At 41.1% G+C, this 72,089-nt stretch overlaps 1 protein-coding gene across 5 annotated transcripts; it reads left to right on the plus strand.

Moving 5' to 3' along the window:
* Window positions 1-5,380: 5,380 nt before the first annotated feature.
* CDC7 (cell division cycle 7) lies at window positions 5,381-32,808 on the plus strand. Of its 5 annotated transcripts, none has more exons than XM_036351363.1 (12): window positions 5,381-5,513; window positions 6,236-6,413; window positions 12,746-12,829; window positions 14,937-15,072; window positions 19,253-19,346; window positions 19,431-19,573; window positions 21,048-21,300; window positions 21,921-22,016; window positions 22,756-22,934; window positions 23,628-23,710; window positions 26,022-26,171; window positions 31,831-32,808. In XM_036351363.1, the coding sequence occupies exons 2-12, from the start codon at window positions 6,299-6,301 to the stop codon at window positions 32,223-32,225; spliced, it is 1,728 nt and encodes a 575-aa protein (XP_036207256.1). In that variant the 5' UTR covers window positions 5,381-5,513; window positions 6,236-6,298; the 3' UTR covers window positions 32,226-32,808. The 5 variants fall into 5 exon arrangements, with proteins under 5 accessions (XP_036207256.1, XP_036207257.1, XP_036207260.1 ...); XM_036351364.1 differs by having other exon boundaries at window positions 6,236-6,389; XM_036351367.1 differs by lacking the exon at window positions 26,022-26,171.
* Window positions 32,809-72,089: the final 39,281 nt, after the last annotated feature.

Raw genomic sequence — 72,089 nt, forward strand, 5'->3', positions numbered from 1 at the left:
CTTTCCCCAATGAAGTTTATTCTTTTACCCAGACTATGTGACTCTACCACTATAGAATTCACTCTTGGCCACCTTGGAGGACTGCACTAAATAATTCTTTGTTGAATGAAAATTTCTGCTTTACTTAGCAATCGGGTGTAGAACGTTTTTTGAGGATGCTGTGTTAACGGGTAGAGGGGGTGAAAAGTACTGCTGATAATTGCTTCAGGACAAGTTAGGGATTTTTAACACAACTGGATACACACAGACCCCAGCACAGGTAGAGAATGGCTAATTGTCTCTCTCACTCACTACCTCCTTCATTGGAAAATCCACAGGCATTGGGACCTAAAGACTAGAATTGCTAGTCCTGGCTCATATACTGTTGTGTGAATCTTTCAAGAAATTTCAACTTCCAATTCAGCTGTTCAAAAAAAAATTGCTGCCATTTATTTATCTGTATCAATTTAATTTGCCTCTGAGCCATCATTTTTCTGTGCACTTGATATAAAAGATACAGCCCGGCCAGTGTGGCTCAGTGGCTGAACATTGACCCATGAACCAGGAGGTCACGGTTCAATTCCCAGTCAGGGCACATACTCGGGTTGTAAGCTCGATCCCCAGTTAGGGGGCATCCAGGAGGCAGCTGATCAATGATTCTCTCTCATCATTGATGTTTCTATGTCTCTCCCTCTCCCTTCCTCTCTGAAATCAATAAAAATATATTTTTTAAAAAGATACAAAGAAGTTAAAAAATCTACAAGTAAATATATGATTAAATGGGGGAAATAACTTTGGCAAAGATAATAGGCTTTATAAATTAACTACAGGCCCGGTGCACAAATTAGTGCACAGGTAGGGTCCCTTGGCCTGGTGGATGATCAGGGAGATCTGGGCCTGCTGGCCAGGGGAAGGGACCAAAGGAGGTTGGCCAGCTGCGGGAGGTTGGTTGTGGGAGTACACTCACCACCAGGGGGCAGCTCCTGTGTTGAGTGTCTGCCCCTGGTGGTCAGTGCGTGTCATAGCAACTGGTCAACTAGTTCAGTTGACCGGTCATAATGGTCGCTTAGGCTTTTATATATATAGATGTGACCAATTTCTGTTTTTCACCCTTGTTTCACATTAGAGTTAAATGGGGGAACTTTAAATGGATCTGATGATTGGATCCCATCCCCAGAAATGTAATTGTTTCAGGTTTTTAACAGCTTGTCAGATGATTCTAATATTCAGGCGAAGTTGGGAACCAAGGTTTTAGGACAGTGCTCCTGAGGCTTTAAAGTTCATACAGATCATCCGGGGACCCTATTGTACTGTAGATTCTGATTCAGTAGGACTGGGGTGGGGTCAAGATTCTGCATGTCTTCCCTATGCCTGTGTGCTGAAATGGAGGCATGCATACTAACAGAGGCCAAAGGAGGGGTACTATTTACTGCTTGGGGAGAAGTTGATGAAGCAAATTTTTTTTCCCTGGCCTGGGAATAGGTTTTAGAGTCAAAATAATCTCTTTTCACACTAAAATAGATATTTCCCTCCAGCAAATTTAAGTACCCTCTGGAATGTTCTTATCTCTGAAATCCCAATTTTTACTACTCTATGTACCAGCTACTATCGCTATCCTTCCAAATCAAAATACCTCCACCATACCAGTTCTTAGATTACAGAAAGAATTCCAATCCATTGTTCCCAGCATTCTTTGATCTATTGATTTATCTACCTATATAAATATTTATCATCTTCCTAAAGACTTTCCTTCTTGCCTCCCAAAGATTCCATTGTGCATCATTACAATCACTTCCTTGTAAACAGCCTCATTTGCCCCTCTCTCTGTGTGATATTCATCTTTCCAACTATTGTATCCAACTACTTTTTTTCCATGTGTGCATTCTCTTGATTGAAGTTTACTTGAGAAAAATCATACTACTATGCCATTTGGACACACTTAATTTATTATTATTATTATTATTATTATTATTATTATTATTATTTTGTTAATCCTCACCTGAGGACATTTTCCCATTGATTTTTAGAGAGAGTGGAAGGGAGGGGGAGAGACAAAGAGAAAGAAACATCAATGTGAGAGAGACACATCAATTGGTTGCATTCCACACAAGCCCAGACCAGGACTGAGGATTGGATCAAGCTTGCAACTGAGGTACACACTCTTGGCTGGAATCAAACCCAGGACCTTGGTCTGCAGGCCGACACTCTATCCACTGAGCAAACCTGGCTAGAGCTCATTTGGACACACTTTAAATTCATGACACAAATTGGAAATGAACACTTAATCCTGTTGGCAATACCACAGTCTTTCCTCAGTTCACTTTCTCATTCTCAGAAGATACCTCTGAACTTCTTCTCATTTCTTTGTCCACTAATACCCACTTTTTGCCTCACTCTCAGCTAAAGAACTCATCTCACATTTTATTAAGAAAATTGATGTGATCATGTAGGAACTACCTTATCCTGTCACCCACACACAAACCATCTGCATCTGAATTAACCTTTTGTCTTTCCCTCCTCTTAAAAGAATGGCAAACCAGGGTCTTTTCAAAGGCCCATTCCCCTCCCCATGCTTTGGATCCATTCCTTCATCCTCCTCTATAATTTTATTCTTATAGATATTCCCTTTTTCTTCAACATCAACAATTTCTCTTTCTGTACTAGATCATTCCATTTTTTTTTTATCTACCAACACAACAATGTCAACAAGAAAAAACTTCCCTTCTTTACTTGACCCACTCTAGCCATCTTCCCTCCCCTCTACTCCAACCCTTCCCCCCAAGAAATTAACAAAAAGAAGAAACAAAACCTCAAGACTTGTCCCTACATATACATACATCTTTTTGCTCTTCAATACACTTGGTCTTTCTGCCATACTACACTGCTGAAACTACACTTGCCAGAGGCTTTAATAATTGCAGTGCTGCCAAATCCATTGGCCATTTCTGTGTCTCACTACTTGACTTCCATGCAGCATTTGCCATTGTTTTGACCACTTCCTTTCCATTGTAAAACTTTCTTCTCTTGACTTCTATGACATCACTGTCTTGTAAAATAACAGCCAATCTCTTGCTGGCTCTTCCTCCTCTGCCCAAGTTTGAAATGTTGGAAATTCTCATAGCCCAGTTCTCTCTATATATCTTTGCTTAGATAATCTCTTCTAGTCCTAAGGTTTTAAGTTTCATGTATAAATTCATAACTGCTAAATTTATGTCTTCAGCCTAAACTCCATTTCAGACCAATATATCCATCTGTTTACTTGACATTAGCACTTGGGTATGTAATAAGCATCTCAGACTTAATTATTGTCAATGCTCTCCAGCTAGAGACCACTAGGAAAACAACTATAGTTGAACAAGTTGGGTTTATGACTTGTTTCAGTAAGAATGCACACTATGGAGAACCATGGGGCACCTCAGTAAGAGGTGTTAAAAATTTGGGGTTGTGTTAGATGATTTAGGGGAAGGTTCAAGGAAGAGGGATTTTTCTCTGGGTTGGAAGCTGTAAGGAGGGAGGGGTAATCCTATAATATTTTAAAAATATTTTTTATTCATTTTTTTGAGAGATAAATGAAGAAAGAGGAAAAGGGAGTGAGAGAGAGAAACATCAATCAATTACCTCTCCTATGCACCCCTATAGTGGGGATGGAACCTCAACCTGGGCATGTGCTCTAACCAGTAATTGAACCCAAGACCTTTTGGTGCATGGGATGATGCTCAACCAACTGAGCCACTCAGGCCAGGGCTATAATTTGGTATTTTAATACGTATTATCTAGAAGGACTGAGGCTAAAACTGTAATTGATGAAGACACAGCACTCACTCATATTAGCCAGGGTAGGGAAATGTTTGCTCATTTTGGGGAGGCTTGGACAATGTTTGTCTATCTATGTTCATACATGATTACAGAGTGATCTTATTTCTGTCTTGATCCATCATGGTCACAGAGTGGCCTTGTCTGATATTGATGTTCTATGAAAATTTGCCCCCCTCAAACATATTAGGATCATTCCTCACTCTGCACTTTCTCGATTCTTTACCTGGTAATCTCTTTACCTGGCTTTGATCATGATGCCTCCTTCCTACTCACTATCACAACCCTTCTTTGGAGCACTAATCAATATCTGCTGTCCATTCACTCATTTGTTTATTGTCACCGACTCAATGGGATTTAGTTTCATAAACTATTTTTTCTGTCATGGTCATTGCTGTAACCTCAGCCTCTAGAAACTCACCTCATAGTCAAGTGCTTGTCAACGTAAGAAACATTCAAACCTGTGACAAATTGTTGTGAGTTTATTTGAGCCAGAACTGTTGACAATTGCCGGGAGGCAAAACCTCAATGGATTGAGACAATGTTCTGGAGAATGGCGGTTTTGCACCTTATTTTATACATTACAATCAAAAGAGATAACGCAAGTGGGTTATGTGAAATCCACCGGCGATAGATTAGGGAGGTGGGAGAAAGCAAAGCCGGGAAGCCTCTTGAGATTGGATAAAAAGTAAAGTGATTGACAGATACTTCTTTTACTTAGATGGATGCAGGATAGTTAACAGTCAACAATTAACTCAGTGACAATGAGGGGATTTGTGGTATCTGCAGAGCAATGCCTGTGCTTTAAGGGGTCTGGAAAAAGAAAATTTACTTTGACATTCCAAGTATGTTGTCATTGATGCAGAGAGGAAAGACAGGCTCAGTTAAGGTAAAAATTGACCTTTGCCAGGGAAGATCCTGCCTAAGACATGACTACCTGCCATAAACTGATTTTAATTTTAAACGTTTTCATTTCAGACCATCTTTTGTGGTTACTTTAGGTCTCTGAGTTTGCAAGGCTGCTATGAAGGCCTCCTATGGGCTGGTATGTGGCCCTTATTCGTCCACAGGCTCAATAAAAGCACTGTCCTGAACGCCACTGGGCTGTTTTCTGCGAATACAACCATAACCAACCAGCAGTTGCACTTTTTGTGTTTTTTTACGGAGTAGTAGGGCAGTCCGCAAAATGAAGTAAAATCAGAGAGGCAGGGGTAATCCTATAATATTTTAAAAATATTTTTTATTCATTTTTTTGAGAGATAGATGAAGAAAGAGGAAAAGGGAGTGAAAGAGAGTCAAAATGAGTCTTGTCTATAGTGACCGATGTCTTGTGTGACCACAATAAATTGGGATATATTAAGACTCCAGACTTGAGACTTTTCTGCCCCTGAATTATCTTCTTTCCTGAAAATTGTGTAGGATACTTATCTTTATGGTTCACTCTATTTTTTTATGAAAGGATTATTCTCGGGTTTTATTTCTGTAACCGCCTTGGGCCAGCCGCCACCTGGGGCAGTAACCCAACCCCTTCGCGCAAGCGCCCAGGAGCCGAAGCCGCGGCGCCCAGGGCTTTGCATTGCGCATGCGCGACTAGGAACGCCTGGAAGCGCCGAGGCGGGAAGTGTTGCGCAGGCGCGTTTGGCAGAGTCGCTAGGACGTGAGCTCTCGGAGACGGCGACCCAGGCATCTGGGGAGCCACAGAAGTCGTATTCCCTTAAACTGTGAGTTTCGAACGGTTTGTTCCACGGCGCGGGGTTGTGAAGGATTAGAAACGAATTTCGGGTCGTGATTTCGGTCCGGCCGCAGCAGCAGCAACCCCCCACCCGCCCTGGGGTCCCGCGGGCCCTCGGCGGGAAGTCGTGCGCCTGCGCGCACCAAGCATCCCGTGCGGTCTCGGGGCCGAGGGAGGAAAGTCCTTCCTGGCTGAGCTCGCGGTCCGTGCCCCCAGGGGGATCCGTTCTTTCCTTTTCCCCTACTCCTGCCGGCGCTCGTGCCCGGGGTGGTATCAGTTCTCCGCCAACTTGCTTGGGACCGTGGCCGAGCTTCCTGGCGCTCCCTTTCAGTAGTGGAGCGACTTCCTCTGTCCTCCTCCTCCTCCTCCTCCTCCTGTCCTCTTGGGTCAAACCGCTGCCCCCGCTGATGCCTCCCCCACCCCTATGCGCCGGGGTCCTGGAGCCGAGCCGGGGCGGTCCTGGCCAGCACCCTCGGGGTGCTTCCCCCCCCACCCCCCTCCACCCGCCAAGGCTCTCCTGACTGGAAACTTCCCTCGGGCCCCCTGCCGGTATTTCGGGAAAGGGAAGCAAACGGGATCCTTAGAAATGGCCCACAGTTTTATTCCTTCGGGGATGTTAACACATGATTCGTTTTTTGCACGTTTGTCCCTTTGCCATTTTTTAGTGCGTAATTTAAACTTGTGTCTTCTCCGGGATTCTAATTTTCACAGCTGCTGGGCTCCCCCTGTGGATATGACCCCGTAGCTGGCGTTTTGCACCCCAGTTGTTTTGTGATGGAGGCGTCTTTGGGGATTCAGGTGGACGAGCCTATGGCTTTCTCTCCCCTGCGGGACCGGTTACAGGTGGACGGCTCTTTAAAAAAATGTGAGCAGAATTTTAAACTACCAGGTATGTGTGTAATTTTAAAGCTGTACAGGCAACCGTTCTGTAATTTCAATTATTTATAAACACACACACACACACACACACACACAACTTCTTGAATCTTAAAGTGAGTTATATGTATAAATGAAAACATTTTTACGAATCAATAAAGTTTCCCAAGATCTAGATTTAGGACTGAATTGCATTTTAGAAGGAGGACTGTAGTCCAACAGTGTCATTTTACAGATGAAGTTGCTTCTCAATATTAGTGATTGTCTAAGAACATGAAGTTTGTTGATACCCAAACTAGAAGTTCTCTTCTCCTAAGCCTGTGTTCTTATGTCTACTCACCATATTACATTAAACTTGTATTTCAAAATTGACAGGGGAGGGATTTTCAGTTAAGTATTAAAAATTAGTATTCAGTGATAAAAATCAGTGAAATGTTTGTAGCAGAAATAAAGCACTATATCTCAGTGTACATCATGAAACGTTATTTGACCCTAAGCCGGACCTTGAAGTGAGGAGATGGGTCTAACGATTCCTGATCTTGTACAAATGCACACCTTCATTCCTGCTCTAGCACAGTGCTTGGGTCATAATAGACATTTAGTAAATATTCGCTAAATAGAGGAGTACCAGTGGACTGTATTTTTTTTCCCTAAGAGGTAGCTAAATCTTCTTTTCCTTCTTTGTCTTAAGCAATTTAGTATTTGTCCAAAAGATACTAGTTTTGACTATTCATCCATGATATATACTTATATACTACAAACTAGGCTTTAACCCCATCCTAGAAAAATGTCATCACATGCTTTTTAAAAATATATATATTTTTATTGATTTCAGAGAGGAAAGGAGAGGGAGTGAGAAATAGAAACATCAGTGAGAGGAAAAAAGAAATATTAAAAAAGAGAAACATCAGTGATGAGAGAGAATCATTGATCGACTGCCACCTGCACACCCCCTACTAGGGATTGAGCCCGAAACCCGGGCATGTGCCCTTGACTGGAATTGAACCTGGTACCCTTCAGTTCACAGGCCAACACTCTATCCACTGACCCAAACCAGATAGGGCCATCACATGCTTTAAAAAACAAAACAAAATAAGAAATTTGAAATAGGGCAATTAAAAATATTTTATTTATTTATTAATTTAGAGAGAGAAACATCGATTTGTTCTTTCACTTATGCATTCATTGGTTGCTTCTTTTATGTGCCCTGACTGGAGATAGAACCTGCAACCTTGGCATATTGAAGGACACTCTAATCAACTGAGCCACCTGCCAGGGCTGACATCACATGCTGTTAATTTCTGACCCAAACTAAACTTCCCTGTCAAAATGAGTACCCTTCCTGATGTCCCTATTTTGGTGATAAAAGCCACTATTATCTCATATATTTATGCTTAAAACTTTAGAGTTGTCTTCAAATTAGGCTTTATATTTGCTTCCCATATTCAGTCACCCAACTTCATTTTGCTTTTTTTGTTGTTAATCCTCACCCAAGGATATTTTTCCATTGATTTTTAGGGAGAGTGGAAGAGAGAGGGAAAGACAGAGAGAAACATCTATGTGAGAGAGACATCGATTGGCTGCCTCCTGCATGTGCCCCGACCAGGGCCTGGCCAGGGAGGAGCCTACAACCGAGGTATGTGCCCTTGACCGGAATCGAACGTGGGACCCTTCAGTCTGCAGTCCAAAGCTCTAGCTGCTGAGCCAAACTGGCTAGGGCATATTTTACTTTCTTTTTTTAAGATTTTTTTTTTATTTATTTCAGAGAGGAAGGGAGAGGGATAGAGAGATAGAAACATCAATGATGAAGGAGAATCATTGATCAGCTGCCTCCTGCATGCCCCACACTGGGGATTGAGCCCACAGTCTGGGCATGTGCCCTGACCAGGAATTGAACTGTGACCACTTGGTTCATAGGTTGATGCTCAACCACCGAGCCACGCTGGCTGGGCTTATCTTTTTTAAGAATGTGTGACATAATATATGGTATACCTAAGGCAGAATGGATGTAAAAAATGTGAGCAGAATTTTAAACTACCAGGTTCTAGCATTATGTTCAGGTGAAAGCTAATCTTCTAATCTTCTGGAAATCTGGGAAATAAAGAGTAGGGCGAATTTTATTCTAAATATTTAAAGTTTTGTGGCTTTTATGTAACAGAACATTGAACATTATAAACAGTGCCTTTGGTAATTTATAGGGCATGTTGAAATGTTTTTCATGTGGTTCTTTTTTTATGACCCTGAATAAAAGCTAAGGTTATATCAAAAATATAACTTCAGTAAGGAAAGGAAAGCTGATGGGTTCCACACATATAACTGTCTCATGACTCAATGTACACCCTATATTCGGAGCTATACGAGATACTGCCTTCAAGGAGCTCATAGTATAATTGAAGAGGCAAAATACAGAGTGCTAAACTACAAGAAAAATAATACAATAATTGCATTACTGTATTATGTGTCCAGTGACACAAGGGAAAGCTGGACCATGAAAAACAGGTAATTGCAACAGAATGAAAAAGACGAGGGACAGCATCCATGAAACTGGATGAAAGTGGCATTGTAAGACTATTTTAGTAGCAGTGTATTAGATGCACTGGAGGATAGAATAAAAGTAAAAGGCAATTTAGGTAAGAAACTTTGTCATCATCCAAGAGCATTCCTGGCAGAGGAAACAGCAAACTGGAAGAGCCTCCGATGGGAGTGTGCCTAGCTTTTAGGAATAGCAAGGAGGTTATTTTGACGAAGTGGGTGGGTGATGCAAGTGAAGTATGAGAGGAGGTAGTTCTCTGGGTTTTATGTAGAGCAAGTATAGGCCAACAAGGGTGAAAGCAGGGAGCACAGTTAAGGAGGCTGTTGTATTAAAACCAACTTGGATATATTATGAGGCAGAAAAAACAAGCTGAGATCTTCATTATAAAATATGGACATTTAAATAACTTTCTTAGCTTGTGGGCTTTTCAGGGTCTTCCTCCAATCCTCAAAGTAAATATGTAATTATATATAACAAGGTCTCTACCTTTACTAGTATTTTCTAGCTTGAGATGAATGTTCTCTTCTGCTGCCTGCTCTCATCCCCTTCAGAATTTGAGGATTATGCATTCACTGTGGTTGTCAGGAAGTTTTACTATTGTTTGAAAATGTCAAATTTGTTCTGTTGTGACAGGAAACCTTAATATAAACATATTTAGAGTTTTGTAATGGTAGGTAAGTCCATAGTGAGTAGTGGTACGGAAGTACATTAAGCTTACATAGTCATTCACATGGCTTGTGCATTATAGTGTTTTCTTATTACATCTGTTTTCTTCCTGGTGATTTCTATCAGTTGACCAGCATCTCTACTACTTATTGCCAGTTCATGCTTATGCAAAGGAAATTCCAAAATGTGGAACTAATGGGAAGCCATGAGTTGCATACTAATTTCAAAGTTGTTAAAATATGTCTTAGAATCAAAGAAATGTACTATCAAATTGAAAGGCACTCATATGGTGCCTTTCCTGTGACACGAATTTGAAGCTGGTTGGAATTGATACTCATCAGGAAAGATTCTAATGGACTGTGGCAAACAAGACTTACAAAGCCTGTTCTTCCCACCTGGGCCTTCGTTTTGGTTTCTAGAGTGAAGTGGTAGCTGATGGTGAGGTAGCTGCTTCTGTCTTTGGTTTCATTCTTTTGTAACTTCTGAACCTTTTTGTTTTGTTTTGTTTTGTTTACAGCTACCTCTGAATTGCCCTAATGATGGTAATAATTCATTCATTGAACAACCATGCCAGGCACTGTACTAAGAGCTGAGTGTGCTGTGGTGAATTATACAGACAGGGAACTTGTATTGGTGGAACTCATATTCTAGTGGGAGGAGGCAGACAGCAAACAAATAATAAACAGGATAGTGTGAATAATGGAGGGGTGTTAATTTAAATAGATATCTGAGGAGACTGACAATTGAGCCAGCCAGATGAAGTTATAAAGGAAGAGGATTTCAAGCAGAAGGAATAAAATAAGAGCAAAAGCCCTAAAGCAGTAATGTTAATAACTAAACATAAGAATTACCACTATCATTTATTTACTATGTGCCAGGCATTGTGTTAAAAGCTTCTCTTACATTATGTATACTATTTTATTTAACCCTCACAGTATCCTAATGGCATGGGTACTGTTATTCTCCTCTTTTTTATAGATGGGGAAACTAAGGCTCAAAGATAAGCTGTGTGCTCAAGGAAGGTCACACCAGCTGGTAAATAGTGGGGCCAGGATTTTAACTTAGACCTCCCATCTCCAAAACTGGTACTCTTAACTACTGCCTCTTGTATTGAACTATGAAGCTTCTCCATTGCACCTATGCAGTAGATGGGAAGGTGAGGGTAATTTAAGTAAGTTTCCTATTTCCTTAAATGGGCTGATATAGTGGAAAGAATACTGAACTAACCCTCTTATTTATTCTCCAGCTCTTATTGTTCTTCCTCCCCCTCAAATTACCCACTTGTCAGCTTCCTCCTTAAAAACTGTATGTCTTTCATTTGCACTCTCTGCCTTTCCCTCCCTGGGCCACATTTAGTTTAATTCTCTCCCCACCCTACTCCTCCCCCTTTAATAATTTATGTCTTTTTCCTTTTCCACATCTTTGCATACGTAGTTCCTTCTTCCTAAAACACCTTCTTCCACTTTTGCTACTTGGTAAGTAATTCAAAATACAGCTTAAGCTTCCTGAAGTATTTATTCCCCCCCCCCCCCCCCCGCTTCTACTTAGTAATATATGCATTCCTCTGTTATTACAATTATCATCTTGTATTGAGATTGAGTTTTTAACATCTGTCTCTTACACTAGATTAAGCTCTTAGAGAACGGACTGCACCAAATTTGTTCATTTTTAAAAATATAGCCATTGCTGAGCATTTGTTAAAACACAGTGTTTGTTAAATGAATGAGTCTAGTCTAGAGACTTATTAGCAATACCTCGTGAAATTGGGCATATGATTTAACTTCCCTGAATAGGATTTCTTAATCTGAAAAGTCAGGGTTATAAATAATTCCTGTTCTGCCAATATCACAAGGCTATTGTGAAAATCTGAAAAGATAATACATGTGAAAGTGCTTTGGAATGTTTTAAACTGTTAGACTTTGTGGATTAATATGATAACTTAAAAAGTAGCTGATGGTTAGCCTAGAATTCAGTGATGGTGAACCTATGACACGTGTGCCAGAGATGACACGCGAACTCATTTTTTTGGTTGATTTTTCTTTGTTAAATGGCATTTAAATATATAAATATCAAAAATATAAATCTTTGTTTTACTATGGTTGCAAATATCAAAAAATTTCTATATGTGACACGGCACCAGAGTTAAGTTAGGGTTTTTCAAAATGCTAACACGCCGAGCTCAAAAGGTTCGCCATCACTGGTAGATCCTGGAATAAAATCTGATGACTCAAGTATGTAGTTCTCTTTTGTATCCAGTAGTTTATCTCATTTTGTATTATAGCTTCTCTTATTTTAATCATGTATATTTTTGTAAAGAACTTGTATTTATTTAAAAGTAACAATTTATCTGCTGTTAAGGATAGAGGATACCGTTGTTAATGGGATAATTTTTAAAAAATATTTTTTAACATTCCCCAGAGCCTTAGTAGACTTTCTCTCTAAGGCAATACTGTGAATATATAATACACAAAACTTTCCCAAGTCTGTAAGATTTTATATCTTTGGGGGAAGGAAGTAGTTTCCAAGGAGATTGCATTATATCCTTGTCATGCCATCTAGTGATCATAGAAAAAATTGTTATTTTTTAAATTTAGCTTCTTCATTGTGTTGTACTGTAGGCAGAGACAATGTATCTGTTAGTATGTAGTAATTCCAGAATAGTAGAAATTCTATGTGTGTGATATTGGGGCTTATCAATTTTGTCTTGTGTTCAAGAGATGTATGTGAGCTACCATAGCTTGATGGAATTGTATGTGATTTACAACAACTGGATGGGATTATAATTATTCTTATGATTTTTAAGGCTTATTATACCTATATACTTGTAACTTAATTCATGTTTTAGAATTTTGAGTTTTTTAACTTAAGAAAGTGTATGCCCAGTTGGTGTGACTCAGTGATAGTGTTGACCCGTGAACTAGGAGGTCACAGCTCGATTCCTGCTCAGGGCACATGCCCAGGTTGTGGGCTCAATCCCCAGTAGGGGATGTGCAGGAGGCAGCTGGTGGATGATTCTCATCATTGATATTTCTCTCTCTCTCCCTCTCCCGTCCTTTCTCTGAAAATAATAAAGACATTTTAAAAAACAAAAAAGTGTAAAATATACTCTCATTAATCTTAACTATAAATTGTTTTTTTCTTGATAGGTGTTAAAAAAGATATTGAGAAGCTTTATGAAGCTGTACCACAGCTCCGTAATGTGTTTAAGATAAAGGACAAAATTGGAGAAGGTAATTTGGGGATATACTTATTTTTTTAAATTTTTTTACCCTCTTCTGTTTTCCTTGTTTAATCTTGATGTTCATTATTATTTCTTATTGAAAAACACTCCTTTAAAAAATATTAAGACCATGTTTATATTACTATGTTATTAGTAGTAATATAAAGGTAACAGCTTTTTTTTCCCTTGAAAGAATGACAGAATAAATATTTACAGTAAAATGAACAGCCCTATTTTAAACTTTATAAAACTTTTATGCTATTAAAAATATTGCTGTATTAGTAATATATTATTAGTGATAATTACTAAAAATGAAAAATTTAATATTCAAATGGAGATATTTGATACAAAAAGCCAAATCTTTATCCTCTTTCTCAATTGCAGTTAGGTAGAATTGTACATTGAAACATACATGAAACATAAGATGGCAGATAAGATGAAAATAATAATATGAAAACATAAGATGGAAATAATGTGATACAATATTTATAGGATGGTCAGTATTAACATAAATATTGAAAGACTGACAGTTGCCCTGGCCAATGTGGCTCAGTTGGTTGGAGCATCATCCCATGCACTGAAGGGCTCAGTTCCTGGTCAGGGCATATACCCAGGTTGCGGGTTTGATCCCTATTCGGGACATGTACAGGAGGCAACAGATCGATGTCTCTCTCTCTTGCTCTCTCCCTCTCCCTTCCTCTCTCTAGAATCAATGAAAACCATATCCTCAGGTGAGGATTAAATAAAAAATTTTAAAAAAGGAAAAACTGACAATCATTTTGATTTAATGAAGGGTGAATTTGGCAGACAGATTGAGGAATGAGAGGATAAAAAGATAATGGAGTTTTTTAGTGATTATGTAGAGAAATCCCTAAACATTAAAAATCTTCCATGTATTTATTTCCTTGCTTGCTTTTCACAAGGAAAAATGTCAGAAGAGAAAATTCTGGGTCATTGGGGGCAGAGGAATTAGAAGATGAGATGAGATTATTTGGGATGTAAGATCTTTACATGTTTTTCCTTGTCTTTTTTGAAAACTGGCTTAGTGTGCAAAAACTTTGTTCTGGAAAACAACAGTGTCCTCACAGATAGATAGCTGTTTCTACTAAATAAGTTTGAGAGATATAGTGTCTATAGTTCCCTTTTGATTGTTCATGATGAATACATTACCAGCTCTGGAAAACATTTTAGTAAAAAAATCTATCAATTTGTTTTAACTCAGTATTTCTCAAGATTAATTGGCCACCAATTTTTTTTCTCTCTTTAGTTTAATGCTAAATTTAAAAGCCCAGGTGTGTTTTTTTTCCCTAAGATGATTATAATTTCTACTTCTAACAGACCAGTATCCAAATCTTAAGAAAGTAGTTTAAAATGACAGTATTACAGAAAAATACTTATTAGAATGGATTATGGCATTATGCTAACCCAGTCAAACAGATTTACTATAGCAGGGGTCCTCAAACTTTTTAAACAGGGGGCCAGTTCACTGTCCCTCAGACCGTTGGAGGGCCAGACTATAGTTTAAAAAAAAACTATGAACAAATTCCTATGCACACTGCACATATCTTATTTTGAAGTTAAAAAAACAAAACGGGAACAAATACAATATTTGTATTTGCATGTGGCCCGCGGGCCGTAGTTTGAGGACCCGACTATAGTGTCCCCTAAAAGTTAATATAGTATTCCCTAAAAAACTGAGGACCGTTAAGAATTTATTAAAAATTGAAAATAAGTTGTGTTCACAGATGTGTCTGGTCTTTGTGTTCATTGTTATTAAAATATTAATGGGCCCTAACCGGTTTGGCTCAGCAGATAGAGCGTCAGCCTGCGGACTCAAGGGTCCCAGGTTCGATTCCAGTCAAGGGCATGTACCTTGGTTGTGGGCACATACTCAGTAGGGACTGTTTCCGGTCCTCTATAGCAGCTGATCGATGGTTCTCTTTCATCGATGTTTCTAACTCTCTATCCCTCTCCCTTCCTCTCTGTAAAAAATCAATAAAATATAAAAAAATATTAATGAGTATGATAATTCTAAGTAGTTTTATGATGTATTTTAGCATTGCTTTATTAACATTTTTAAAAACCAAAATTGAAAAACCTAATAAATTGTTTTACAGGCACTTTCAGCACTGTTTATTTGGCCACAGCACAGTTACAAGTAGGACCTGAAGAGAAAATTGCTCTAAAACACTTAATTCCAACAAGTCATCCTATAAGAATTGCAGCTGAACTTCAGTGCCTAACGGTGGCTGGGTAGGCAGTTTAAAGACATTTTAATTGAACTGGCTGTATAAATTTTTAAGATTTCTAAGTAGCTGTGTAATGGGGATAGTGAGATTGTCCATTAATTACTAGTAAACATATTCTTCAGTCAGGTGTTTGCAATTTGCTAGTACTTTTCCTCTAACCTTGGAATGGTTAGTTACATTTATACTAATTTTTGCAGTGGATTTCCCTGAGGTAAGCTTCACTTCCAGTTCTTTTACCACATTTTTTCTCACCTTCTTGCCAAATCATAAAGCTTGGCATCCAGGATCTAGTTATTTTTTGAAATGTGGGGAACTTATATTTCACATCTCCCCTGCTATAGACAGCCTCATCTCATATTTTATTTTGAGCAACAGAATCACCTGGCATGTCTCTCTCATTGATCTCTCTCTCTATGCTAGGTTATTCATACCAACATATGGACATGATATAGTATCACTTATCCCCCTTGTACTGCCATCTCACTTCTAGCTGCTCCATCATTTCTTTGCTCCCCTTCATAGTCAGACTTCCCCAGAATTAATCTGCATGTGCTATTTTCACTTCCAACCCCCGTTCACTACACATAAAGTGTGGCTGCTCTTCTCTATGCTAAACTGAAACTCCTTTAGATGAGTCACCCATGGCTTCATTTTGCCAATTCCTGTTTCTGTTCACATGAATTCTAGGCAGTGTTTAACATAATTGATTTGAACCTATATTCTGACTTCTATACTGCTACATATTTCTTTTTTTCTTCCTGCTTTATTTGGCCTTTCGGTTTCAATGTCCATTGCCAGCTCTTCCTCTTCTACCTGACCCCTATGTGGTGGAGTTCCTCGGTGCTTGATCCTGGGCTTTCTCTAGAATCTGCCTCCTCTCTAGGATCATGTTATTTCCACATGATTTTAAATACATTGTAATGATTCCCTTAAGTATATATCTAGCCTCAGACCTCTTAACTGCAGATTGGTATATATCCACCTGCCTATTTGTAATTTTCTTTTTTTATTACATTTTATTGGGGTGACATTGGTCAACATGAACATAGAGGTTTCATGTGTGGATTTCTAAGTTACAACCTCTGTATATATCACCATGTGCCCACCACCCAAAGTCACATCTTCTCTTGTCACCTCATATAAGGACTCCCTTCTCTCCCCTCTTCCCTTTGGCAACCGCCACACTGCTGTTTGTGTTCTTAAGTTTCAGTTTTATACCCCACATATGAGTGAAATATGGTTCTTAGCTTTTTCTGTCTGATTTATTTCACTTAGCATAGTGTTCTCAAGTTCCATCTGTGTTGTTGCAATGACGCTATTTCATCCTTTCTTATGGCTGAGTAGTATTCCATTGTGTATATGTACCACACCTTCTTTTTCCGGTCCTCTATAGCAGGACACTTTGGTTGCAATGAACATAGGGGTGCATATATCTTTGTGAATAAATGATTTCGAGTTTTTTGGGTATATCCCCAGGAGTAGGGTTGCTGGGTCATATGGTAGCTCTATTCTTAACTTTTTGAGGAATCGTCAGACTCCTTTCCATAGTGGTTGTACCTGTCTACATTCCCACCAGTAGTGAGTGAGGGTTCCCTTTTTTCCACAACCTCTCCAACACTTGTTATTGCTTGACTTGTTGATAATGGCCACTCTAACTGGTGTAAGGTAGTGTCTCATTGTCGTTTTAATTTGCATTTCCTTAATTGCTAGTGAGGTTGAAAATCTTTTCATATATCTATTGGCTGTTTGTATGTCTTCTTGGGAGAAGTGTATTTTCAGGTCCTCTGCCCACTAATTGATTGGATTATTTGTTTGTTTGGTGTTGAGTTTTATGAGTTCTTTACATATTTTGGAAATTAAATCTTTGTCGGAGCTACTGTTTGCAAATATCATCTCCTATCTGGTTGGCTGTCTGTTTTGTTGTCCGTTTCTTTTGCTGTACAGAAGCTCTTCAGTTTTATATAGTCCCATTCATTTATTTTCCACTTGGGTACCTAATAAACATCTCAAACGTAATATGCCAAAAACTAAATTTTAATCCATCTTTGCCTACCAAAAAACAAAAATCGTATTGCAACAACTGGTTTTCCTCTACCAATCGCAGTGAATGGTACCACCATCTCTATCCAGTTGCTTAAGCCAGAAACTTAGTACTCATCCGCAGTTTCTCCATTTTTCTTCTGAACCACAGTCATCACCAAGTCTTGGCCATTTTGCCTCCAAAATATATCTAAAAACTCATCCAACATCTTTCTGTTTTCTCAACCACTACTTGGGTCCCCCTTCCCTTTTAATCCCATGGTTGCAAAACAGGCAGAGTAATCTTTAAAATATAAAAATATGTATGTATGTGTTATAAATTGGGTACTGTTACTTTACCACTTAAAATCCTTCAGTGGTTTCCCAGGGTACTTTGAAAAAAAAATCTAGCGTTGTCTCATGCCAATCTTCCCACCTCCCTCACTGTGCTCTGGTTTTTTTAGTTCCTCAAATTTGTCTCAAGAGCTTTCTTACCTCACCAGGGCCACTACCCATAGTGTTTGCTCCTTCAGTAAGACTCCTCACTGTGCTGACTCCTCATCTCAGCAAGAGGGGCACCACTTCAAATTCTTCCCTGAATTAAATTAGATTCTCCTATTTCTTATTGTCACAGCTCCTTTTATCTCTTTAAAAACTCATAATCTGTCACTATTTGTTACCTTGTTTATTATCTGATAATAAACTCCATGAGGGCAGAAGTGGTGTTAACTTTAATTCACCATTGCATCCCTAATGTCTAACATAGTGTCTAGCAAATAACAGTGCCTACTAAATATTTATAGAATAAATGAACAAGCTTATTTCTTTGTTTCATCCTTCTTCTGTTTATTATAGAAGACAAGAGGATGAAATGGCCTCTCCAAGGCATGATGATATACATTCTTTTTGTTTGTTTTTTGCTTTTTTATTGTATGCATTCTTATTCCTTGAATAAAATAATTTCTTTTCTTTCCCTGTACTTCAAAAGTGCATGCTAAAAAAGTACCTGATCTTGGTTCCCTTCTAGCTTCCCACACTGGTTTTTCTTTTCTTTGCCAGATATTTCAGGCAAATTGTCTTTGTGTTCTAATTCCATCTATTTTCCTTCCCTAAAACCTGTTTTACCTCTTCCTCTCCATTTAAATTGCTCTCTGAAAAATTACCAGTTAATTCCTCTTTGCCAAACTAAAAGCCTTCCCTCTGTTCTTATTTATTCTCTTTGACCTCCATGCTGACCACCCCTTATTTCAAAGCTCCTCCCTTGGGTGATATTTCTGTCTGGGCTTTCTGCCCCTTCCTCCTTATTTTGACCTCCAACTTGAGAATTTTCCAAAGTTTACTTTTCTCTTCTCTCTAATAATTTTCACTGCTGCCTGTATCACTTCTCTGCAAGAACTCTTAATGACCTTTCACTTAAGATTTAGTCCTATATCTCAATATCTTTATCAACATAATGAGGTCTTGGTTTTGAAGCTTCTTTTCCTGATTTCTGTTTGTATTTTATTGGCATCTATGCTGTTTTACTCACTTAGATTCAAAGCAATGGAAATCATCTTTACCCTTTTATGAGATGCAGGGTAGCATAGTGGTTAAGAGCATAGATCAGGACAGACTGCCTGGAATCAAATCCTGGCCCCATGACATCCTAGTTTAATAGGGAAGTTCCTTAACCTCTCTGTGCCTCAGTTTCCTTACCTGTAGAAAGGGGGAGGAAATAAAATCACCGTCCTCATAGGGTTGTGGACATTAAGTGAATTTGTTAATAGTTGTGAAGTGCTTAGATCAGAGCTTGGCATATAGTGAATAAATGTTAGCTATTTTGAATTTATTTATTTTTAATTTATTTATTACCATTATCTTATCTGCTACTAATCTTGTTAATTCATTCTTATTCATCTTTTTCTTTTCATTCTGCCATCCAATTAAAACTATAATTATCTCATGTTTGAATTATAGTAATTTTATAACTGGTGCTATTTTTGTTTTTTAAAAAAACTTTATCTTGTACAAGTCAGTTAAATGTGTATATTATCCTATATGATGATAGTTTTAAGTTAGTTTTCTAGCATTATTTATGCATTGCTAAAATTGCATTAAAAAAATAGGCATAAAGTTTCAGTTTATTTGACCTTTCCTCTAAAGTTCAATGTGCATTTTTCCACTAGGGGGCAAGACAATGTCATGGGAGTTAAATGCTGCTTTAGGAAAAATGATCATGTGGTTATTGCTATGCCATATCTGGAGCATGAATCCTTTTTGGTAGGTTTTAATATTTCTTGAATTTTTATTAACTAAATGTTTAATTTAAAAAATGTTATGACCTTATTTATAACTTTATTTTAGGATATCTTGAATTCCCTTTCCTTTCAAGAAGTACGGGAATATATGTTCAATCTGTTCAAAGCTTTGAAACGCATTCATCAGTTTGGTATTGTTCACCGTGATGTTAAGCCCAGCAATTTTTTATATAATAGGCGCCTGAAAAAGTAAGTATGGAAAGTTACCAGAAAAGATTTACACTTGAATGAATTTGTGCTATGGGATCTATCTCCTAGAACTTAGAACATACTACAACAGCCATGCACAGATTTTGCCTGTTTCAGATTTTCATTATGATCAGAGAAGGGAAATATAGTGAAGAAGGTAAATTTGTATTAGTAAAGCAGTGTGCATCATTAGCTGTTCCATTGCTCAGTGGAAATGGCACTCAGCTAAAAAACTTAGAAAGGGTCTCGTCCTTTTTGACCTTACACATTTCTTTTTATCTCTGAGCTTCATTTTTCTTTTCTAGTAAATGAGGGGATTGGACCACATGATAGCCATTTCCTGTTCCAACACTAATTATTGTGTTTATAATTTTATGCTCATTATACGTATACATAGAGGCATTGAAACTTAAATATTACTCTACATTCAATGGATCATATTAAGTGTGGTAAGGAGAATAGGACTGTAACTTTTATCTTTTAAATTTGTTCAATTAACACATTTCATACCGCTCAGGAGTTTTCTCGTGTTTCGCCCGCCATCTGTTAAGGACTGCTCACGAGTGTTCTCGTTTTTCACGCCCATGGGAAAAGGAGCAAATCTAGATACTTATGTAAATTTTGTTTGGTCCCTCTTCGTAGAGAAAAATGTTTTACGCAGTACCATATGTTAAAAAAGTACTAGGAACTTTAATTGTTTAATTGTTTTTGTAAATAAAAATTATAATTATTGAAAAACAACACCTAAAGTGCATTATGATGATTTAAATAACATGCAGTTTGCCCAAAAACGTGCGGTCCCTGGCGTATGTCTTAGAGATTTCTATGCGGTATGCAATATGTTAAAAATTATTTGCTGCCCTGGCCAGGGTTTCCCAGTGGTTAGAGTGTCAGCCCAAGCACAGAAGAGTTGTGGGTTCAATTCCTAGTCAAGGGCATGTAGCTGGGTTGTAGGTTAGATCCCCGGCCCTGGTCGGGGCACATGCAGGAGGCAACCAATTGATGTCTCTCTCACATGAGTATTTCTCTCTCTCCTCCTCTCTCCTCTTTCTTCTTCTTTTCCTCCCTCCCTCCCTCTCTTCCACTCTCTCAAAGAATCAATGGAAAAAATATCCTTGGGTGAGGATTAACAACAGCAACAAAATTATTTGCTATGATGACATTTCTGGTACAATTAGAGAAGAAAGAATTGTTTTTATACACTTTATTCCTAGTCTTTCTTGCCAGTATAAGCCATTGGAAAAAGAGGATAAAAGATTTTTGTGTGGGGGTGTGTGTGTGATACATCTTTCCTTAGTTTTCAATCCTAGTTAGCTATTAAATCCTTGTCTGTAAAACTTGTGTTTCTTTTTTCAAGAATGTTATACATTCTTAATTTGTCACCAAAAGAATTGCAGTTTCTGTATGACTATAGTTATGATGTTAATAAGCTTTAATTGTTACAGAGAACTAAAAACCTGCTTTTGTTTCGTAGGTATGCCTTGGTAGACTTTGGTTTGGCCCAAGGAACCCATGATACGAAAATAGAACTTCTCAAATTTGTCCAGTCTGAAGCTCAGCAGGAAAGTCGTTCAGAAAATAAAGTCCATGTAATCACCGGAAACAAGATTTCATTAGGTGGCTCCGCAGCACCTAGGGAGCTAGATCAGCAGCCTACCACAAAAACTTCTGTTAAAAGGCCCTACACACATGCGCAGGTTCAGATTAAACAAGGAAAAGATGGAAAGGTTCTACCTCTTTTATTTCTTAAGTACTAACACAGTTTTAGAAATGTATTTCTTCATCCATCAGAGGGAGATATAGTACTAGAATAATAACTTGCAATTTAAAATAATTTTTACAGTTATATATCCAATTGATTAGATTTTTACTAAGATTTGTAATGACTTGTTTTCCCATTTTGAAACTGAAGTTTATGTGGTAGATTTATGGTGTCTGTCATTACAATTACGTTATATAGCAAAAATGGAAAATAATAAATTTTTCCTGCATGTTTTAAAGTTCAGATTAATTAGCCTTTTTACAAGAAAGCATTAGTTACAGGAGGAAAATTCTGAAGTGTCTATCTCCATTTTAGCTGCAATGCCAAATGTAACAACCATGCAGGTGGTTTTTGAATTTTTTTAGTTATGTATATTTGTGGACTATGATAACATTGTATGGGTGTTAAGAGTTCTGTCTAGACTATTTTCTCCTTTCACAGAAGTGTTTTGGTGCCTGAAAATGACTTGGATGCAGCTGTTTTTGTTTCATGTCACTTAACTCTTTCAAAACTATGGCAGAGTACAGCTGGCAGAAAGTGTTACAGATATAATCCTTATTTTCCTTGTTTTTGTTGGTATTGTAGGATGGCTCTGTAGGCCTTTCTGTCCAGCGCTCTGTTTTTGGAGAAAGAAATTTCAATATACACAGCTCCATTTCACATGAGAGCCCTACAGTGAAAGTAAGTAATGTAGCTTATTAGTGCAATCAGTCGTACATTGAAGGAGAATTTAGGGAATGGTTAGATTAGCATTTATTGTCAGGAACTTTTTAAAAGCAGAATTTTGCTTTGGCAGAAGGTATTGCTTGCTTTGAGTATTTAGTCAGCACTTTTATTTTTTCCATTTTTTTCTGAACTTTTCTGGTGGAATTTTTCATTAGCTGACTGTTCTTTCTCTAAAGGAACATTTGGATCGTTAAGACCTTTTCTCTCACTGGCTGGAATGTGAGCTTGCAGCAGCTAACACATTTCTGACACAGTTGATAATGTAAAGATGTTTGTAAAGTTCATAAACTGTCACCAATGTTAAAAGGTTTTAAAGTGACTTAAGCTATCCTGCCACAGCTAGCTAGAGTGAGCAACAAATTAAAACTCTGATTTTAGCCAGTGTAATGGTGCAGTTTACAGTTCTGAAATGGAGTTAGACACTAGAACATACCTTTTATATTTTTGTAACATATCAGAAAAAGTTCAAATAAAGTAGAAGTTAACTATTTACCAAACTAGGACTAATTAGTAAATTTTAATAAGTTTATTCAACAGAAAAATCTAAAAGACCTTACGTGTCTTAATAGACAACTATTTGCTTATAATCCAATAGTACATTCAGCAGTTTTAAAAGTTATGCATTTTGCCATACTAGCATTTGAAGCATCATGTTAAATGTCATGAAAATAGAAAATTTGACTTTCTTTTACAGCCTGTGAAGCAGTCAAAGGCTGTGGATGTATTCTACAGAAAGTTAGCAACAAAAAAGAAGGCTGTTTCTGCCAAAGTTATGAATAGTGGTGTGATGAAGAAAACTACCAGTTCTTGCCCAGTTAGCCTGACCTGTGACTGTTATGCAACAGATAAAGTTTGCAGTATTTGCCTTTCAAGGTAATGTGTTTTGACAGTGTTATAAAATCACCAGCATGCTGCCAGGCAAGATTAGAAATTGCATCGATTCTGTGAGTCAATTGATTTAGTGAGTGAAAGAGAGCAACACAGTTCTGTGAACTGTATGGGCACTGATGCAGAGTGACACCTTGAAGAGCAAATGATAACTATTGTCATATATTGTTCATTTGACATCATGTGCACTTTGGAAAACACACTTGCTCTTATTTGCAAATAATTTTGGTGGGGGAATAGCCTTTCCAGAATCTTAGAATTGCACCTTTTGCTTGGTGATTTAATCTTTTGTGTTCTTTCTTTATTCCTGCCAATGTAGAATAACCAGAATCAAATAATTAATAAATATATTAGTGAATAAGGAAATTTGGAATAAGGAATTCATATTGAATTCTATTTTTCTGTTATGGCTCCTATCATCTACTACCTCTTTTTATATCTGGAAGTTACCCTAAAACCTTTCTGGAATAAGGCCTGGGAACTAGTAGAGATGGTGGAGAAGGATCCATAGAAGTAAATTTAGAATTTTCATCACATTGGATTATCATTTGCTTTATAATGACTTTTATTTATATAGATATCAAGGTGGAATTTATTGTGAACTAAATTGATAATTGTTATTTTTTGGTCTTCAATAATTAAACTCTGACTAGAAAAATCTTATTTTGTCATCATAAGGCGGCAACAGGTTGCCCCTAGGGCAGGTACACCAGGATTCAGAGCGCCAGAGGTCTTGACAAAGTGCCCCAATCAAACTACAGGTAGGTTGCACTAGAAATATAGAACCCAATTAAAAATTTCATCCCGGGTATCTTTTATTTTGTGATCTTATCTATTTCTGACCTTTTTTGAGCTCTTGCTTTTAAATAAATTATGTAAATAGTTCTAGCAGTGTGGTATTCCCATTTAAAAAAAAAAAAATGATTTGAGAGAGAAACATTAATGATGAGAATCATTGATCGGCTACCTCCCGCACTGGGGATTGAGCCCACAACCTGGGCATGTGCCCTGACTGGGAATCAAACTATGACCTCCTGGTTCATAGGTTGATGCTCAACGCTCAACCACTGAGCCACACCAGCTGATACACAGTTTTTTTAATAGATTACATTTTGCTTATTTTTTCACCTGTGATTGTAGGTGGTCTGCCAGGAATTTTGTTAACATCATCTTTGTGGGGAATAAATTGTGCTTAGTAGTCTTTGATAACTTAAGACTTGCAGAATTTTATCTGTTTGCCGAATACCTCAAAATTTTCTGTGATGCACATGTGATTGTGTTTCATTAAAATTATATTTTGTTATTGCAAGAACAATGTAATAGCATTAAAAAGATATTTTGAGAAATAAGAAACTTGTTATGGAGCTGGAACCTGGAAACATCTTTTTGAATAGATGAATCCTGCCATACACTTGGATTATGCATGTTAAATGCATTCATTCATTGTGTGTATTCTGTGCTTACTAATGATACAGAAAAAAAACGAAACTATTTGCTTATACTCCAGTTAGGACACACTCTCAAATAATTACAAAATAACCCAGTAAGTATGGTTATAAAACTTTATACAAGGTATTTTAGGGATACCAAACTATCCTACATGAAGTCCTACATGAAGAAATTTTATGAAGAGAAAACCTCTAAGAGGGTTTATCGTAAATTGGAGTGAGGGTTGACATTGAGGCATGAGCAAAGGAACTCAACAAACAGCATCATCTTGTCATACAGGAAACAAAAATTTAGTGTAGCTAGAATATAAGATGGAAGTTGAGGAGTGATGAGAAATCAGCATGTGAAGAGGGACAAGGTCAGATCACACTTGTTAAATGACTTGGACTGTATCCTTCAGGTGTTAGAAAGTTGTCAAGAGAGAGATGGTATTAAATTTTTTTTAGATAAATTTTCTGGCATGTGTACAGAAAAGATAGATTTTGGAGAGTGGTGGCCTACAAGTGAGAGAGGATGAAAACCTGAATGAGAGCATTAGTAATAGGCATGAAAGGAAAAGTGAAGGATTGGAAAGGCAAAGCTTGGTGGATAAGTGGGGAAGGCCTCTGAGATGTTTATCAGATTCCTAGCTTGGGGGATTGGGATGGGAACCAGTAACCAAGGTGGAGAATGAAGAAGCTGATTTACAAGGAAGGATAAGGTTAGGGGCGTTAATTGGTTTGAGATATTTTTAGGACATTCAGGTAGAAATGGCTAACAGAATAAAAGTACATCCTTAAGCTCGGGGAAGTCTGGTTTGGAAATTCAGTTGAGTGTCATTGTTATATAAATGGTAGTTGAAATCATGAAATGGATGGGCCAATAAGGGAAAGTGTAACGGGGAAGTGGTTGGAGCTCTGGGGAACCTCAGCACTTAGGGCTTGGAGAAAACTGACGGAGTAGGCAGAGGTACAAAGGGAACCAAGAAAGGCAGATGATCCAGTGGCCAAGGGAATAGAGAGCTAATTTGGTGATACTAAGGTCCACAATTTGGAGATGTCCCTAAAAGAAAAAAAAGTTTCTGGACATGAGGCTGAGCTTGTCTTCATTTTAACTGCCAGAATTCTGGAGAATAAAGTTTCTATAATGAAAGTTAGGGTTAGCACCTGGCTGAACAAGAGCTACTACTGTTCGATACTTTTCACTAAAGTGGACCACTTTTACTACTGTGGTATAGTTTTTGAGGAACATCTAGATATTTCCCCCACACAGCTATTTTTGGATTTATTTTGACCTTCTAAAATGTGCATTTACTTAGTATTTTCTAATGGTGAAATTCCTTTTAAATTTACCAAGAATGCTGCTAAAGAAAAAAAATAGCATTGCATTGTGTATTAAAGATATTAGACAAAAGATTCTCAATCTGAAATTACATTAAAAGCATCTGGGGAACATTTAAAAACATTGATGCGTGAGCCCTACTCCAGAACAATTAAATCAGGATATCTGAGGGATTGGGCCTGGGCATCAGAATGTTTAAAGCTCTCAAGATGATTTAAATGTAAGTAAAGGTTGAGAATTACTGGTGTAGATGATAAAATTATTGATGTGGGAATTTTTTTTAAAGTTTGTTTTCTGTTACAGCTATTGACATGTGGTCTGCAGGTGTCATATTTATTTCTTTGCTTAGTGGACGATATCCATTTTATAAAGCAAGTGATGATTTAACTGCTTTGGCTCAAATTATGACAATTCGTGGATCCAGAGAAACTATCCAGGCTGCTAAAACTTTTGGTAAGCAATTTTATATTATAGAACAAAACAAATGCCTTTGATTTTCTTCCACAAATTATGTTATAAATTATTATGAAATTCTCTTTGCATATAAACATTCTGTATTCATAAAGTTCTCTCATGTTAGAAATATTCTCAGATGCTTAAAAATTAATTGCATTGTATAAGAAAAAGTTTCATCACTTCTCTTCTATACATATTATTTAATCTTGTCAAGCACAAAATGCTACACTTCTCCAATATTTAAAGTTTAACTCTATAATGTTAAACATAAGAATAAGGAACAAAATTGAATTCCCTATAGTTGTGGTTTGACTGTATTTCATAAATATTTTTAATAATATTTAAAAATTTTGTTTATTGTGCATTTGGGTCTTCTTTAAATGATTTTAGTCTATACTAACAGGTAATCATTTAATTATAATACGGGATAATGAGGACAACAGAAGGGACGAGAATAGAATGTGTATTAGTTGTCAAGTTTCTTAGGGTTGTTGTAGCAGAGAAGAAAATGAACAGAACACCTTTACTGATGTAGTATTATTGTAAGCATATATTGGACATGGGAAATCATCTCTTTAGCTACACAAAGTTCTTAGTTCTTATAGTTCTAGACTGGGAGATACACTGTACATCATAGGCCACCTGAGAATTATCTCAGCTTTGCTCTGGCCAAACACAAACTCAATGCCTACCTTGTGTTTGCTCTTCATGCACAATTATGTTAGTACTTTCCAAAGTGGGTGGGTGTGATTGAGTCTGTTTATTACCACACAATATGAAACACCCTTTGTGACAGAATTTCAGTCAGACTACTTCAAGAATCACTTAGCTGCTCTAGCTGGTTTGGCTCAGTGGATAGAGGGTCAGCCTGTGGATTGAAGGGTCCCGGGTTCGATTCCAGTCAAGGGCACATGCCCGGGTTGTGGGCTCGATCCCCAGTAGGGGGCATGTAGGAGGCAGCCTATCAATGATTCTCTCTCATCATTGATGTTTCTATCTCTCATTCTCCCTTCCTCTCTGAAATCAATAAAAATATATATTTTTTAAAAAAAGAATCACTTAGCTGCCTTGTGCCCAGCCCAAGGATCAATGGGCCTTTTGTTTTTTGGGGGGTTTTTGTTTTGTTTTGGACATTCAAATTCATTCAGCTTTATTAATGAAAATAATAAGTTCAAACATAGCCTAAATAAAGCATGACAAGCCCACTGTGTGACCATTTGTCAAAACACACATGACAGACATTCAAGAAGTATTCCTGTTCTTCTGATATAATTATCTGAGAGTTGCACTATTTTGGTTTTCAGAATGGAAGCTAATTAGTAAGCATGGATATACAATAATTTTATTCAATCAGTGATGAGTTGTCTATACTATCTCAGATATGTCTCTGAAGACTTATTTCAACCACATCTACTAATATTCGTCACATCTATCAATGGCTACTATGAAAATACACCAGAATTTTAATAAACTGCCATTTTATTTTCATTAAAGAGAAATTTATAAATTGGGTCTTAATCAGGGGTGCAATCAGAATTATCTGAGGAACTTCAAAAAATACATACGCTTGTCTCACCCAACCTTCCTGGAAAGTATGATTCAGATAAATATTCATAGGAAGGGTCCAGGCTTGTTAGTTAAAAACAACAACAAGTGGTTTGGACCAAGACCTACTTCTGTTTAAGAAAATAATTGTCCCTTGCTTAGGCACTAGTGCCATGGTCTGATTCACCAGAAAAACTTAGTGGTGGTTAAAAAGAAAGCCTCATGATAGAGGCTTATCAACATTGTTTTTGTAGCAAAGTCCATCCAATCCACAATGTGTACCTTTCTTGCATCTATCAAAATAAAAAAATATTTTCCTCTTTCCTCTTCTATCTCCCCCTTCCCCCTTTTCCCTCTAGTATCACCATACTGTTGTCTGTGAGTTTTGTTTTGTTTTTAGCCCCTTCACCTTTTTTACCCAGCCCCTCAACTCCCTCCCCTCTGATAGTTGTCAGTCTCTTCTCTGTATCTATGAGTTGGTTTCTATTTTGTTTTTTAGTTTATTTTGGTCATTACATTCCACATATGAGTGAAATCATATGGTACTTGTCTTTCTCTGACTGGCTTATTTCACTTAGCATACTACTATCCAGGTTCATCCATGCTGTTGCAAAGGATAGATTTCCTTTTTTAAGTAGTATTCCATTGTGTGAATGTACCACAGCTTTTTATGTACTCATCTACTGATGGACACTTGGGCTGCTTCCAAATCTTGGCTCTTGTGTAAATAATGCTGCAGTGAAATAGAAATGCGTATATTCTTTTGGATTAGCATTTCAGTTTTCTTTGGATATATACCAGAAGTAGAATTGCTGTTCGATTTTTACTTTTTGAGGTGACTCCATACTGCTTTTCACAGTGGTTGCACCAATATACAGCCACCAACAGTGCATGAGGGTTTCCTTTTCTCCACGTTCTCACCAACACTTATTGTTTGTTGATTTATTGATGATAGCCATTCTGACAAGTGTGAGGTGATATCTCATTGTATCTTTAATTTACATTTCTCTGATGATTGTGATGTTGAGCATCTTTTCATATGTCTGTTGGCCTTCTGTATATCTTATTTTTGCTGGTTAATCCTCACTCAAAGATATTTTTTCTCATTGATTTTTAGAGTAGGAGGGAAGGAGAGAGAAGAGAAACATCGATGTATGAGAGAAACATCGATTGGTTGCCTCCCGCACGTGCCCCCACTGAAGATGGAAACTGTAACCAAGGTATATGCCCTTGACCAGGAATTAAACCCGAGAACCTTTGGTGCTTGGGCTGATCCTCCAACCACTTAGCCACACCAGCCAGGGTTCTCTGTATATCCTCTCTGGAGAAGTGTCTGTTCAGATCCTTTGTCCATTTTTTAATTGGATTGTAAAAGAAAATTTTATCTAAGGAAAATAGGATGACGTAATACATACATACGAGGGAAGAGTGACCATGAATGGAAAGCAAGGTTGATATCTTGAAAATTGTATTCTTACATAAGTATGTTTATTCTCAACTGATTAATAAAACGTTCATCTACTATTGAACAACTTCATGAGAAGTTTTTGAACATGGTGTTTATTAGAGAAAACCAAAACATTTTGTTGAAGAGTTAAATCTCCCCCATCTGTAATCGCAGTTATAATGAGGCCCAACAATGGAAATACAACATCTGACACAAAAACATTCCAGGGCAAGTGTCATATAGCAGGCAAGAGCTTTTAGAGATTTATTATTGTAATGCTTTTACTACTAAAATAGTGTTACATAGATAGCACTTGTCTCAGTTTTGTTAATATGAGTTCTATAGATATGTCAGTCAAATCTTACTGTAACTTGAATACAGTACTCAAAACTTTAGCAACCATGGCTGTGTTATTCTTTATGATTTGAAGAAATGACTTTCCTAAGATTATCAGTGAGAATACTTCTAATTCTCTTGCCTTGTGTGTAACCTGCCCCACTGTCCTCAACCATTAGATCAGGCCCCATGATAAGTTTTCATTTAAGTACCTGTTGAGTTGTGTCAAATAAATTCAAAAGACAAAAAAAAAATTCTTTTGTTGTTGATCTTCACCCGAGGATACTTCTCCATTGATTTTTTAGAAAGAGTGGGAGGGAGGGGGAGACACAGAGAGAGAAACCTCTATGTGAAAGAGTTGGTTGCCTCTTGCACACGCCCGACCATGGCCAGGGATTGAGCTTACAATTAAGGTACATGCCCTTGACTGGAATCGAACCTGGGACACTTCAGTCCGTGGGCCAATGCTCTATCCACTGAGACAAAACAGCTAGAGCAACAAAGTATTTTCTTACTGAATGTATTAGTTTAAATTATTTTATCTGAATAATGAGTCCTCTCTTTGGATATGTATATATAAATAATTTAGGCATATTGTGTAACTTGGGGAGATGCTGTAGCACATAGCGTTATTTCATAACTTCAGAGTAGCCTGTAGATTAAGGAATAAAATTATATGACTATTCTCATCTGGCTATAATTTTCTAGAGAGAATAGGAGTGATAAATAGAATTAAAAGTAAAAAGAGATTGGCATGTTGTATCCTCAACCAACTTAGTTTTTAGTAATTTGTTTTCTTTTTCTTCTCCCTGTCTGCCATGCCAACCCTACTTTTTTCCTGACTAGGTTAGATCAGAATATGTAAAAATAACTTTGTATTATCCAAAGCTAGATTAATTAATTGCTTTAGTAATCCACATTGTTAACAAATACCCCAGAAAGCAATCTATATACTGTGCTACTCATTGTTTAATCACATTTCTATCTAATAAGGAACTAGAAAGCAAAAAGAATAAATTAATTGCCCATTTGTATGCTTAATTTATTTTTGCCTATTCTATATAATAAAAGCATAATATGCAAATCGACTGAACAGCAGAACGACTGGTCACTCTGATGCACACTGACCACCAGGGGGCAGACGCTCAATGCAGGAGCTGCCCCCTGGTGGTCAGTGTGCTCCCAGAAGCTGGGCTCACGGCTGGCAAATGCTGCAGCAGTGGCAGGAGCCTCTCCCGCCTCCGCTGTAGGCGGCAAGGAGCGAGGGGTCCTGGAGTGCGAGAGCCCTGGATTGCAAGAGGGATGTCTGACTGCTGGATTGGGCCTAAGTTGGCAGGCGGACATCCCCCAAGGGGTCCCAGACTGCGAGAGGGTGCAGGCCTCGCTGATAATAATCCTGTTGGGAATTTGTTTTAAAGACATTTATATTTTTAAAAACTGAGATCACCAACAAGATCATTCATTCATTCAGAAACATTTACTGGTACTTTATGTGTGCCAGCTACTATTGTTGAGTCTCTGTTCTCATAGAGTTTAAATTCTAGAGGGGAAGACAAAATAAATATATTCTGCCATACAGTTCAGTAGTATTGAGAAAGGTAAAAGGGGAAGGGGAGTAAAGAGGGCTCAGCTGTTTTAGATAGGTTGTTCAAGGACAGCCTTTGTAAGGAACAGTGACATGAGAGGCTGAATAATGCCTTTTGTCCAGTCCAGCAGGTATTAATTGAGAATCTGGTATGTACCAAACATTGTCTAGAATTTGGGGAATTCAGATAAATAAGATAGTCCCTATTTTCAAAGAGCTTATAATCTAATAAGTGAGACAGACATATTTTATCAGTGACAGCACAAGATAGCAAAGTAATAGTAGAAATCTTCACAGGATTCTATAAGAGTTTAGAATGATCAGCTCTCTGAGAGTGTCAGGCTTCGCAGAGGTAATTCTTGAGCTGAATGGACTATCTGGGCATGTGGGGGAGTGCAGGGCATCCTGGCCAAGACAGGACCACATAGTCAAGTTCATATAGATGCTGCAGCTGATTAACGATTACAGAAGGATACGATGAAGCTGGAGATGTTGGCAGAGTCAAGTGAGTCCTTAGCCTAGTAAGTCACTGCTTTCTACTTACGATCCCCCGCTTTATGATTTGACCTTCAGCTCTGTAGTGCAAAACACAACTTAAAATATGCCAATGACAAGTAAATTACACTCTTTGTCATGCTCAGTGTAAATATATCCACGTAGCAATCGTTGGACCTGCATGTTCCTTGTGAGAGGCTTCTGGTTTACTCAGATAATATAAAATATGTGTCATTTTTCTCTTCCAGGCAAATCAATATTGTGTAGCAAAGAAGTCCCAGCACAAGACTTGAGAAAACTCTGTGAGAAGCTCAGAGGCTCAGAGGCTAACATTCCCAAATTAACAAGTGATATACAAGGGCCTGCTTCTCATGACCCAGCTTTTTCAGAGAAGACTGACCGTAAAGCTGCTCACCTCATACAAACACCTCAAGCACAGCACTCGGGGAACTTGTTGTGTAAAGGGAACAGAGGTGGCTGTTGGGGGTGTTTGGATGCGCACACTACCGATCTAGAAGGCTGGGACTCGGTACCTGATGAAGCTTACGACCTGCTTGATAGACTTCTGGATCTAAACCCAGCTTCAAGGATAACAGCAGAAGAAGCTTTGTTGCATCCTTTTTTTAAAGATCTGAGTTTATGATTAGTTAGTTCTTCACTTACTATTCGCTGTTGTGGATTGTGAGGTGGGGTAAAGAGATCTTTGTAGAGCCGTAAGTTCTTGATTAGAGACCAGGGCAGGATGAATAATTTATTTAAAAATTTTAGTATTTCCTCTATTGGAAATTCTAAAATAAGGATTAAGATTCTTTAAGGTGCCTGGGGTACTTTTTTGGACAAACAGCATGATCTTTGAGTTGGATCTACCCCCAGGAGAATCAGTTTTTTAATTTCTGTAATTGTCATTGACTTATGCTGAAGGAGCATAGTACTTGGCAGTTCAAGGTGCAAGTCTGAAAATTGGTGGGTGTGATAGGGATTAAATGGGCTTCTTCATACTGTGAGCTATGTGTCCTTTTGGAAAACTCAACCTGGTACTGGTGCTCTCTCCATTCTGTAGGTTAAGACAATTTCCTCCTTGAGGCATATATTATGCCTTTTATGAACACTAAAAGAAATAATGAGAAAATGTTTAAGGGAGATATCACTTAAAATTGAATTTATCTGTTAAAGTATTCTGTGGAAGCATTTATTGTATGAATTGCCTTTTAAAAAAAAAAGTTTTCTCCCTTGATTTTTATGCCTTCTCTATGCCCACCTTACACATTCTTCTTGAAAATTATATGGTGATTTCCACAAAGTTTCTGGGTGCATTGTTAAATATTGTATATGTTTACAGTTAGAAACTTAAAATAATGCATATACTGGTTGATAAATGGAAGCTACAGGTCCAAGCTACAGGACCAAGATAATCCAACGTGCTTTTCTTTTTTTTAAATTAAATATTGTAGAAAGTATTATATATGTCCTCCTTTTTTCCCCGACTACCCCTTCTAGCCCGCACCCACCACCCGCCTCAGGCAAAAGCATTTTCTTTTTCTCTCAATGTGTATGCCCTTTTTTACCATCTTAGGCAGGGGTCCTCAAACTACGGCCCGCTGAAAGGCCTGCTGGGTGTTTTTGCCACCGCTGCCTGTTGCTTAGCAGCCGACTCGTCCTGGGCCTGCAGTGCGCATGTGTGGAATGTGCACCACACTCTCCAACTCCCCTCCTTCTCTCTGTCTCTGACTCCTCTCAGTCTCAGGTGTGATCAGAGGAGTCACGAGCTTGCCTATGCAGAGCCTGCTGCTGCCTGAGGACCGAGGTAAGAACAAGTTAGGATTTATTTTTTTTTGAAGTTAGGAGGGCTATTTATTTTTATTTTGCAGTTAGTAGGGCCTTTTTTTTTGAAGTTAGGAGAGCCTTTAAGTTTTCTTTTTTTACTTCAAAATAAGATTTTGCAGTGTGCATAGGAATTTGTTCATAGTTTTTTTTTAAACTATAGTCCGGCCCTCCAACGGACTGAGGGACAGTGAACTGGCCCCCTGTTTAAAAAGTTTGAGGACCCCTGATCTTAAGTATAATTAGATAGGTGCTAAAAGGAAGAGTGAACACAGACTATTATGGAGATTTTTCATCTGCCTAGATCCGTCCCAATCTCGATATCCTGTTTTAACTAAATTGGTCCTGCTCAGAGAAGGTTGATTACTGATTCTTGATGGATGGGAAGAGAGATAATGAAGTAGGCAAAGCAAAAAAGGACCGAAGAGAGGTTTATGTATTACTACATTCTAAACTGATATCTATCAATGACAGTATATCAAACTTTCTATGGGAAATAAGTCAGGATGCAGATGTGTTAAGAAGTTTCCCATCATTAGAAGTCATAGAGTATAGAACCAGCTTAGGGACATATGACATTCATTTTATTTTGAACATTGAAGTTAGTAGTACATCTCCCTACTCTATTTGGTAACTATAGTGTGTATATAAACCATTATCATTGATCCACTCTGTCTTCTGTAATCTTAAAAAAAACTTGGTTTTTTTTTTGGTATGTTTAATAAAGTTATCCTTTTATAAATTGTATGCCAATCTACTCATTTGAAAAATGCCTAAAAAAAAAACCAGTATTGACCACTGAGTATTTTCTGTCTGAGATCTATGAATGCTCTCCAGCCAATAGTAGATAGTAGATTTTAAAAAAAAGTCCCTGGCTCAAGTAATATTATATGAAAGATAGAAGGAGGGTTTATTTCTTTAATAGAAAAGTGCTCATTGACTTCATTTTTAGGATACTAGAGGCCCAGTGCATGAATTCGTGCACGGGTGGGCCTCTAAGCCTAGCTGTCGATTAGGGCCAATTGGGGCCGGGTCAATCAGGCCTGCCAGCAGAGGGGAGGGATGGGGCGTGGGAGATTGGCTGCCAGCCCCAAGGAGGGAGCGGGTCCTTGGCCCCCTGGGAAAGGGGCTGCATCCACCACCTACCCCCGGTTCCCCATCCCAGCCCGGGGCCCCAAAAGCCCCAGGGAGTTGGAAGAGGAGGCAATGGTTGCTGGGCCGGGAGCAGAAGGAACATGCCAACGCCAGCGCCCCGCCACTGCACAGTTTCCCGCCTCCCCCCTCCTTCCCTTGCTGTCACCGTGGCAGGTGGGTGGTAGGCCGATCATCAGGGCCTGCCGCTGTGGGGAGAGATAGGGTGCAGGAGGTTGGCTGCCGACCCCAAGGAGGAAGCCAGCCCTCAGGCCCTCTGGGAAAGGGGCGACGTTTGCCATCACCCACCCCCGGTTCCCCATTCCAGCCCGGAGCCTGAAAGCCCCAGGCTGATTGGGAGAGGAGGCAATGGTCACCAGGCCAGGCGTGGGAGGAACAGCCCCTGGCCGCCGCCGCTGGCCAGCCACGGGAGGTTGGCTGTGGGAGCTCACTGACTTGACCACCAGGGGGCAGCTCCTGCATTGAGCGTCTGCCCCCTGGTGTCAGTGCGCATCATAGCGACTGGTCGACCGGTTGTTCCAGTCGTTTGGTCATAATGGTTGCTTAGGCTTTTATATATAGAGATTTGTCACAAGTTGTAAAGCATCTCAATAACTAAAATGAAGTCTTAGCTAAAAAAGTTTCTTAACGTGATTAAAGTTAACATGTCCTCAGAAAATTAACAAGAAGAAAAGTTTAACTACCAGAAGGACAGGGATGGAGACATTCTTTAAGAAAGTTTAATATTCAGGGTTGTTTCAACTTTTTTAATTTCACTTTTAGGATAGAACTTGGTTCATGTGCAAGGGGAGGTAAAGGGATCTAGTGCTTTAAAAGATATCCAGTGTTGTAAATTGGTTCTTGAGGAATTTCAGTCTCACTAGAGAATGTTGCTTCAATTTGAGGTGCTATATAGATAAAAATTAGGAGCTTCCATATGCATATTATTCAGGTTTTTTCAGCCTCTTGAACACCATTTTATAATAATGACAGAGATTGCTCTAAAATATTTTGATTAGGTAAAATAGCCATTTTTAGGGAAAGATTGAGAATGTAAGTAGTTAATGCCATTACCTACTAATATGGAAGTTACCAGAATATCCAGCTATTTTTCATTTTCAGCTTTTTAAAATTCTTATTGCTCAAACTTAAGATAAAACCATTAAGGGTGTTTTCATTTAAAAAACCTTAGACATTTAGCCTGGCTGCTGTGGCTCAATGATTGAGCTTTGACCTATGAACTAGGAGGTCATGGTTCGATTCAAGGCACATACCCAAGGTTGCGGGCTCGATCCTCAGTGTGGGGCGTGCAGAAGGCTGCCGATCAATGATCCTCATCACTGATATTTCTATATCTCCCTCCCCTCTCTGAAATCAATAAAAATCTATTTAAAAAATAAAAAACAGGTATTGGTTTTCAAAATGGGCTGCAGCTCTAGCTTTCCCCCCCACTTATTTATTAACTATTATTATTATTAATTGGTTTCGAGGGTACAGCTTAGTGGTTAGACAATCATATACTTTTTATAGTGTTCCCCTCGATATTTCCAGTTCCCCACTTTGCATTCTTAATGAAACGTTTCCTTTTAAGGAGATGATTATAGTTGTATTAATGACCTGAATAAAAATGTGGCTCACGAATGGTTATTCCAAAGAAGTAAACTTAGTTTATTTCAAAATCAGAACAAAAGTCATCAAGTGATGTTAATCTTTTATGTTTCTGGCATCTTCATTTTGGGAATAAAATGGTGTTACAGATGTCAGCATACCGATTGCATAAAATCTTGAAACCCACAAAACTCATAGGCTCATATCTCCGTAATTTCTGCTGTTTATGTAATTTCAGCTCTACTTGTCACTGAAAAGTTATGTATTTTAAACCGTGGCCAAACTTGGCGGGTAATGCTGTCTGCAGTGTCTGCAGATACATTGTTTCCGCCTACATTTGTGTGTGCTGCCTGTGGTCTAAAGAACACCAGTCCTAGGCAGAAACATCAACTCTGTTCACATTGTTTCCTCTGTTTTTAGGACTGATGTAGCTGCATCGTAATTTTGTCAGGTTGTGTTTGAACTGTCTGCCTTTCTTGAAAGGTGGTTATGATCACCCACGGACCAGATAAGTAATCGGAAGTAGTTAATGCTGTGTCAAATTACAGCAAGATTTTCAACAGAGTAACCACAGAGGTCAGTGCTAAGGCAAGTATTTAGTAAATAATTACATTTTAGATATCTAAAGTGAAAAGGCATGATCTTAGGAAAGCAATTGGGTGAGAAAATTGTAAAGATGAAGTTCAGAAAAGCGATTGCAAAATAGTTTGAACTCAGTTTGAAAGGCTCATTTTTTTCCTCAATAGAAGAAAGTGAACTAAAATAATATGCTGTTTTTGATGTCTAATTTGAATGCTTTAAAATTTAACGAATAATATATGGAAAAGAATTCAAGAGGATAAGCAAAAACTTATTTGGCAAGTGTGTACATAGCTTTTATAAGGCAAGAAAGATGACTAGAAAACATGTCAGTGGTTTAGAATTGTAATTTAAGCATGCACCATGGGTAAAATGTCCTTTTAAATTAACACATTATTACGTCCAGGCCAGTGTGTCTCCGTGGTTGAGTGTCGATCCATGAACCAGGAGGTCACGGTTTAATTCCTAGTCAGGGCACATGCCTGGATTGCAGGCTTCATCCCCAGTAGGGGGCATGCAGGAGGCAGCCGAACAATGATTCTCATCATTGGTGTTTCTATCTCTCTCCCTCTCCCTCTCCCTCACCCTCTCCCTCTCTAAAATCAATAAAAACTTTTTTTTTAAGCGTTTAAAACAATAAATTTAAGGAATAATGCTGTCTGAGCCCTTAAGCAGATTCCATCCTGGACCCTACTGAAGCAGTTCTTTGAGGAGAATAACAGGTTTATAGCACAAGAAAATTTAATGCTATCTTATGAAGGCAAATTGAGAATAAATAGCTTCTAGATCAGTGGTTCTCAACCTTGGCTGCACATTAGAATCACCTGGGAATCTTTTTAAAATCTTGATTTCTGGGCCTCATCCTCCAGAAATTCTGTTTGTTATGGGGTGGGGCCACAACAGTAGTAACAAAGAAACAGAATTTCCGGAGGGTGAGGCCCAGAAATCAGGATTTAAAAAAGATTCCCAGAAAAAGACACATATGTAATACCCTTTGTAATACTTTAAGCAATTAAAAAATAATAATAAAAAAATAAAAAAAATAAAAATAAAAAAGATTCCCAGGTGATTCTAATGTGCAGCCAAGGTTGAGAACCACTGTTTTAGATTAACCTCTAGATGCAAATTTAGAGGAGGTCAATATCATTCACCCTATTTCGGAACCAGGGATGATGGGCTTTGTCAGCTGGGGAGAGAGGGTAAGTAGTACAAATCAGAAAATAAAAGAGCCATTTAGTAATTTCTTTGTAATCAGAATTTTTGCATATGTTTCTTATCTACATTCGATGGGTTTTTATGTGTGTTTATTTAATTATGTATTTGTCTGTTGTGTAAATTCCCTCTGTAACTTCTCTGAAGGACGTAGCATATGATCTAGAAATTACTCCAACTAGGACAAGACCAAGACAGTAATTAGAAACAGATGTAGGGCTCTGTAGCCTCACATTGTTATTTTAACTCCATCCATAAGCAAAGAGAGCAGGAGGCTGGGAAATCCAGCCACCTCTGAATTTTTCTAGACACTCATCTTAATGTTTTTACCCAGTAGAAGTTTATTTCTCCTGGCATGTTGCTGGTCTTCCTACACTCAAATGTTCTGATTGAAAACAAAACCAGTCCCTCCATATTTGTGTGTATGTGAGTAAATCGTTAGACCAGTATTAGAATGCTCCTTCACACTTTTCCCCAAGGTTTGTGATATGAATGCCTAGTATTCTGAGTGTCCTTGTAATTTCTTATTTTAAAACTCCATATATAAATGATGTCCATAAAAATGTATACTCCTCATGAAAAAGAAAACTCATCATTTTTTTTAAAAAGAATAGTTTATTGATTTTTAGAAATAGAGGAAGGGAGAGGGAGAGAGTGAAACATGAATCTGCTGCCTCCTGCATGCCCCCTACCAGGGATCATGTCCAAAACCTTATATAATCTCTTTCCAGTAGACCATCTCCTTCTTACCCCTCCTCCCAATAAATATGTAACTTAAATGAAGGGAAAATTTTAATGCCAAGCTTTAGATTCAGAATAGCCCCAATGGGGTCTTTCTATGGACTTTTAGTTTGGACTTTAGCCATTGCCTACAATGCCTTTCCCTCCAATCTTGTATCCCTGATCATTCCAACCAAAGTGATTATGTCCTTGATTTTCTATACCCAGATTATAAACTTCTGAAAGGTAGACACTTTCACACACACACACACACACACACACACACACACACACACACACACACTTCTTATCACGACATTAGAGACTCAAGTACTTGGTCAAAACTTTAGTTTGACCAGGAACCTGAAGCCAGGGGGAGTTTCCAAACCTCACCAGAATAATCCTTGCCCAAGGACAGCCCCTTTTACTCTTAAACATCTACAGGATTATACTCTTTCCCCTTGGTAGTCTGTTTTAAGATTTCCCACCTCCCCACCCCCATCCCAGCCATATCAGTTCTAATTTCTGCTTCAATTTGCTCGTACTCTTTTTCCAATGCTTTGCCTCAGGACACAGAACAGCTGGTGAAAATTTTGTCTGTAATAACCCTTCACATCCTTGCATAAGAGGCAAGTGAGCAAAAATTTCATAATTATTATAATCATGTTTGTAGTTCCTACTGTGTGCTAAGCACCGTAAAAATCAAATCAACTTGTTTTAAGGATTTATAAGTGTTTATGAATTACTATGGGAAAGCATTTCATACACATTTGATTATGCTTTGCTACTGGGATTCAGTTTTAGACATGCAGGACCCAATTCATCTTGACTTTTTCTGAGACAGTTTTAATTCCCAAAATGTCAGTCCTCATTGATGTGTTCTGAGAATTTCAACATTTCTGCACCCAAGTTGCATGTCTAAGCATGTCTCTCTCAGCCAGAAGTCGTGTGAAATTGTTAGGAATCGGTTCCAGTTTTTCAGCTTTGAGAATGTGTCCATTGTAATGTGGCACTGGAGGCTGTCTCTGCTTGGGAACCAGCTAATGTGTATATTACTGAGTAAAGTGGAGACTCTTCCGGTGTCTTTTGAGCTGCATGGGGCCATAGGCTTTTCGTTGAGGTTCTCACACTTAAAAGTATAGATGTAACAACAGGAGAACTAATGCCCCTTACTTGCCCTTTGTTGATTAAAAATGAACCCCGACTACAGGCAGCCCCGATAACATAAACCCCTTAAGTCGGCCTCTTCCCTGTACTGTGAGCCTTGTAAGGCTCAGCTGTGTGATGGGGTTTGTATGCCTGCCTCATAGTCTGGAGAAATAAGTGAGAACATGCTCCCTAAGTATAACGTTGACGCGTTTTTCTTCTTTCTTCTCCTACTTTCTCTTCATTTACCCCCTACGAGGAAGTATTGCCTGAGAATGTTCTTATTCTTTAACCTCTTTCTTTCTTTCTTTCTTTTTTTAAAGCACATTAGGGCTTTTAAACCACTGAATGGAAAATTGCCATAATCTGGGATGCTGTGGTCCTGATACTAGTAATGCTAATTTTCTATGCATTGTGAAGCTCTGTCTGTCCACCAGATGGCAGGAGTTCCTTTGGCATGTCCTGTCAGCTGTCTACATGTTTCAACCGGTGCATTGGAAAGAAGGCTACTAACACAGAAAAGAAGGCACACAAAAATCCTGGCCCTGACACAATTAAAACAATTTTACCAGGCAAAGGGGAAGCTAGTGCTCATCTACCACACCCTCATCTTTTCCAGCCACAAACGTATACGTCCTATTCCTTCTCCCCTGAGATTTTGCGTATCCTGCTTCCATTGCCTAGGACACTTCTTCATCAGGCCCAGCCTCTGTCACCTGGATGACTCCTGTCCATCCTTCAGGCCTCAGTTCAGACATCACTGCTTTTAGGAAGACGTCTTTGACCGCTCATTTTGAGTTCAATGCACCACACCCTCCCTCCCAGATCCCCCAATCCTGCTCATCATTCGGTACCCTGCTCACATGTTGCTTCCTCAAACAGGCCTCCCGGTTTATTTGTTATCATCTCTTCCTCTGGAACAGCGGTTCTCAACCTGTGGGTCACGACCCCTTTGGGGGTCGAACAACCCTTTCACAGGGGTCGCCTAAGACCATCGGAAAACATATATATAATTACATATTGTTCTTGTGATTAATCACTATGCTTTAATTATGTTCAATTTGTAGCAATGAATATACATTCTGCATATCAGATATTTACATTATGATTCATAACAGTAGCAAAATTACAGTTATGAAGTAGCAACGGAAATAATTTTATGGTTGGGGGTCACCACAACATGAGGAACTGTATTAAAGGGTCGCGGCATTAGGAAGGTTGAGAACCACTGGACTAGAATCTAGAGCAGTGCTAGACACTCAAACCCCTAAGGTAAGGAATGGCTACTCTCAACGCACTCTTCAGTCTCCTATGCATATACCTCATCTGTGTCACCTACTACCTTGTAAACTTCGTGATAAGAAGAATCATGTCTATTTTACCCACCATTGTATCTTCAGGGTCTGACACACAATCAGGCCTCAAATATTGGTTAAAAATGAGCACACATAGTAATATACACATACACACAAGACTACAGTGAAGCAAATAATCTTGTTTCCTTTATTGTTTTTGAGGAGCTCAGTGAAGCCAAGGAGAAATGGTAGCAGGGACTTATACTGGACTTTTTTGTTGTTGTTGCTATAATATCATCTATACCAGTGATGGTGAACCTATGACACGCGTGTCAGAGGTGACACGCGAACTCATTTTTTTTGGCTGATTTTTCTTTGTTAAATGGCATTTATTTATTTATTTATTTATTTTATTTTTTTTTTTAAATATATACTCCATTCATTTTTTACAGAGAGGAAGGGAGAGAGATAGAATAGAGAGAGCCAGAAACATCGATGAGAAAGAAACATCGATCAGCCACCTCCCGCACATCCCCCACTGGGGATGTGCCCGCAACCCACGTACATGCCCTTGACCGGAATCGAACCCGGGACCCTTCAGTCCACAGGCCGACGCTCCATCCACTGAGCCAAACCGGCTTCGGCTGTTAAATGGCATTTAAATATATAAAATAAATATCAAAAATATAAGTCTTTGTTTTACTATGGTTGCAAATATCAAAAAATTTCTATATGTGACACAGCACCAGAGTTAAGTTAGGGTTTTTTCAAAATGCTTACATGGCCCTAACTGGTTTGGCTCAGTGGATAGAGCAACGGCCTGCGGACTGAAGGGTCCCAGGTTCGACTCCGGTCAAGGGCATGTACCTTGGTTGCGGTACATCCCCAGTTAGGGGGTGTACAGGAGGCAGCTGATCGATGTTTCTCCCTCATCTATGTTTCTAACTCTCTATCCCTCTCCCTTCCTCTCTGTAAAAAATCAATAAAATATATTTTTAAAAAAATGCTGACATGCTGAGCTCAAAAAGTTCGCCATCACTGATCTATACATTCAGAGTTAGCCAGATGGACTTTTAATAGCAGCTGCACTAAATAAACAGGTTTTATGTTGGCCTGAATTTTTTAATGAATTTAGAATTAACGTCAAACTTTGTAGGCAATTAAACATAGTTTGCAGAGCAAGAATTTGGGAGGCCACAGATTTAAAGAGACAAAGAAAATATTTGTGAGCAATCATCTGGTGACCAGACAGATATGGTGATATAAATATAGGCAACAGGAGAAGAACCACCTGGGTTTAGACAGTTAGCTATGAGCGACGAGGCTGAGATGTAACATTCAGAAAAGGAAAAAGACACACTTGAACATGAGAAGCACTTCCAAGGACATGCTCTGGGTCTTGAGCAGCACATGGCGCTCATATACACGTGTCATCGGCCTCCCCGGTGAGGGTCCCAAGATAAAGGTAGAACCCGACTTTAGCCAGAGTCAAGAAGGGCCTAGGTCACTTCATTTTTCAAAGATCCCAATATATTATTTTAAAAAGAATGACAAGATGACAAAGGTTTACAAACATGATAATTTTTAAATATTCCATATACTGAATTAACATCTTAATACACATAATTTATAATGCATATTATAAATTAAGCCACATGGAATTGTCAGTATTCAATCATTTTTTTTTTTTACCTAGAAAAACAATTATTTTATGTAATTCAGCCTAATACAACTTCAACTGGAAATAAATGTCAGAAGTCTGAATCTGAGACCCTGCCCTTCCTTGTCATGACTCTGAGGACTGACCTAAGGGACCCCAGCCCACCTTGACTCCCCTCATACTGACTAATGGCCTTAAGGTTGAGGGTGTCTCATCTGTGTGTGAGTGTGAACTCCCAACCTCTGAACAAAAGCATTCTAAGCAGTCAGACCCAGGGTGGAGGCTGGATACCTGGCTTAGAGAAAGCTGCATTCTAGAGATAAAACCTACTAAGGCATTAAAGGTGAGGAGATGTCTGCTATCTCTTTGTAAGTCTTTAGGTACAAATACCGGAGGTTTCTCTGTTCCTAAGTTTGCAAGTCAAAGAAAATGCAGCAATGACTGACTCACAGGGGTCTGCGCAAGCATGTCAAACTCGCGGCCCGCGGACCACATGTGGCCCACAATGAACATTTTTGTGGCCCAGCCAATATAACGGTATGTAAAAACATTTTAATAAAAATATTGTAACTTAATTTTTACAATATCCTGTTATACATAATCTACACTAATAAAAGAGAAAAATGGTAATTGGCGTACGACCGATACCCTTTTCATTGGCTAATCAGCAAGATATGCAAATTAACTGCCAACTAAGATGGCAGTTAACCGCCAACAAAGATGGTGGCTAATTTGCATATTGCAGGCAGGATGGTACAGCGCCATCCGAGAGTGGGTTGGGGGTGTGAGTGCCAGCAGTCACCCAAGACCCGATCCCGCCGGCACTCACGCCCCTAACCCAGACCCGATCCCGCCTGCAGACCCGGATGCAGGCCGGCGGGGCAGCTGCGGCGTCCGCCTGCAGTCAAGCCCCCAATTGGGGGCGTGAGTGCCGGCGATCGCCGGGGACCCGATCCCGCCGGCAGACCCGGATGCGGGCCGGCGGGGTGGCTGCGGCTTCCGACCGCACTCACGCCCTCAACCCGCGAGGTTCAACTCCTCTGGCCGAGGCATCAGGCCTGGGTGGGGGGCGGAGCCGGGGACTGGGGGGATATGATGGTCCCCTTGCCCAGGCCTGAAGCATGGGTCAGAGGCATCAGGCTTGGGCGGGGGGGGGGGGGGGGGGGGAGCAAGCGATCAGAGGGAGATGGGGGTCCCCTGCCCAGGCATGATTCCTGGGCCAGAGGCATCAGGCCTGGGCGGGGGTCAGAGCCAGTGATGGGGGGAGATGGGGGTCCCCTGTCCAAGCCTGACACCTCTGGCAGAGGCGTCAGGCCTGGGCAAGGGGCTGATCAGGCGATCGGAGGGTGATGGGGGTCGACCCCTCTGGCCAAGGCATCAGGCCTGGGCAAGGGCGGAGCCGGTGTTGGGGGGGAGAAGGGGGTCCCCTGCCCAGGCCTGAATCCTGGGCCAGAGGCATTGGGCCTGGGCCAGGGGCAGAGCCAGCAATCGGAGGGGTCTGGGGGTCCCCTGCCCAGGCCTGACGCCTGGGCCAGAGGCATCAGGCCTGGGCTGGGGGCAGAACCAGTGATGGGGGGAAATGAGGGTCCCCTGACCAGGCCTGACACCTCTGGCAGAGGTGTCAGGCCTGGGCAAGGGGCCGATCCTGCGATTGGAGGGTGATGGGGGTCAACGCCTGAGGACTCCCAGTATGTGAGAGGGGGTGGGCTGGGCTGAGGGACCCCCCCCACCCACCCAGTGCACGAATTTTGTGCACCGGGCCCCTAGTTATTAATAACGAACTACAACATTTGCTAATGACTGATTACTATAATCATGTTGCATTCATTTCCCTTACAAGTCTTATCCTCAGGCGCACCATTTCTCTCCACTAATACTAGCAGCGAATGTTTTAACAGCCTATTGCCACGTCAGTCTTGTACTGACTTGTTTGGTGTGTGCAACAGGAAATAGTTTGCTTCCGGAGAACAAGAAAAATAGGTTTATTTGCATTACACTTATTAATTTGTACAGTTATTCAGTGTCTGGTAAGTTTATGTTCAAGAAAAAATATTAATTTTTATTAAAGTGTTCTATTATTTTATGTTAACGATTATTCGTTTATTTCAGCCCTTTGTATTCAGCATGTCTCTATCGAAATAAACCTATGTTTCTATGAAAATTGAAGCTTTTGTTTTTTTGCGGCCCACATAAACTTAAGCCTTGTTTATTTGGCCTGTGTTAGCCTTTGAGTTTGACATGCTTGCTCTATAGAAATAATGATTGACTGGCTCAGTTTTCACCTCAATCACTTCCTCCCTCTCTTCTGCTAAGGGTGAGGCTGATTCTGCTTTGTTTAGCTTTCTCACTTCAATAGTGAAACCCATGCTAAGCAACTCCAGTCTTTCCTTTTCTCCCTGTTCCCACACAGGCACCCTCCCCCTCCTTATCCTCCCAGCTCCCTGCTTCCCTCCCTTCCTCTGGATCCCCTTTGCCCTGCCTCCTCCCGTAACCACCCACTGAACACAAGCCAAAAGGACTGGCAGAATGTGAAGAGGCCCTTGCATTCCCACCCCCATATCAGCCCCTCAGCTCCTCTTCCCTGACCTGGAGGGGTCCCGAGATGCACCTGGAGCTCTCAATAAAGCAAGGCTGTTTTGATAGCCCCAATGGGACCAAGATGTTTAAACTCTCCTCACTCTCTCACCACCACAGTGTGAGATGGAGCCAGATCTGTTGCGACACCGCGGCCTTGGGCCTGCAGCGCTTGAGTTAGGAAATGTTGCAGCGAACTCTCCTTGTACAGCTTGTTATCAGCAAAGGGCTCTGTCCTGAACCCGCTCCCTCAGAATTCTAGAGGGCTTTCTCCTTCTGTGCTCACAGCTTTTGAGAAGGCCTCCCTGAGGGAGCCAACATCTGAAATGTCGCCGGAGTCCTCGGCCATTCCCTTTGTCCTTCCCAGATGCTGTGCTCTCACAGTCCATCTGAGTGGAGGCCTGGCAGGGGCAAGGAGCCCCCTGAATGCGACGCTTCCTGCAATGCATGTTTACAAGGTGCAGATGCTGGAACTGGCAGCCGGGCTGCAGCAGGTGGAAATAGGAACATTGTGTTCCTCTCCGCGTGGTGTCGTGTAGCTTCTCCAGCAAATGATGAAGTGATAATAAGGAGGAAAATCTGGGCTTTAGTTTCTTGGTCCCCCTCGGGATATAAATTGTAGGAAATCTCTCCATACTGTAGGACCTCACAGCTCTCTGTGCCTCTTTAGGAGCCCTGCCTCCTTTGCCCTCCTTGCATCGTCATGATTTATACGCCTCTCCTATCCGGAGCCAGGTCTTGCTGATTTCCACATCCCAACCGCATCTCTTTCCCCACCCAGCGTCCAGCATAGCACTTTGCACAGACTAAGTGTTCAATGACTAATTGTTAAAATGTTAAAGTTGCTTTGGAGCTGTCTTCCCCCAACCAAGTTTTATTTGGCGAACTTAGTATTTAAAATATTAGAAAGATGGTTGCAGGAGACTCAAGTAGGGGTGTATGCCCAGATCGCAACAGTTTCTTTTTTCTTTGGGAAACTCTCTAATACACAGGTTCTGTTATCCTGCCCCCTCCCAAACACACCCCACCATGGCTGATCGATCCAGGGCTTACACCTGACCGGGCGGGGCGCTCAAATTTTCACTTCCAGGTATTTACAACTTTAAGGGGATGAGCTAGCGCTGAGTCCTTGAGCTGAAGGAAAATCAAAGACATATCGCTGAAGTTACCCTTGTTCCCACTTCACCTGGGGGCCTGGTCCTTCAGTTCCTTCAATTAGCTGAGCTGCCCCACATTCCTTCCAAAAAATCCTTTTTGTGCTTAAGCTAGTGAGGGTACGATTCTGTCATACATGCGCAAAGGACCCGAGCCAATACAAGGAATCAAAGGGCACAAGGACAGCCTCCTGGGCTTTGAGGCTGACATTGCCTCGCACCTGCTGTGTGATACAGTACAAGTCACAAACCACCCTGAACCTCGCACTCTCATCTTGAAATCACCAGTGATTCAAGTCAGTGCTGGTAAGAGTGCATTGCGGGGCTATAGATGGATGTGCAATGTCTCTCTTCCCATCAGAGTGTGTGCTCCATGCAGACAGGGACTTACCGCGTCTGTCTGTTCACTCCTCTCTTCTGGTTCCTCACAGATCGCCTGGAAAATGGTGGCTGCAGGGTAAATATTAAATGAACGACCGCATACATACATTTAATCCTTATAGTTCTGCAAAGTAAGATCATCTGTGAAAGCTGCCTGAGCAAGGGTGCCATCGCTGTGTTCTCTGTCTGTTGTTTGAAACAGACATGGACTACAGCTAATTTAATCAAAACAGAATTTACTGGCATGATATCGGGGCTTACAAAATGGAGGGGTTGAGAAAGTGCGGCAGAAGAGATGGCATGTGGGGCAGAGATGAGATTCAAGTAGCAGGTGTATATTGTGGAGGAAAAGGGGCCACAGCCTAACCCCTGACACGCTCAGGGGAGGCCTGCACAGGGGCCTTTACAAACTCAGACAACTAAAGCAACCACAGAGGATGGGCTGAGGTTAAAACCTTCTGGCTGAAAGCAGGCCATGGCAGGTAGTCACGTCCAATATCTTCCCTGACAAAGGTCAATTCTTTATCTTATCTGAGCCTGTCTATTGTCTTTTTGCATCTAAGATAACAAAAAAAAAGCCAGGGTATTTTCTTTTTCCCCCCTGAACCCTTCAGGGCACAACCAGAGCAGAAACCACCAATCCCCTCATTGTTATTGTTAGGGGCTCATTGTTGACTGTTAACTATCCTAAACCTACCTGTGAACAAGAAGTATGTGTCTATTCATTTTACTTTTTATCCAATCCCAGAGACTTCCCTGCTTTGCTTTCTCCTACCTTCCTAATCTATCACCAATGGATTTTATGTAATGCCCTTCTGCCTCCCCCTTTGATTGTAATGTATAAAATAAGGCGCAAAACTGCCATTCTCCGGAGCATTTCCTCAGTCCGTTAAGATTTTGCTTCCCAGCAATTGTCATCAGTTTGGCTCAAGTAAACTCCTAAAAATTCTTACAGGTCCGGACGTTTCTTATGTTGACATTATAGGAATGCTCTATTAGTTTGGACATTTCTTATATCCACAGATGGAAGTGTTCTAAAACTGGATTACTAAGGTAATTGCAGTGATTGTACAACTGTATAAAGTTATTTAAATGATCAAACTGTACACATATGATGGGTGAATTTGGTAGTATGTCAATTATACGTCAACAAAGCTGCTAAAACAAAGGACAGGGAGACTCCTAGAAAGGTCTTTGGGGGGAGAGAGAGAGAGAGAGAGAGAGAGAGAGAGAGAGAGAGAGAGAGAGAGAAAAAAAGAGGAGGAGGAGGAGGAGGAGGAGGAAGAGGAGGAGGAGAAGAAGGGTTATCACAGGAAGAGAGAAAACACCTGTGGGAGGCAGCTATGAATTTAAGTGCCGTGGAAAAATGAGGCTCTGGAATCAGGCTGCTGGGCCTGCCTCTGGGTTCTAGCACCTCCTATCTGTATGAATTTGAGACAAATTTCTTAACTGCTTGGAGCCACTGTGAAGGTGGGCTCATAGTAAATACCAAGGCAGTTGTGAACCTTGTAGATAATATACATCAAGTGCTTAGCCCGGAGCCTGACAACGTAGTGGGCACTTGCTAAAGGAAAATTCTGGGCCAATTACTTCTACAGAAGTAACCGGGGCTTTGTTGTAAATATAGAACTGCAGCCTCTCTGGGTGTATTGTAGCAGAACTGCAAGCCTTTCATTGACCTGATTTGGCATTTTTATTAATGAAGACATCTGGGACCATGGACTGAAAGCCTTGGGTTTTCAAAACTGGTTCTACCACAGTCACACCGTATGACTAACCCCGGGGTTCCTTAAACCTCTCTGGGTTCCTAATATATGCCCTGCCCCCCCAAGTGGGGTTGTTGGGATGCTTCAGAAGTCCGAGAGCATGCCAACATCAAATGCGTCCTGTGTAGGTACTAATGGCACGAAGCACGGACTGGAGATGGGGCCCAGCATAGGAGGAGTATAATCTGGCCAAGGTCACTAAGCCTATGGGCCTGGATAAGTAAACATCAGCCTAGCAGGAGGCCATGGAAAATTTCACAAACCAAAATTGGCATTTGGAGCTGAACTGGAAAGCTGTGAACACAGGATGTTGCTGAAAATGGTGCCGGGTAGCTGCTACCTGAGGTTTTGGCAGGCTTTACCCCCTGCCCGTTGATTGCAGAAGGATGTTGGATCGTCAGGAAATGGGGATTTGAAATGATCCCACAGGAAGGTGTGAATAACAACAGAAGCAACAAACAAAGCCAACCAGGCCAGGTCTAAGGGGGTGGGGGGAGGTGGGGTTGGAAGACAAGTGAATTCTCACTTTCAGAAACACTGCAGTAACTCCCAAGGAGGAGACCTGCTGGCATTCAAAGATGGCTTTGTGAGAGATCCCTCCACCCTCTCCTCCCCTCCTCCATTAATACCTCCTGGAGGAGCGGAGGGAAAAGTAGCACTTTAATGGGACAACTCATTTCTGCCTCAGGATGCTGGCAGTCCTCCACGGAACAATGTGCCGTGGACACTTGCTATATTTTTGGATGCCCAGCACATGTTCCTACTTTTTTCTGGTAAGATCACTTGGGTTTTTGGGCGGGGGTGGGGGGGGGGAGGGAGAGGAAGTTTCCTCTCTCAGTTATGTACAGTCTTGGTGGGGCTGTCAATATAGGTACACTGCCCACCTCTGGCCTATTAAACTCACCCTCCTGGACTCTGAGTTGAGTTGAATGATGGATAAGAATGGGGAAAATAATATTGGAAATAATATGACTCCACGGCCCTCACTCAACCTTTATTTGGTCAACATAAGAAACATCTAAACCTGTAAGAATTTTTAGGAGTTTACTTGAGCCATACTGATGACAATTGCTGGGAAGCAAAATCCTAACAGATTGAGAAAATGCTCCAGAGAATGGCAGTTTTGCAACTTATTTTATACATTACAATCAAAGGAGGAGGCATAAGGGTATTACATAAAATCCATTGGTGATAGATTAGGAAGGTAGGAGAAAGCAAAGCAGGGAAGTCTCTGGGATTGGATAAAAAGTAAAATGAATAGACACATACTTCTTGTTCACAGGTAGGTTTAGGATAGTTAACAGTCAACAATGAGTCCCTAACAATAACAATGAGGGGATTGGTGGTTTCTGCTCTGGTTGTGCCCTGAGGGGTTCAGGAAAAAAAAGGAAATACGAAAGGTATGTTATCTTAGATACAAAAAGACAATAGACAGGCTCAGATAAGATAAAGAATTGACCTTTGTCAGGGAAGATATTGGTCTGGTCTAGGACGTGACTACCTGCCATGGCCTGCTTTCAGCTAGATTCAACCTGTGGGTTGAGACCCCTGTGGGGGTCGAACGACCCTTTCAGAGGGGTTGCCTAAGGCCATCGGAAAACACATATATAATTACATATTGTTTTTGTGATTAATCACTATGCTTTAATTATGTTCAATTTGTAACAATGAAATTGGGGGTCACCACAACATGAGGAACTGTATTAAAGGGTCGTGGCATTAGAAAGGTTGAGAACCACTGAGCTAGAAGGTTTTAATTTCAGCTCATCCTATGTGGTTGCATTAGGTGTCTGAATTTGTAAGGCCACTGTGCAGGCTTCCACTGAATTTGTCAGGTTTAGTATATGGCCCCTTTTTCCTCAACAATCAGTTTTGAGCAAAACTGACAATTGCCAGGAAGCAAAATCTCCATGAATTGAGAAAATGCTCCAGAGAAGGAGATGTAAGGAGGGTTATGTGAAATCTATTGGTGATAGATTAAGGGGGCGGGAGAAAGCAAAGTGAGGAAATCTCTGGGATTGGATAAAAAGGCAAAATAGAGAAGCACATCCTTTTTTCACATCGGTGGTGATAGGATAGTTAATAATGAACACAGAGAGGATATTTGGGGAAGAAGATAAGAATGAGGGATTCTATTGTGTGCAGTTGTACCCTGAGGGGTCTGGAAAAGATTACCCTGACATTTCAAAAGTATGTTACCTTAAATGCAAAAAGACAATAGATAGGCCCTGGCCAGGTAGCTCAGTTGGTTAGAGCAGTGGTTGGCAAACCATGGCTCGAGAGCCACATGCGGCTCTTTGGCCCCTTGAGTGTGGCTCTTCCACAAAATACCACGTGCGGGTGGACACGTACAGTGCGAAGTTGACTTAAAACTTTAAGTAAAGTTTATTAAATTAATTTTAGGGAACGTTGTGGAGTGAAAGAAGATGTAGTGTCGAGTATTGAGAAAGGTATGTTGAGATGGTTTGGACATATAGAGAGGATGAACAAAAGGAGATAGACGAAACAAGTATACGAGACGAGTATGGGTGGGAGAGTTGGAAGGGGTCGACCTCAGCGAACGTACCTCAATCAGATTGAGGACCTTTTTAGCAAAGGCCAGCTTAGGAGTATCCTAATTAAGTTAATAACAATATACTGACCTATATAGTTTAAGTTTAAAAAATTTGGCTCTCAAAAGAAATTTCAATCATTGTACCATTGATATTTGGCTCTGTTGACTAATGAGTTTGCCGACCACTGGGTTAGAGTATCATCCCAATGCACCAAGGTTGTGGGTGCCCGGTCAGGGCACATACGAGAATCAACCAATGAGTGCATAAACAAGTGGAACAACAAATCGACTTGTGTTTGTTTCTTCTCTCTCTCAAATCAATTTTTTTAAAAAGACAATAGACAGACTTGCTTAGGTAAAGACTGGCTTTGTCAAGGAAGCTATAGGCCTAGAATGTGACTACCCACCATGACCTGCTTTTAGTTAGGAATTTTTATGTACAGACCATCCTATGTGGTTACTTTCAGTACGAGTTTGTATAAGGCCACCATGCAAGCCTCCCCTGGGCTTGTCAGGTTAGCATGTGGCCCCTTTTTCACCCACATTTGTCAATACTTGATATTGTGGGTCTGTTATAGCCATTCTAGTGGTGGGTAATAGTCGTTCATTGCAGTTTTAACTTGTATTTCCTTATGTCTAATGATGTTAGCATCTTTTCATATGCTTATTGATCATGTATATCTACTTTAGTGAAATGCTTATTAAAGTCTTTTGCTCATTAAAAACAATTTAATAAAGAATATATTTATCAATATATTCTTATGAGTTGTAAGAGTTCTTTACAATGTGTCACAACCCCTGAAAATACACCCTGCATATCAGATATTTACATTACGATTCATAACAGTAGCAAAATTACAGTTATGAAGTAGCAACGAAAATAATTTTGTGGTTGAGAATCACCACAATATGAGGAATTGTATTCAAGGGTCACGGCATTAGGAAGGTTGAGAACCACTGCTTTACATATTCTGGATACAAGTCCTTTAGCAGAAATATAATTTGCAAATTATTTCTCCCAGTCTGTGGTTTGCCTTTTCATTTTTTCAATGGTATCTTCTGAAAAGCAAAAGTTTTTAATTTTGATGAAGTCCAATTTATCAATATTTTTCTTTTAATGGTCATGTTTTTATGTCATACCTAAGAAATCTTTGCCTAATCCATGTTCACAAGCCTTTCTTCTATGTTTTCCTTTAGAAATTTTATAGTTTTAAATTTAGGTATCTAATTTATTTTTAATTAATACCAGCAATGTGAGGGAAGGATATAAACTTTTTTTTTTTTGCATATGAATATCCAATTGTTCCAGCATCACTTACTGAAAAAACTATGAATTGCCTTTGTATCTTTGTCAAAATCATTTGACCATAAATGTAAGGGTTTATTTCTGGAGTTTATTCTGTTCCATTAACCTATATGCATATCCTTAGGTCAATACCACACTGTCTTGATAATAAAAACTCCAATTTTGTTTTTCTTTTTCAAAATTACTTTGATTTTTCTAGGCTCTTTGTTTTTTTGTTGTTTTTTTTTTAGAGGAATAGTTCTTTTTTTTTTTTAAATATATTTTATTGATTTTTTTACAGAGAAGAAGGGAGAGAGATAGAGAGTTAGAAACATCGATGAGAGAGAAACATCGATCAGCTGTCTCCTGCACATCCCCCACTGGGGAAGTGCCTGCAACCTAGGTACATGCCCTTGACCGGAATCGAACCCAGGACCTTTCAGTCCGCAGGCCGATGCTGTACCCACTGAGCCAAACCGGTTTCAGCGCCTTTGTATTTTTATGTAAATGTTAGAATTAGCTTGTCAAATCCTACAAAACAAAACAAAACAAAACACAAGGCTGTTGAGATTTTGATTTGGTTACATTAAAGCAATAGATCAATTTGGGGATAATTTCAATTTTAACAACATTGAATCTTCAAGTCCATGAACATGGAATATCTCCATTTGATTAGATCTTCTTTACTCTATCTCAGCAATGTTTTGAAGTTTTCATTGTATAGGTCTTATACTTCTGTTAAAATTATTCCTAAGTATTTTATTATTTTATGCTGTCATGAATGGAATTATTTCCTTAATTTCATTTTTTGTTTGTTAATAGTGTGTATCCTGCAATAATTCTACTAAACTTGCTTATTGGGTCTAGTAGACTTTTGTAAATTGTTGGGGAGCACACAAGACTTGGTTGGAAAGTTTGTAAGGAGGACATTCTGAGAAAAGGAAAATGTGTGGAAGGCCGCCTGCCCTGTTTATCAGAATTCCAACTTAGGGGAGACTTAGGGGAGAGTCGAAGGCGGCGCCCCTGATTATTCCAAACAAGTCTGTGCAAGTGCACCCCCCCCCGCCCCCGGGGGGGTTTACTGGAATCCTTATGCTTAATCCCTGGATGCCCTTGCCTAGAGGACAATGTAAACACATGTGTCCAACCAAGATTACTCACCCTACTGATTGTATCTAAAGATAGAAATTCCAATAAAAGCCTAATGAGGCAGGCAATCGAGGCTGCCTGGCTTCTTCAGCCGGGCCGTCCCTTAGCCCTCTCCCCCACAGTGAAATTCTGTCGGAGAAATCTCTTCATCCATCCTACAGGGGCTGCTGGCCAGCCCCAGCAAGGTGGTGCCCTGTGTGAGGAGCCCCAGCAGTAAATCTTAGGCTTTGCTACATACAAGATCATGCTATCTACAAATAAGGACAATCTTACTTCTTTCTCTCCAATCTGTATGTCTCTAATGTCTTTCTCTTGCCCAGTTGTACTGGCTTGGACCTCCTGTATAAGTTGAATAGAAGTGGTGCGAGCAAACATTCTTGCCTTTTTCTGCCCTGTTCTTTTGACAGATCCTGGACGCTCTCTTTTCAGAGGGAGCCCTGATGCCTCTTCCTAAAAAGGAGAAGGTATTGCAGATACGCAGGATCCTACAGTGCAGAAACTTGCCAGCAGTGGTCTGAGACTCTCTTGTCATCTCTCTTCTCCCCAACCCGTGGATGCCTGTCTTACAGCCCAATTTTCTGCCTCCATAGCCAGTCCCGTGCTCAAAGCCTGTCTGCTTCTTTAGGGTATCCCTTCAGTATCTCCTCCTGCTTTCTTGACTCCATGCCTAAAAGACTCAAAGCTCATAAGAAACCTATGTTTCTCTCTTAAAGTTCCCTCTGGACAGCCTGGTCCTCTCAGCACCAGAGTTTAAGAATCTCAGGGGAGTAGCACGTGCCTCTTTGGCCCCTTCCATGGGGATTTGTGAGGGGAAACTGAAAATCAGCTAAAATGCTTGGAACTCTGATGAAAGTTCTCTCTAAACCCCAAAAGGAGCTGAGTGCGAGTCTTAAGAGAAGATCTTGACAGCTGAGACTCTGCTAGGCCCTGGGGGGTCCTGCATGAACTCCTCTCTAGACTCCAGCTGCCTGTGTTCTCTTTCTCTCTCCCATGCTCTCCCCATGCTGCCTCCTCTTAGCTGGAATGTCTTCCCACTGTACTCTGCCTGTTCATAGCCTGCCCATCCATTAGCACCCAATTCCAGTTCTCTCTCTTCCACAAAACTTCCTGATCACTCTGGTCCCTAGAGACCTCTCCACAGCTGTATTCAACTGCCACCCAATGATCATTGATCACAGCCAATTTATACTATGTCATTAGTATGGATTTTCCCAGTCTACTTGGATGTAAGAAACGTACATTACTCCCAGTCTAATATGGGCCACTAATAGGGATAGCTCCATATCTTTGAGGTTCATGTAGTGGCAAGTCTTCAGTACACTTCAATTCTGCAAAGTTATTCACTATCTATGCCCCAAAGCCCATTAGTTAGGTGGTGGGAGTCAAATTCAGCTGCCATGCTGAGCTCAGGGCAGTCACTCAGAGAAGCCTCATTGACCAAGTGACAGATGGGGTTCCCTCACACTACCTCCTGACTTGTTCTTTGTCCCTTCCCTCCAAACAGAGCAGCCTTCCAGCCCTCCTAGACATTCCATAGGACCCTGCAGTGGCCACCCCAGATTGGCTAACTTAGCCTCACGTGATTATGGAAGTGGGAGGGCTGGCACAATCCTTTTTAGCCCACTGGGTAGTGCTGCCAAAGCTGGAGATCCTGAGGCCTGCAGGGGCAGCCAGGCCTCTCCCCCAGTAGCCCCTGTCCCCCTAAGGCTGTTCTGGGGCACTGGGGAACTCCATCCTTGACCCTGGAGTCTGCAATTGTTTCACTGTTCATGCTCTTTCTGCCTGCAGAGTGCATGCCAGTCTCACTGCCTTGCCAGCATTTCCATAGCACGCAGAGGGCCATGAATTATAAAAGTTGCTTTTCTCCAGTTAATTCAAGCCAGTCTGGCATGCGTCCCTCATTCTCCTTTGTCAACGAGGCAAAGACTCAGTTGTTCGCCCAGCTTTGTCTTGAAGGGAGGCAGCTCATTCCCTGCCCCTCCCCTCACCCTCAGAAGCCCCGATTGTGCCTTTCACTTGACCCTGCTCTGAAGGCTGTGGAAAATCGGTTACTTCGGGATAGTTGGGAATAGGATGGGGAGGGGTGAAGTACGTTGGAACAGTTTGCAGTTGACAGCTCTCAGGTTGGGTGTTATTTTACTGTTGGGCAAGAATGATCACAGTAACACCCGTCGGAGGTCTCTGAAAGCCCAGGCAGGAAGTGCGGAGGGCCCATCCAGGTGCTAGGGGGCAGGATGTGGTCTGGTCGCTGTCCCAGGTCTCACTGTTGGAGCTGTTAGAGCAGAATGCCTGTGGGTCCTTGACAAATACCTCAATTTCTTTCCAATTTTGAAAATCTGATGGCTTTTAAGGGCAGTCCCTCCTAGAGCTTGTTCTTCCCCGCCCCCCCCCCCCCCCCCAGGACCGCTACCTTTCAGTCCCTCAACTCAGCCACCTCTTCCACCACTTCCACTAATCCTCCCGGATTATCTCCTGCAAAGCCAGTGTGTGATTCACTTCTACCCGAAGTCTCCCTCTTTTAACCCCAGGCAGTTCAGTTCCCTGTTGTTTTCTTTTCAGCAACCCAGGGTTCTGTTTGATTTCTTTTAAATGTGTTTAGTTGGGGCTTTGAAAGGATCTAAAATTCTATCCCTTAATTTTAAATTCCCTAAAGCCAAGGGTTGCTTCTTTCCACCTCTTTTCCCCACCTCCCAGGCTGCCCCCTTCAGTTCTTGGCCCATCGTATACAAGCAGACCTCGTTTTATTTGTGTTTCGCTTTATTGTGCTTCACAGATGTTGCATTTTTTTTTTAATTTTTTTGTTTTGTTTGTTTTTACAAATAGAAGGCAAGACTCTCCACCAGCAAAAAATATTATGACTTCCTTTATTGCGGTGTTCAGGAACTGCCCCGAGGTGTGGCTGTGTTGACCAACTCCCACCGACCCTCACGGGTGCCTCACAACTAAACAAACTCTTGGATGTCTGAAGGAAAAACTCAAGAGTAGCTCCTTGGACCTGGGAGAGCTGCTACCCTTTCCAATGCCCGCCCCCCCCATCTCAAAACCCCAGGTCCCCTGATGCCTCCCTCCTCTGTGTAGACCAAGATGTGTGTTCAGTGAGGTTAACAGGTTGATTTTCTGTGTGCATCCTCTTAGCCCAAAGAAAAGGGTTGGTGGAAAAGGCAAGTGGAAGTTTCTGAAGGGGAACTGTTTCAGAGCAGGACTTCCTGAGCCCTTGAGCACACCAGGTAAGTGACTGCGCCTGTCATTTAAACAACCAACTGAGGTGGCGCTGATTTGCAGTTATGTTTGAGAACCAATGGGAGAACTTTGCCACTGAAAGTGCGGTCCTCAGACAAATAGCATCAATCTCACCGGAGAGTTTTTAAGAAATGCAGAACCTTGGGCCCCATCCAGACTTCCAGCATCATAATCTGCATTTTAACAAGATCTCCAGGGGACTGGTGCACGCACTAAGGCGTAAGAACTATTACTCTGTTGATTGCATTGGACCACAAGCTTAAGCTTGGGCAACCTGGACTTGTGGGAGATGGTAGGTGGGGGCTGGAAGGGGTGGGAGGGAAGTTGGAGCAGCCCCAGCTCTGGTTTGGGAATATGATCTCAAGAGCCTATCTTTCTGCCCCAGATCTTGCAAACGGTGCCTAATAAGCGAACTGTTTGTTCAGCTAGTTAGTTGTGTTTGTTATTACTATAATCAGTAATGGTTACTAAGAAAAGTGGCAGGATGTGTTTGTGGGAACAAGGAGTACAAATAGCCGATGGGGCCGGTCTGAGAGGGAGACCCTAGTATCTGCCACAAGCCTTTATTCCATGCTCACTCAGACATTCTCCACCTCCTGCAGAGGCCTCCCCCTCAGTAACCTTAGTTCCTATGAATGTTCTGTTCCTACATCCTGTTTCTGCTTTTTTCTAGCTCTTGACATTTTGACTTTTTTTTTCCTGTTCCAGACCCCTAGCTTGCTTCCTGGCCTCAATATGACTCCTTCTTTAACCTTCAAGCCTTCAACAGGTAATTTTTTAGCACCTTCTGTGTACTCCAGTTAGCACTGAGGATCCAAAGTGAATCCAAGGCAAACTCCCTTAAGCTTGGGCAACCTGGACTTGTTGGAGATGGTAGGTGGGGGCTGGAAGGGGTGGGAGGGAAGTTGGAGCAGCCCCAGCTCTCCAAGGTCATTGGACTTACAGCTTTGCGTGGATGACCTCACTGCACATTAGGGACTGTGCTAAATGCTTCACTTATCTAATCTAACTTTATTTGCACAGTCATTGCCCAGAGGTTTCTAGTTGAAGAAGCCCAAGTTACAAAAGGTCAAGTAACTTCCCGAGGGTCACAGCTTATTAGTGACATTGGCAGGATTTAAGCCCACCCCCGATTGCTTTATAAGTGTCTTAAACCGAACTATGAAAGACTTTTTGTTTGTAATCCCTGTATCACCAGTGCTCAGGACAATGTCTGGGCTTGTGTCACACAATCAACATTTGTGGAAGGAAGAAAGTGTTGTTTTGAACCATCTCTTGGGCTCCACCCTTCAGCCATGGAGCCTCCTCAAGCCCAGTCCTGAGGTCCCTCAGCTCCTCTGGGCATCACAGTCTTCTAGATCCACAGGCCCAGCCCATCATGTGGGGCCCTACCTCCCGGATTTACCCCTGCTGCTCAGGGGCAGGCAGCCAGACCAAGACACTCTTGTCTGACTACAGAGTTAGTGGAAGATTTCTGTCTAGAAATGCAATATTATCCTGAAGCTTTACAATTTCTACAGGAGAACATAACAATGTTGAAGGAATTTAAGTAGAAGAAGGATAGGCACAGCCTGAGCTCTCCTGGTGTTTCATCGGCTGCAGCACGATGCCAGCTGCCTCCAACAGGGGCTGTGAGGTGAGAACCTTGCGTCCCCCCTCGTCTGAGTGACCTCATGCTGCCTCCTCAGCATAGATGATAAGACCTTCCTTCCCTTTTCTGTTTCTCTAAAGGGAGAAAGCACCAAATAGGCACAGAGGGTGATTTAGATTTCCTGTAGTGCAGTTGGGATCTTGATTGTCATTATATTGTGGCATTTCCTTTTTCTGTGTACCTAGTGGGCAGTGAAAAGAAGGCCTGGAGGCTAAAATAGATTAAAACTGGTTAGCCAGCCTAAATTAGACTCTTTCCCTTGTTAGGCCTTTTGGAAAGCTTTTTCAGGACTGGGACATATAGGGAAGGCTTTAGTCCCATATTATAGACTAAGAAACTGAGTGAGAGAAAATGAGTGAGGGGCCCGGAGTCATACTAATGGTTATTATGCAGGGCACAGAGGCTTCCACATGCTGCACTCTTTCCACTGCACCACACATACACCTGTATTGACCATTCTGATCCTCATTATTGTAAGAAAATGCAAATAAAACATATCTATATCTGTATGTTTTTTATCCCTCCCTCCTCCCTCCCAACTCTAGAAGCATTACCATTTTTCATGACATTCACAATAAATGATAAGGTTGGCTAGGTTGTGGTTAAAACAGTGAATTTTAAAGTCAGGAAAATCTTTCTATACTTGGGCAAATTAATTAACCTCAGTTTCCTGGCCTGTAGATAGAAATTACTAATCCCTCCCTCATTGGCATAAGTCATGAGTAATTGAGTGAGATGGTGCATTTGAAGCACTTGGCAGAGTGTCTGGCACACAGTAAGCACTAAATAAATATCCGTTGTTGTAACTGTTCCTGAAGCTATTACTATGTGAGCCCAGCTTGACTTCAAACAAGCCCACTCATGTGGCTTTCTGAGGAGTCCTCCTCATTTGGGGAACCAGCAGCGTTTCGGCCTTGTAAGGCCCAGTCCTCTGTACTTTGTGTTTGTTAGTTTTTTTCTTGACCAACTTTCTGGCTCGTAGCTCCAGAATTGCAACCACATCCCTTGAGCCTTTACACTCATTTCAAACACGACTTTCAAAACCGAAATTTTAGCTGATTGTTTGATTAAGTCACAAACAGTCCTCCTATATGTTCTTATGATTTCCCGGTAACTTGGGTCTGAAATGCCCATGCCTCAGGGTCCAGAGCAGTTAGGTCAGAATTCATATCCATTTGGAAAGAGAGAGCTTGCTTCCTTCAGTCTCTACAGAAAAAAAAAAAAAAATTGCCTCTTGGGAATCAAATGATCTGAAACATGTTGCAACAAAGGGGTTTAATGTGTATGAATTACACTAGATTAAAATCTATTTACATCTCTGGGACTTTTCCAAGTCTAAAGAAGGAATTCCAGGAATAGACCTGCTCTAGTGTGCAATTTCATAAAATTTTATTTCAAAAGAGGCAAGCAATTGATGCCAACTGACACTGGGTTTTCTCGATGCAGAATGATAAATATGGCTCCTTCATAGTGCTCGTTTGAGGCACATAGCAAGCTTGGCCATTCAGTATATTTACAAATCTGTTTCAAAATTAAACATTTGCTTTTTCACTCCTGTTCAGTCTCCACCATTTATTTATTTGATAAACATTTATGGAGCGCCTACTATGTTCTAGCCACTGTTCGGTATGATGGGGACAATGTTGAACACAGTGTTCTTTCCCTCATTCTAGTGAGGAGACAGCCAACAATACAACAAACAAAATTCATAAACCACTAAAATATCTAATAGTGAGGAGCACTACCCCGAGAATTAGAATAGGGGAATTCAATAGAGAGTAACTGATGACTACTTTCTATCCAGCTGTTGACACAGCATTCTCTGAGGAAGCAAAGGACAAAAGCCTTCCTGGGAGGAGAAAACAATCTAGACCCAAGGCTCTAGGAATTGCATGAACCTGATATTCTCTCCCTGCTCTCCTCTATTCCACCACATTAAACTGTAAATTCCAAATAGTCAAGAACTGAATGATCCATTCTTATGACGAGAAAGTGATTCCTTCAACTAAACCTTTACCTCCTTCAGTCTTATTAAAACCTTCTAAAGTGTGAATCAGAACTTTTCAGGACGTTTCTACAATCTCTACTGTTGATGAATGCAACCACTATGCTCAGCTGTTCAAGTAGAAATCTGGGGTTCATGTCAAGACTTTGGTATTTGATCAAGATATTTTGTTTGGTAAGCTGGCTACTTTTGATATATTTCTAACTAGAAAAAGATAATTAAAAGTGCTCACATTACTTGACTTAGCCTAGATAATTTCTTCTTTTCTTTCCATCTTAAACTTAGGCTTCCCTACACTTAACGAGTATGTGCAGGCAGATCTCATTTTATTTCATTTCAGTTTATTGTGCTTCACGGGTGGTGTGTTTTTCACAAATTGAAGACAAGACTCCCCACTAGCAAAAAGATTGCAACTCACTTTATTGCGATACCCACTTTATCGTGGTGGTCTGAAACCAAACCTGCAATATCTCGAGGGATGCCTGTATTCGTCAGGGAAAGCGAGGCTGGGTTATAACAAGTAAATTCCATACCACAGCCCTCTATGGCTCTCTTCCAAGTGATGATGCAGGGATCCACATTCCTTTCATCTTATATTGCTGCCATCTGGATTCATGGCAGAAGGGAAAGTGAGAACCTGGACAACTACACAAGGAATTTTATGGCCAACCCTGAGAGTAACATACCTCATTTGTGCCCTATCCTATTAGGTAGAATCTGGCCATGTGACCCTAAGCTAATATGGGTTCCCAAGGGTGTCTGTGAAATGTAGTTTCACTGTGAGCTTGGGAAAGAGATGAACAACATGAGATTTGGTGAACTCTGGGTTAGGTTCCCTTCTTTGGGTATAGCACAAAGTATGTTTGTTGGTTGGGTGGAAAGAAGGATGGATGAGTTGTACTCCAAGGTCTTACAGCTGGTAAAAGTAAACTAGAATGAATATGTGTTGGATTGATTAGATCAGTGGTTCCTCAACCTGTGGGTCATGCCCCTTTGGGGGTCGAAAGACCCTTTCACAGGGGTCACCTAAGACCATTGGAAAACACATATATAATTACATATTGTTTTTGTGATTAATCACTATGCTTTAATTATGTTCAATTTGTAACAATGAAAATACATCCTGCATATCACATATTGACATTACGATTCATTACAGTAGCAAAATTACAGTTATGAAGTAGCAACGAAAATAATTTTATGGTTGGGGGTCACCACAACATGAGGAACTGTATTAAAGGGTCACGGCATTAGGAAGGTTGAGAACCACTGGATTAGATGATTAATAGAAAATTCTATATTAATTCAGAGGATGCCCTAGAATCATAGGAAGAAACCAAAACTACACTGTGCAAAAATTGACTAGATTGGGGAGCCCTAGGAAATTCTTTTTATTATTTCATATTGTTTGAACATACAACCTTACAAGACAAAGTCACTCCAGCACCCCTCTCCTCTGAATCACTCTGGCAATCACTCAGTAGTTATTTCAAAATTGGGAAATTATTCTGAAGGCATTGTGACCTGTCGATGTCATTGACTTTGGCTCCCCTCACCATCACTCTCAGTGTTGCCATAAGCCCGCTTTTAAGGCTCCGAAGTTGGCTGCCCTTGAAATGAAATGGGAAAACCTGAGTTTGTGGGCCAGTTTGGTCTACAGCCCAGTTCTCCAGCCAAAGAGAATGAACAATCCTGCATTTGTGGTACCCTGAGCTTGCAATGACCTTCTGGGCCAGGATGCCGGAGGGAGCATACATTCTCTGAAATGACAGCAAAGGAAGAACCAACCCATTGCCCAAGGACTGATGAATGGGCCCCTCTTTTCCCCTGGGACAGCCTCAGCAAGGCCCCATGTAGGGCTTAACTCTTTCCTATCTTAAGGTCTATATATATAGTCTCTTCTATCCCATCTCTTAGCTGAAAATTAATCATCTGAAAATAGATAATAATTAGTCCTCAGTGCTAACTATGGTTAGTTGCTTAGCTGAGTGATTATTTGATTAATGTAATTCTTCACCTCTATAGCAGAGGGCAAGGTAACGTCTGCCATATCATTTTGTTCTCTAGTACTTAGCATGGCCCATGGCAATGAGCAGGTACTATGGAAATATCTATTAAATGGAGAATGACTATCGGCAAATATCATCTCAAAGCTTATATTTTCACTAGAGGCCTGGTGCATGAAATTCGTGCACGGAGTGGGGGGAAGGGGGAGTCCCTCAGCCTGGCCTGCACCTTCTCCAATATGGGGCCCCTTGGGGGATATCCGACTGCCGGTTTAGGCGTGATCCCCCTGCGGGATCAGGCCTAAACTGGCAGTCGGACATCCCTCTCGCAATCCGGGACTGCTGGCTCCTAACTGCTTGCCTGCCTGCCTGATTGCCCCTAATCACCTCTGCCTGCCTGCCAGATTGCCCCTAACCCAGTGGTTCTCAACCTTCTGGTCCTTTAAATACAGTTCCTCATGTTGTGACCCAATCATAAAATTATTTTTGTTGCTACTTCATAACTGTAATGTTGCTACTGTTATGAATCGTAATGTAAATATCTGATATGCAGGATGGTCTTAGGCAACCGCTGTGAAAGGGTCGTTTGACCACCAAAGGGGTCGCAACCCACAGGTTGAGAACTGCTGCCATAACCAGTTCTGCTTGTTTGCCTGATTGCCCCTAACTGATCCCTTGCCTGCCTGATCACACCTAACCACTCCCCTGCCTGCCTGATCAACCCTAACCATTCTGCCTGCCTGCCTGATCACCCCTAGCCACCTCTGCCTCAGCCCCCGCCACTGCGGCTTTGTCTGGAAGGACGTCCTGAAGACTTCCTGTCTATCCGATCTAATTAGCATATTATCCTTTTATTAGTATAGATTTTGCTTTGTTTTAGCACCATCTTCCCCAAGATGGATAATTTTTGCTTCTCATTATAAACAAAAAATATATATCAAGTGTCTTCTGATGTTTGTTTTCGACTCAGTGAATCTCAGAACCATCAAGACAGAAGCTTGGGGTCAGCCCCTTTACCAACTTTCACATTTGAACTGGTGGTTAAAACTTCTCGGCTTTCGAATTGTTCACATATACACATATCTTGGATTTAATAACCAGGTACTAAACCTTTGCTGGACTACTCCACACACAATATTTAGTTTCTTCACACAAAATAAGTGGACTAAATTCCCATGGTTCAAAAGTCGGTGGGATTAGTAGAAAGTCTCTTTCTACAGGCTGTTACCATCCCCATAACTTGTCCAAAATCTCAAATGCTTACATAATCCAAAGAGTGGTCAGCCTGACTTCCAAACCCCAGGGGAGAACATTGCTGCTCAACCTCGTGCTCAGGTCAGCTTAGACCAGTGGTTGGCAAACTGTGGCTCGCGAGCCACATGCGGCTCTTTGGCCCCTTGAGTGTGGCTCTTCCACAAAATACCGACTTCTGCTCACGGGCCACGAAGTTTCAATTGCACTGTACGTGTGCACCTGCACATGGTATTTTGTGGAAGAGCCACACACAAGGAGCCAAAGAGCCGCATGTGGCTCGCGAGCCACAGTTTGACAACCACTGGCCTAGACTGTTCCCAGAATTGTAGCTCTTATGCTACATCTGACCTTTCTCCGAAGATCCAGTCACCAAGAGGGCTGCATCAGATTTTAACAGGCTGTCCAGTTCTATAAACCCCAAATTTCTGTGTATTTTCCCCTCCCCAGGGGCCATGCCACTGTAGGTCTGGCAACTTTTCCTTTTCAACCCTTGAAACACAAAAGGTCCTCATTATGCCTCATTTCCAGCCCATAGGAAACTACTTCTCAAGGTTGGTCACCCCGATGGTCTCTAAGGACCCCTACTGCCCTCAGGAGGAGGGAACTACTGCAATGACTCAGGACAGTCCACCCTCCCAAACTTTCGGATAGAACTTCCTGATGTTCTGGTAGAACGGAGAAGTAGGAGGAGGAGATGGAGAAGGAGAAGCATGAGAACATTATCAAAGAAGCTAAATATCAGCAGATCATTCCACTACACAGCTCTTCACACCTCAACAGCCTGTGCAAATACCCTGCTTTTCTTGAGAAGAAGGCAGACTTCCTTCTCTAAGTTGTACATATTCCAAAACTTAGAATACAAATTTACGGTCAAGAAGAAAACTCCGAGATCATCCTTGCTGACTTTTCTAGCTTCAAGGTGCCACATTTCTGCTGGACATTGTAGTAAAATAACTGAAATTTTTATGCAAAATAATATTTCAGGTGATGGATGGTACAGGTTCCTGGGATGGAGTAACAGTGTACTTGGGGAAGGGGTGTCAATTTCTTTTTCTTAAGCTAAGAATCAGTTTTGAGGGCATGAAAACATAATACAACATATGGATGATGCATTATAGAATCATACACCTGAAACCTATATAATTTTATTAACCAATGTCACCCCAATAAATGCAATTTTTAAAAAAAGAGCCAGTTTGATTTTGGCGGTGCAGGACAACTCCTCCACAGACACCGTGGCATGCCTGGCTCTTGGGTCGGACTTCTGGCTCCTTCTCAGGGCCTGTGGCACATCCTCCAGGTATATTACACTGTCCACCTGACACCTAGTCATTGCTGTCAGTATCTGGCTGAGCAGGGGAGGCACAAACACTGAGTCAGAAGGCCTGGTTCAAAGCACTGTGCCCGACCATCAGCAGTCAATTTGAAAGGAAAACACCAAACAATGTGGAGGTGGGAGAAGTTGTCACAAGTTGTTAATTCATGAGACAAAACTTGAAGACCAATGAAAATACCCAAAAACTTCCTACCTCTATGAGGCCAGTCTGAGAAGTGAAGAAATCAAGCATGGAAGCTTTCAGGTGTGAAAGAAATGGGACCCCCTAGTGCCTTCAACCCTAGGATCAGAGCATGAGGCCCCTGGGAGGGAGAGTGGCTGTTTCAGGGATCAGGAGCCTCTGAGGAAAACCCAACCTGCATTTCCCCCCGGAACGTGCCTCATCACTGAGTCATGCTGGAAAGTTATGTTTTTTCTTTTCTTCTTCTTTTTTCTTTTTTTTCTTGCATGGTGTGGTTTTGTAACAATCATCTCAGAAGTTAAACAGCAACTACTACCTGTTTCCTCCTTTAATCCTGCATTTTAACAGACCAGCAAAGAGCAGGAGCCACCCGCCTCCTTGAGGATTTGCAAAGGAGAATTAGACTGAGGGAGCTGTCTTCATTCTCCTTTAGTTTGTTCAAGTGATTTGATTCCATTCCATTCCAAAGCAGAACTGAGCATCAGGGTGTGCAGACTCCAGGCACTGCTGAGCACACAGGACAGGAAGATGCTGCCACCACACAGGTCGGGTACATCATCCAGCAGGGGCCACAGAAATGCAGACACATCACTACACCAGGGAAGAGAGGAGGGAGTGACACATTTTGTCTTGGGTCTGTAGAGGTGAGGGTTGAGCTGGGTCTTGAAGGATGAGTCGGCCTTGTGGGCATGAAGAGAAAGGCAATAAGCTGAGGGAGAACTTTAACAAAATCACAGCACATCAAACTGGCGGGGGGTGGGGCAGGTGCTAGAACAGTGGGGAGATCTGGGGTCCTGAGGGGGGGAGGCAGGGGTCTTGGATTCTTGCTCAGGACATAGATTTCACGCAGAAACTCACCAGGACAGGCCAAAATCGGGCCGCCCTCCACCCTAACACCCAAGAGGCCTGCCTCTCACCAGGACCTTGCTCAGGATGGAAGCTCTTTCCTGGAGACCTTGTGGCTGGTGCCAGAAATTCCCAGCATTCCACTCCTCAGAGGCCTCTGGAAATGCGTGTGCACCGTCTCTGAAGTGGGTAACGTATTAATGGCCCAGCTCCCACTCACATTACTGGAACTCACGGGTAGGCTCTGGAGCCAGGCTGCGTGGGCCAAGGCCCAGCTCTGCCTCTTGCTTCTGTGGAACCTGGGGCACGATACTTAACCAGAGAGAACAAGAAACAGGGAGGCGCCCCAGGAGCCGGGGCAGCAGAGTGCAGGGAGCATCTCCCAGCTTCAGGCCTTTGCCCTGGGCCCCAGCACCTTCACCCCCACTTCCTAGCAGACTGCTCAACAGCAGTGGTTTCCAGCAGAAATACAACGTGAGCCACATTTGTAATTTTAAATGTTTCTAGTGACCCAATTACACAAGTAAAAGAAAACAGTTACAATTAATTTTAATAATATATTTTATTTAAGCAACTATAACCAAAAATATTGTCACTTTAATATGTTGATTCATATAAAAAAACTATTAGATATTTTTACATATTTTGGGTACTAAGTCTTTAAAACCCAGTGTGTATTTTACTCTTACAGCACATCTCAATTTGTTGGGTTTTTTTTTAATAGATTTTTTTTTTCATTGCTTAAAGTATTACAAAGGGTATTACATATGTCTCCTTTTTCCCCCCACCCTTGACAATCCCCTGGCCTCCCCTACCCCCCAGTGTCTTATGTCCATTGGTTATGCTTATATGCATGCATACAAGTCCTTCAGTTGATCTCTTACCCTCTTCCTTTTGCCCCCCTACCCTCCCCGGCCTTCCCGCTGCAGTTTGACAGTCTGTTTGAGGCAGCTCTGCCTCTGTATCTATTTTTGTTCATAAGTTTATAATGGTCTTTATTATCCATGAATGAGTGAGATCATGTGCTATTTTTCCTTCATTGACTGGCTTATTTCACTTAGCATAATGCTCTCCAGTTCCATCCATGCCGTTGCAAATGGTAAGAGTTCCTTCTTTTTTACAGCAGCATAGTATTCCATCGTGTAGATGTACCACAGTTTTCTAATCCATTCATCTACTGATGGGCACTTAGGCTGATTCCAGATCTTAGCTATGGTGAATTGTGCTGCTATGAACATATGGGTGCATATATCCTTTCTGATTGGTGTTTCTGGTTTCTTGGGATATATTCCTAGAAGTGGGATCACAGGGTCAAATGGGAGTTCCATTTTTAGTTTTTTGAGGAAGCTCCATACTGTCTTCCATAGTGGCTGCACCAGTCTGCATTCCCACCAGCAGTGCACGAGGGTTCCTTTTTCTCCACATCCTCTCCAGCACTTGTCGTTTGTTGATTTGTTGATGATAGCCATTCTGACAGGTGTGAGATGGTACCTCATTGTTGTTTTGATTTGCATCTCTCGGATGATTAGTGACTTTGAGCAAGTTTTCATATGTCTCTTGGCTTTCTGAATGTCCTCTTTTGAAAGGTGTCTATTTAGATCCTTTGCCCATTTTTTGATTGGATTGTTTATCTTCCTTTTGTTAAGTTTTATGAGTTCCCTATAAATTTTGGAGATTAAGCCCTTATCAGATATGACATTGGCTAATATGTTCTCCCATGCAGTGGGTTTTCTTGTTGTTTTGCTGATTGTTTATTTTGCTGTGCAGAAGCTTTTTATTTTGATGTAGTCCCATTTGTTCATTTTCTCTTTAGTTTCAAGTGCCCTAGGAGCTGTATCAGTGAAGAAATTGCTTCGGCATATGTCTGAGATTTTGTTGCCTTTGGATTCTTCTAGAATTTTTATGGTTTCCCGTCATACATTTAAGTCCTTTATCCATTTTGAGTTTATTTTTGTGTATGGTGTAATTTGGTGGTCTAGTTTCATTTTCTTGCATGTATCTGTCCAATTTTCCCAACACCATTTATTGAAGAGACTATCTTGGCTCCATTGTATGTTCTTGCCTCCTGTGTCAAATATTAATTGAGCATATTGGTTCGGGCCAATTTCTGGGCTCTCTATTCTATTCCATTGATCTATGTGTTGGTTCTTGTGCCAGTACCAGGCAGTTTTGAGAACAGTGGCTTTGTAATACAGCTTGATATCTGGTATTGAGATCCCACCTACTTTGTTCTTTCTCAAGATCGCTGCAGCTATTCGGGGTCTTTTTTTTATTCCAGATGAATTTTTGGAGAGTTCGTTCTAGATCTGTGAAATATGCCGTTGCACATCTCAATTTGGACTGGTCACATTTTAAGTGACTACATGTGGCTAGTAGCTACCATATTGGGTAGCACAGCTTTAGAACAATGGCCCACATGACTGGACAGGAATAATAACAGTAGCTGATATTTCTTAATTACCAGCTGAGACATAAGAGAAGTAATGGAATCTAACACATTGTTGAGCTTTAATTTAAGACATTATCTGAGCCCACATGTAGTCTCCTTAGCCTGGAATGCTCTCTGTTCTCCATTTGCAAATCCTTATTCAGTCATTAAGACCTTGTTCAAGAGTCACCTCCTCTGTGAAGCCTCCCCACCTTGCCTCTTAGGTAGCATCCAGTTCTCCTGGCTCTGGGCCAACTTAGCACACGTTTAGACCTCCCTAATGGTGCTTACAATGTTGCTTTACGATAGTTTCCCTATCTGTCTTCTGAGTGAATTTGGCAGGATTACTGCATCCATTGATTCTAAGATGCAGATTTCTCAACTCTTTAGCAACTTTGAAACCAGGATTCATTTATATTACAACTAGAGGCCTGGTGCACAGATTCATGCGCATTGAAAGTAAATTAATTAGAAAGTGGCCAGAGGGTCAGGACTGGGTGAGACAGGCCGGACATGCCCTGGAGCCAACCTTCCGCCACCCCTCCCCAGCCGGCTGCACCTGGTGTGGCGCCGGGGCTCAAAGAGTGTCTGTGGAGTGAGCAGGGTCCCTCTGGCAGGTGGGGGTCCCTTGGCCTGACCCTGCGGGGATTGGCCGAAACTGGCAGTCCGATATCCCCCGAGGGGTCCCGGAGTGCGAGAGGGCACTCTGCAAAGCTGCTATTGCTCGGCAGCTTCTGCATTGAGCGTGTGCCCTCTGGTGGTCAGTGCGCATCATGGCTACCGGCCAGTCGGCTGGTAGGCCAGTTGGCTGGTCACTTAGGCTTTTATATATATAGATAGGCAGTGTTTTTTCCTTTCTTGGTGAGACAAAAAAATTTAAAAAGAGTAATGGCATGATTGCGATATATGGCATAGATTTGATAAATGTTAGTATTTGCCTTTGCGTCCCCAGGCACTGGGCTCAGTAAATGCAATAAATGTGTCGAATGTACTGACAACACTAATAAAAGTTTACTGCCATTACCACACGTGTAAATTATTTGGCTGGCTGCCCCTCCTCCACTCTGGATGGTAACCTCTCCAAGGGCAGAGCCTGGGGGCTCTTTCATAGGAATTGGTGTGGCATCTTGTCACAGGCCAAAGTGTGATACCTGGGTTTTTAAAGAAAATGTGCCCTTGAGTCACATGCAAGGAAAGAAATCCCACCTTTCTCATTACAGCATAATTGGGCTTTAAAATTTCCTTCACCAAAATATCTAATTACTGCATCAGGAAGCAGAGCGATCCAGCTCGAGGCCTGGGGGAAATGTGCTCTTGTGGGACCAGGGGAGAGAGAACATTTCCCCCCAAAGCTGCATGTTTCCTCAGAAACCCCAAAGGGCCCCAAATAGATTACCTTTCAAAGGACTCATTACAAGGCAAGAGCTTTTAAATTCCACGTGTTTTAACAAAATCATTTATATCTAGAAGCTCCACTGTCAAATCATGCTGTCTTTCCCCAGTTCATAATATGATATGTAAATAGACAAAAACATGCCCCAAACCCTCTCATCAAGAGATGTCCAATCATTAGAGGGTTAAAAAATAATGCTTTGTCCAAAAAACAGTGGGGGTGGAGATAGGGAAATAGGGACCTTCAATGAGTGGCGATCCCCAAGCTCTACCCCATTAGGCCCAACTATAAAATGTCTGGAATGTACATAGAGTTCCTATGAGCAAATATTGACTTTTAAGAATTCGAGGTTATCAGAGTTGTTGTTTAAAGGTGCACCTTGATTTTTTTTTTTTTTTAAATGAAGGGATTAGAGTTACTATCAGGTAACAAAAGGACTCGGTCTATGTGGGGTTTTATCCAATTAAATACACACAAACACCATCCCCCAAACTACCACCATTCTTGCGGGAAATCATGTCTGTTCTATCTTTGGCAAGCAGTGCAAACACTTGAATTGAACTAAGGGTGTGTGGTTTTACTTTTTTTTTTTTTTTCCTGAAAAGAAAACATGGCTTTACAAATGCAGTTAAAGTAAATTGCTCCCTGCCCTACCAAGCTCTCAGGCTGGCTCAGGGAGTAGAGTTCCCGGCTGGGGCCTGGCTGGATTCAGGCTGCGGGGGCCCCTGGGAGCATGGCCAACCTCAGCTCCTTTGATAGCTCCTGCATCCTGGGTTTGAAAGGAAACCAATCCCCAATTCGTTTTTAATTTATTTTTTTACAACATATTTTTATTGATTTCAGAGAGGAAGGAAGAGGGAGAGAGAGATAGAAACATCAATGATGAGAGAGAATCATTGATTAGCTTCCTCCTGCACACCCACACCTGGGATCGAGCCTGCAACCCAGGGATGTGCCCCTGACCAGGAGTTGAACCAGGACTTCCTGATTCATAGGTCGATGCTCAACCACTGAGTCACACCAGCTGGACAAATTCTTTTTTTTTTTTTTTTAAGTATGAGCAGTTTATTTCAATATGAATTATACTTTTATAAAGCTGTAAAAAATGACTGTACATTTAACAAAATCTGTACATCCCACTTTTTTAAAAAAATTTGATTTCAGAGAGAGGATGAGAGAGAGAGAGAGAGAGAGAGAGAGAGAGATCCATGTGAGAAACATCGATCAGCTGCCTCTTGCACATGCCCCAACAGGGGTCGAGCCCGAAGCCTAGATATGTGCCCTGACTGAGAATCAAACCAGTGACACTTCGGTCTATGGGATGACGCTCCAACCAATTAAGTCACACCGGCCGCCAGGGCACATCTCACTCTTTTAAGAAAATATGTTTGGAAACACTGTATTGACCCCACCATCTCGCTCCTTACACCTTCTGGGGGTCAGTCTTGCCTCAGTGGAAGCCAATATTGGTGGGCAAGGACAGACATTCCCACCAAGGTCAACAGGAATTCTGACTTGGTTGCAAAAGCAATAACCCTGAACGACAGAGCTTTCCTTTTACTACCTTTGTGCTCCTGTCTCACAGTAATGGCCTTGAGAAGAATATCACTGACAGACTCCAGGAATCCACAGAGCTGTACATGGCAGGACAGAGGTAAGCTTCCCTGAGCACACTGGCGTAGCGGCTGATGCACATCGTGAGGCCCTACCAAGTAGCAGAGGTAAAATGCCTTCAGCCATAGAAACTGGCAGCGACATGAATCCCTGGACAAGTGAGAAAGTGCAGCAAGCACACATGGTTAACATAACTGAAACTTATGAGGGATCTCCCCACCGTGAACATCCGTATAAATTTCAACTCAGGTGGAGGGCTCTGCAGAGTTACCTTCCATGTCATACACTGAACAAGGCAATAGCTCATTCCCTAAAATCTAAGCATTTACGTAGTGTGAAGAGGGCATCTGGTTATGGCTAAATGATTTCTCACTTTTGCTCCATATTTAAAGCCTCTCTCCAGTATGACCAGGGGCCAGGGCTAGTGGTAAAAGATGCCCCACATTCACTGCTCTCAAAGGCCTTTCTGCAGTGTGAACCCTCTGATGATAACAAATTCTACTGGGAAAAGACGCCCC

This window comes from Myotis myotis, unplaced genomic scaffold (genome assembly GCF_014108235.1).
Source record: "Myotis myotis isolate mMyoMyo1 unplaced genomic scaffold, mMyoMyo1.p scaffold_m19_p_2, whole genome shotgun sequence".
In the NCBI taxonomy this organism is placed as follows: Eukaryota; Metazoa; Chordata; class Mammalia; order Chiroptera; family Vespertilionidae; genus Myotis; species Myotis myotis.

Bases quoted from the DNA above. Each gene is read 5' to 3' on its own strand.
- CDC7 (XM_036351363.1), top strand. From the start codon at position 6,299: ATGGAGGCGTCTTTGGGGATTCAGGTGGACGAGCCTATGGCTTTCTCT. The intron at 15,073-19,252 runs GTAGGCAGTTTA...TTTTTCCACTAG, and splicing joins CAGTGCCTAACGGTGGCTGG to GGGGCAAGACAATGTCATGG. The intron at 21,301-21,920 runs GTTCTACCTCTT...TTGGTATTGTAG, and splicing joins AACAAGGAAAAGATGGAAAG to GATGGCTCTGTAGGCCTTTC.